The sequence below is a fragment of the Vigna unguiculata genome, chromosome 7 (genome assembly GCF_004118075.2).
Source record: "Vigna unguiculata cultivar IT97K-499-35 chromosome 7, ASM411807v1, whole genome shotgun sequence".
NCBI lineage: Eukaryota > Viridiplantae > Streptophyta > Magnoliopsida > Fabales > Fabaceae > Vigna > Vigna unguiculata.
Window position 1 is genome coordinate 33,251,547 of NC_040285.1, and position 59,196 is coordinate 33,310,742.

The window sequence follows — 59,196 nt, forward strand, 5'->3', positions numbered from 1 at the left end:
TCTGCCGACTAGTGTTTTAAAGAAACCAATTAAGAATAACAATTATCATAATCTTAATACAATTTTATTTTATGTAAAGAACAATGTTCATAAATATTATATTTCTATCATTTATAATTAATTTGATATATAAAAAATAACTAAATAATAAAATAGTTTTAACATAGTTGAACCTTTAAAATAGTTAAGTAATAAAATTTTATTGTCATCAAATTTAATATCTCCGTTGTTAATACTATTCGGTAAAATTTTATAATTAACTTTTTAATTCATCTTTATCACTTGTTTATAAAACTAATTAATCACTGAAGAGACAAAAACAACCAAGTACATATAAAAATAGTAAGCATGGACGTAGTGTTATATGACAGAAAATATTTTTGCTTGAGTTATACTATTTTTACAATAACTTTTAATTTTTTTTATTATTCATTTTTTCCATCTTTTTCTATCAAATTCATCAAATCAGTTATTAGTAAAAGATAAATATTATAAAAAATTGAACTATTGCATTGAAAAAAATTGGTTTGACTGTATATATTTTTGCAATAGATGTTTGAACAATAATAAGGAAGCTTGCATGAATGCATGCATTTATTCAAAAGAAAAATGTCAAACATGTACAGCATCACTTTGCAGTTATATAAAATTTTATTAGTCAATGTGTTATTAATAAGCTAATTTTTTATCCACGACGCTTTGATTCCTCCATTGACACTTATTTATATCAACCATCCTGCAAGGTGTAAATATACCAGAACAAGACAACTTTATTTAATTTTAATTTATGAATCACGTAAGTTCATATTATTATATTATCATAATATGATTGTTATATATTTGCTTTTTTTATATTATAGTGTATATATATAAATGTTTTAGTGGGCGACAATTGTTTTAGTGTATATATATCAAGAAAAAAAATACTATTAACAGATGCTTTAATAAATTCTTTTAAGCGCACTTTTTACAATTGACAGAAAATATTAAAAATCACAATTTTATGAACTCACTATATTTAATAAATCAATAACGTATTTTGTGACAACTTGATTATAAATTCTAGAGAGAATAGAATTATATTATTATAATAATACTATTCGGGTTTTTTTTATTAATAACAGTTTATATATTATAAAAAAATTAAAAGGTTTCTAAAGGATTTTTCTTTTTAGAAAACAAAGGTCCTTTACATAAATCTATTTAATTTTTGGTTCTCAATCTTTTTCCTTAGTAAGATGATTTGCTTTGTTTTCTCTATTTAAGATCCAAAACAATTACTAAGAATTTTACCGTACAATCAATTTTATATTGGGGTAATTTTAAATTTTTCTTCTTGGATATAGCAATTTTAATTTTTCTGGTAGATGTGATTTTTCTTTTTATATGAATCTTTAACTCGTTGTGATCCTTAAACCATTGTTCAACCGTTGATTTTAGTCTTTTGAATTGTGAATATATGACCGTTGGAAATGGACACCTTGTGTAAAAGAAAGAATAGTGATAAAGGGAAACTGATCATTTAAATTGTTTTAAAATGAGAATTTATAACGACATAACCTTTAAATATTTTGTGAGGTTTGATTTGATGCAATTTTCTTAGAGTTTTTAATGATATGTGTTTTGAGTTGGGTATATTTTTATGGTTGATGAATTGTAGAGTGATAACATGACTGAGTTGTTTAATGTTATGAATGAGAATTAGATCAATGAGTACTAAAAGAAAATGATTCTTGGTGTAAGGGATAGGTGTGTGAATTATGTGTTATAGAATGAGAGAAATTAAGATGATAGAAACTGATATGTTAATTTGTTATGAGTTCTTGTATTTATTGTGACCAAACGTGATATAAATGTGATGTTGACATGGTTGAAAAAAGAACAAATTTGAGAGGTTGATATTATAGTAAATAATAATGTTGATAAGTTTGGTATGATATTTTGGTAGAAGGAAAATTCAATTGTTTAGAAGCTTCGAACACCCTTAGGCAGTAAGGGGAAGACATTGAGCGACGGGTCTGAAGTTTAGAAAAACACTCAATTTTTGTTTGAATTGTTTTTTTTTTTCCTTTTTGGCTTAGAAATAAAAGATTTGGTTCTTCCACTATTTAAGATGTCAAAGTATATTGAAAAGGAATTCTGAGGGTGAGAATCATGACTTTACTAGTATTTTACTCACATAGAATATGATATTTAGGTGGTGAGAGTAAAAGGAGACTTCACATATTAAACAATATGATATGAAAGATGATCATACTTAGGGAGCTAGTGAATTTAACCCTGTCATGACTTGTTAAGTTAAATTTTGTTTGATCTTAATCCCTCTCTAATAATGACATCGGAGATAGTAAATAAGTATGATAGGTGCAAAGTGTTAGGTTTTACAGAGGAGGGGGTTTCATTGGGGAGATACAACACCAATGAGACCTGAGCTCAACCACATAAGACATTGACACCACTCTCAACCCAAAACCTTAAGACAATGGGTTTATGGGTCTTTATTCTTATATAGTGCTCCACTTTCTCAATTCTAGCCAATGTAGGACTTAGAATCACACTTGGATTCCTAACACAAAGTTTCATGAATCCGTTCAATACACCAATCTTCCGAAAACAACATATGTGAGTATAATTGTGATAGGAATTGGATATGTCAGTGCTTTGTAATGATGAGTGAAACTTTAGTAGTAATTTCTGTAAAAGCCTAACACTAAATCATTGAGTTTGTTTTTCTAATAAAAGATTTATTTTATATTCTTGTATGTTCTTCTTAGGAATGACAATAGGTCGGGTTAGGCACGGATAGTGCCTACCTGCAAAAAAAAATCCAGGCATTACACGCTCGTTTATTCGTTGAGTACCAGTTTAAAAAATACCCGCAAATTTTTTTAAAACCCATGAATACCCGTATGTACCCGCATACCTACAAATATTTAAAAAAGATATATATTTTATAATTTTTTAAAATAAAATTGAAATAAAATTATAAAAAAAAATATAATATAATATAATATAAATTTTAATTTTAGTTAAGTTTAACCTAATAAAATTTAATTTTAATTTTAATTTTAATTAAATTTAACTTAATAAAACATAAATTAAATTTTATTTTAATATTTTACGGATAACGGGTATTCGTGGGTACAGGTAACATGATATCCGTACCCGAACCATTTATAAGCGGGTATTAAAATATCTGTTACCCACGAATACTAATTTTCTCTCACAGATTTTATCTGCGGATACCCGTGAGCACAGTATTTTTGTCATCCTTGGTTCTTTTATTCTACCTAATTAGTTTTCATCTTCTTTTAAATGCCTTAGCTTGCCTTTTTCTTTTCTTTTCATATGTTATCATATATAGATACTTGAGCAGAGGTAGTATAGATAGGGAAAATATGATGAAGTCAGTACAGATGGTAGATAGTGCCTTATTAGACTTTTTAATGATGCTTAAACCATCAATAACATACCATTAGACTACATTTTAGAAACATTATCGAAATAAGTTAAAAAATAATTTATCAACATGTTATATCTTAAATTGCATCATCTATAAGTAATTTTAGAAAGCATACTAATTTCATTAGGTTGACATTTAGATGAAGTTTAATACTACAATTATAAATAATAATAAAAACATTGATATTCACTGAGAAACAATTGAATTCTTGCTAACATAACATATTGAAATGATAATTTTTTATTATTGTCAAATCTTGTTCATAACAGTATTTATTATCATAATTTAAAACTTAATGATCAGTAGAAAGAGAAAAACACAATGTGAACGGAATAAGAATAAAATGTTATTAAAATTCAAGGGTCAAAATCGAGTTAAAGGACAAGCTAAGTACGAATTTGTCTTCCTAAGGCTTCTTTTATTAAAAAAATATAGTAAGACTAATCAATCATTACCATTAAGTATATCGATTGACATAAAATTATTTTAATTTAATCACCAGTCTCAAATTACTATAATTATTCCATTTGACTCAAATAGTTTATGTTTTACAAATCATATCCATCATTTATAAAACTAATTCATTACTAGAGAGACAAAAACAATCAAGTAAATCTAAATAAAAGTAAAGAAGGAGACACGTTAAAAAAAAACTATTAAATAGTAACAATTGTAATTGACAAAAAAATATTAGTTATTCTAATGAATAATTTGATATTAATTTACAAATTAAAATATTATTTGTCACTAAAATAGTCATGAATATATTATAAATAGAAAATTATAATTAGTCATTAAATTGATTTTTAATTTTAGAGATTAATTTAGAAATTAAATTTTTAGTAGTCAAAACTTTAATAATTAATATTTAGTGACTAATTTATAAACTAACTTCTTTGATAGTCAAAATTTGATAATTAAATTTTAGAGACCAATTTAAAAATTAATTATAATTTTTATTTTTTAAATTAATATCTAAATTAGTCATGATAACCATTAATCATTTTTAGTCTAAAATTTATTGTCAATGAAATATTTTAATGTAGTTACAATGTTATATAAAAAAATATGTTTACTTGAGTTATACTATTTTCACAACAACTTTTCATTTTTTTTATTATTCATTTTCCCCATTTTTTTCTATCAACCGCATCAAATCTTTATTTTCTATTAATCTTTGTTATTAGTAAAAGATAAATATTATAAAAAAACTATTGTATGAAAAAAATTGGTTTGACAGTATATTTTTATGCAGTAGATGTTTGAGCAATAATAAGGAAGCTTGCATGAATGCATGCATTTATTCAAAAGGAAATGTCAAACATGTACACCATCATCTTGCACTTATATAAAATTTTAGGCTTAATATGTGATTTAATTATTTAATTTGTTACTTTCGTTCGTTTTATTCTTCTTATTATCTTACTTTCGTTCGTTTTAATATGTCTCTTTATTATTTTTTATTCAATTTAGTCTTTTTTTTAAACAATCTAATTTTGTCTTTCTCGATTTGAGACCAAATTAGTAATTAAGTTTAATTACAATTTATATATACATGTTAAAATATTTTTTTATAATTTATACATCAAATCACTCATGCTAAATACTCAAATTATTTAATTTTTTACATCCCACCTAAATACTTAAATTTTTTACATTAAGGTGGAGTGATTTGATGTATAAATTATAAAAAAATATTTTAACATATTCATATAAGTTGTAATTAAGCTTAATTACTAATTTTGTCTCAAAGTAGTAAAGACAAAATTAGATCATCTATAAAATAAAATGACTAAATTGAATTAAAATTAATGAGATGACTAAATTGAATTAAAATGAATGATATGACTAAATGGAACATTTTTAAAAAATTAAAAGATTAAATTGAACCAAAAAATAATAAATAGACCAAAATAAACCAAAATAACAAATTAAAGGACTAAATCAATAATTAAACCAAAATTTTATTATTCAACATGTTATTCCTCCATTGATTTTACGCACTTATTTATACCACAAAATCATTCTGCCATATCTAAATGTAAATATAAATGAACAAGACAACTTTATTTAATTATATTATTATCATAATTTCTTTTAATTTATGAATTGTGAATTTATTTTAATATATATATATATATATATATATATATATATATATATATATATATATATATATATATATATATATATATATATCCAATCGATATACAAAAATATATTATACTTTTTGTCTGAAGATCAAACAAACTAGTAAATTAAATATTTTAATGTAACTTTTGAAAAAAGATTTAATAATCTTTCATATATAAATGGTTAAAATTTCACATATACAAGTCAATTTTATAATATATAAATAAGTACAAATCTTACCTTAAAAAATCGATTTTGTGAGATTGAGTTAAGTTTAAAGTTCATTTTTTTAACACAGTATCAAAGTCTTGAATTAGAGTCTATGCTAACATGAAAGTCATTATCATACTAAACATTAATGTCTAATCCCACGTACGATATGTATATACATCGGTGTGAGGAAATATGTTGGAAGTTTCACTGACTAGAAATAAAACGATTTCATAATAATATATAAATAAGTGCAAATCTCACCTTACAAGTTAATTTTGTGGAAATTAAATTAGACTTAACATTTTTTTTTAATCATAAATACTCCCAATTACACTTTGAAGGCCAACTGTTAATTTGATTAATTGATTGAGTGATATTGAACATGATTATCCTAAAAATGTCTTAACTTTATTAATTTTTTAGTTAATTGAATATGAAAAATATTACTGAAGTATTAGTTAATAAAAATGTTAGGATTTTCAAATTAAACAGGCGATGGAAGCAACGAAAACAATGTAAAAGTCGTTAAACAGGTTGTTTTTTAATAATAATTTTTCATATAAACAGATTTTAGAATATTAGACAAAAACAATGTAATATTCATAATCTTATATATGTAATTTAAATCTTACTGATAAATATCATAACTAATATCTCATAATATGTGATGTTAAAAATTAAACATAAGACCTCATAACAGAAAAAAATAACAATGCGTAACGATTTTGATTAGCAAATCAAGTTAAAAATTAAATAAATAAAATTGATACAATCATCAAGAAAAAAACTAGTAACAGATTCTTTAATACATTTTTTTAAGCGCACTCTTTACAATTGAAAGAAAAATATTAAAATCACAATTTTATGAACTCGCTATATTTAATAAATAAATAACGTATTCGTTAATAAAATTTAAATTTGGAAGATAGTGCCCTAATGCATCAAACCATCAATATCATACCCTTAGACTAATACCATCATCATAGTATTCAATATTTTGATTAAAATATATATATAACTTTTTCCAATAAATCAGTCAAACTAATTAATTATGCCCAGATGTGAATCTACTAAACTGATTTTACACTTTTTTACAAGATAACGGAATTGGGAGGTTAGTCCAGTGATTGATTCCTAGTCAATCCAATCGATTTGTTCTAATTCGGATAACATTGAAGAAAAATAAATAACAAAAAAAGAAAAAAACATTTCATCCACTTATAATATAAGCAATTAGTATATCTAAGTATTACAAATCTATTGGTATCAAAATTGCCCGTGCCCATGATTCTAGACGATGTTACCTTACTCGGGCTGGTATTGATCTTCATTCCCACGGTCATATGTTACTTCTGGTTAATAATACCAACAATGATAAAATAATCCATCATATCAGGCATTTATCGTGAGAACAAGTTTTGGGATTTCACTGTTTCGTTGAACATTCAAGTATCAACAACAAACATGATGCTTATCCACTACAGAAGCAACAATTGGCACTCAAACAACACACATAACTACCTCTATAAAACGAAACTACCTACTGCAAATACTGACACAAGTTACCAGCCAATAACCCAAAACATATGAAGGAAACAAAGTAATTTCTCTCTGCTACACCATGCAACGCCACATCAGCTCTCGGGCATTCTCATCTGGGCCACTTCAGAAGGTGGTCTCAGTGTGCAAACCATTTCTCTTGTTTTCCCGAAGTACACCTGTAACGTGTATTATTAACATACGGATACCTGCCAATTTACAAAATACCCAAACCCTTTCCCTGACCGAAGAACAAGTAACAGAAAAGGAAAAAAGAAGGAAAAACTCAAATGCAAGTATGCTGTTGAGGCTTGAATCCTATAATAAAAAAAATTACCTGATCTAGTGAGTTCCTCAGTTTACTCTCCATTTCTTCAATCATCCTTCCCATGTTAGAAAGATGTCCATCAGCAACTGATAGTCTCATATTCATCTAAATATAAGGAGAACTAATTTAGGATTAGAACTGAAGATAAAAAGATGAGTCGAGCTATAGGCAAGAAAGAATATTAGCACTCTTCATTAACCAAACAAAAATCGTGTAATTCAATCAGGGTACGTTGTTGTTCATGACGTAGCTTCTCAAGAAAGGAAAAAAGAAAATTAGCATACAACCGATAATTAAAAGATCTAATTGCCAACATGCAACATGAGCTAATTCTGATTGAACATGCCTGACGTCTAATTGATCCAGATAAACTGAAAGTTCCAGATGACTCCTTATCTGTAGTCATAGTCAGCATAACTGTGCTGGTCAAACGATAATTGTTGTTTTCTTCCTCTGGTCCCACCTAAATTAACAAAAAATGGAGGGCTAAGAATTACTGAAAATATTCCGAAAATTTAGAGCTAAATAGAGACGTTATAGTTCCTCATTGCATTAAAAGTTGTTATACAGCTGTATTTGTCAGTGCTTAGTCTTCGATGGAATGGCATTTTACCTCTATAACATGTATAGCATCCCATGCTCCTTCCTCTAAATATCCCCGTCTACCCTGCCCTGTCTTTGAGCCATCTTTAATATTGCAAAAAAATCACATCAGAAACAAGGTCACAACCGTAAGTAGTGTCTTCCATTAGAGTATTACTCAAATAACAGGCCCACCTTTCTTTATTAAAAAGCATGCTACGAAACCTTCATTATCATCTTCCCACATGTAAACTGATGAAATGCCTCCTTCATAATACCTATGACATTATCCATTAATGGTGCATATTGTTTTAAAACAAAATAGCTAAAAAGTTGTATTCAGATAGACAGCAAGAACACACAAACTTTAGGTAATAAGTTACTGCGGACAAAAGATTTGTTAAAAAGACATCTAAAAACAGCACATAAGCTCTAAAGATGAGGTAAGTAAAGGACCTCACTGGTCACGATATATTGCAAATATGTCATTTGCTTCAACTTCCAGCTGCCGCAGCTTTAAAGAAGGGAGGGACCCATCTTCTAACGGTGGATGGTATATATTTGACCAAGGTGATCTGTAGAGACATTCATCAGTGAACAATAAGTTTAAACCGTGCCTAAATAGTAAACACGTTAAAAAGGAAAATTTGGGGGAACAATCAAGAGAAATAAATTACAGATCTGTCTATGGAACAGGAACTTAACTACTTAGCAACACACAATTAAACATTTGTACTGGTCTCCATTTGAAGAACAACTTTTCCATAAAATATTCTGTTATTTTTCTACTACACAGCCATATTCACGAAAAGGCCAGTAAATGCATTCAATGGTATTTTCCTTATATTAAAAAAATCATAGAATTAACCATATACTATTCACGAAAGAAAATACATTTCCTTCATTTCCCCTCTCGTTCTCTGATTCCAGACACCACAAATTTTCTATATCTTTACATCGACATAAATAGAGCTAAATCTCTTTTAAAAGAAAAATGTTTAAACGCTACAGCAAACTAAGTTCAAGCATACTAGATGTAACATTCCTTCAGTACAAGCTCCTAGCAATGAGTCCAACCAAAAGAATGACTAGATAAAGGTCACACCTAGGTTAGCTTCAAAGGAAACAAAAGCTACTCGATCAAGTAGACACACACGCACACAAAAAATAGAGAAACATGCTTGACAACACACACTAAGCATATTGAATCCAGCAGAAAGCAGATATAGCGATGTTTATGAAAAAATAACCTGTAAGAGTCTGCATCTCTGTTGTATTCACACAAAATGAACTCCTTCCCGCAATCCACATCGCACAGAACCTGCTTTTGTCAACAACAATTCATAAAAAGAAGTTGGGAAAGCAAATCGCGACACAACATTCATCCTCCACCAAAAATTATCCTTAACCCTATTTAAAGAAAGAGTAACTATGGTAATTGAATTATTTATGGTTCCCGAAATGGCATTCCGTGAATTGAAGAAATTGGGATAAAGATTAAAGAGAGAAAGACCTGGAGAGGCTGATCGACTTGAGCGAGGAGATCGGAGGAGTGGTGAGGCATAAGGGTGAGAAGTGCAGAGAGAGCAGTTTCTGTGTGTTTCGGCGGAATCCTCCGCATCAGTCCCATCGCGGCTTCCATGTCTCTCTCCTCTTCCAAATTCAGACCTTACACATATCACATTCCGCGACAATTCGTGTAAAGAGATTTTAATTTTGTTTCCGCTTTTTTTTTTTTTTATCCGAATTTCCCTCCACCCTCTTCTCTCTCTTCTTGCATCAAAAGAATATAATATAATTTCTTTATAAATATTTATCTCAACAGAAAAATATAGTATTTGTTTAAGAAATAGGTGAAAGTGATAAAGTGAATTTAGAGTGTACGAATAAGTGCAAATTTAAATTTTATTTTACATTAGTTTGAGTTAACTTTAAAGTTTTATTTTTAACATGTATAAAAATTAGATTATAGCATATTTTAGTGAAATTTTATATTTGTTGGATATATCTTGTTTCGTATTTTAATTAAGTTATTGGCTTTAATTATTTAAAAAATGAAGTTAATATTGAGAAAGTTTAATTAAGAGAAGAGAGTGTCTAATCCGGAATATGAAACTTTAGGGTGGAAATGGGTTCCACTGAGGAATTATTATTGAAAGAATGGTAGGGAAGTGCGACCATGCTTACCCATACATATGATAACAAGCATAGGGCTATGATTAACCCGCCATCAGCGAGAAAGAGGAATGAAAAGGGTTGAGTTGTTTGAGTGGTTCAACCTTTTGGCACATGGTGATTACCAGATTAGGAGTTAGCTTGAAGGCACCCAACTTTGGAGACATGGACAAGCAAAGTATTGGGAACTAGCTTTTGTCTGTTTTACCTAAGTCATCCCACCTCCACAACCATTCAAATTATGTTTTCAGCTCACAATTATGCCAATTTTTCTTCATATCATTTTCAATTCGCTTAACAAACTATGACAAATGTGTGAAACTCTTCAAGGGAAAATGGATTTTCAATTGATTTAGAAATCATATTCTATGATTAGGGCGCGTTAGATATTATAATTAATTTGAGTTCATCGCATTATATGGTCTATTTGGTTACCCGTTGTTGATTTGTTACAGCAAAAGTTTACTAGAATTCTTTAGTTAGAGACTTAAATTATGGATTTACCACTCAGAATGAGGACATTTTGCCAAATCCATTGTTTTCTTGACTGAGAGCAAAATTAAAATTAGTATCATTGGTGATTAAAAAGAGCCTACTTATTCCATATATTGCACATGCAAGATAAGGAAATGTGTAGGAGAAAGAAAAATGAACTCTACTAACTTTATCTAAAAATTAAATATTAAAGCTACATTTTGTTGTATTAGTGTGGCTCCCTTGATCAAAATCAAAATCCGCCAATGGCTAAATAAATCATCCACACCAACCAAATCAAATTCCACAGAGTAACCTTATATTAGAAAACAAAATATCAACGACAATATCCTTTAGACCATTAAACACAGAGGGGAAGTTAGACATATATCCCCATGAATTACATGGAAAATTGCACAATTACAACAAAATCATGAAAGTGGGGAGAAAAAATTACACCATAACTTGCAGGTAGGGAAAGAGAAAATTTAAAATGCTTTACTTGCAAATAAAACTCCATAGCATAAACACATCCACTCATTATAGTAATGGATTTTCTTATGACAATGAAAGTCTAAGAAGGAGAATAAGTGTTTCTCTCAAATTAAATAATGAAACTGAAATCTCTAGTAAAGAACACCATGTATATTGGTAAAACTAGATCATACAATAATAAAAGATTCTATTAATCTTACTAAACTAGAGGAACTTTTACTTCAACAAATGTGAAAACTCCATTAACATAAGAGTACATGAAGCGTTCAAGTGAAAAAAAAAATCTTCTTGCCAGATCATTCATCCATCATTTATGTGCTATTAATAGTTCTTTTATTAATGGAACAACTAACGAGTCAATATTGTTAATATTAAAAAACTCGTTTACATTACAAATTCTATTCAAAGACCTCTTAGTCACTACCTTAATCTTTCCATACACCCAATCAGGTATTAACTCTAAAAGCCCTTATTTTTTTTACATAACTAAATTAGATGTAATATGTTGTCACTTTAGAGAAAACTTTCCTCTTTGACACATCATTCATCCATTATAATGACCAACATACGAACAAAAATAATATTTAAAAAACTATTTACATGAAATTTTTAATTAGAAACCTATTAACAATTTTCTCAGCTTTACATGGACCAAATTTGATATTTACTCTTTAATAAAATAAATTCATATATTCCTACCACATTTAGTAGAATTGGAAAAACAAAAGGAAGGAAATCCATGCAATTTAGAAATTGGAGCATCAATTAAATGAAAATTACTTTAGAACAGATATCATTAAATACAATAAAATTAATTAAAACCTACTTACGTTTTCATTACCCTTGTACATGAGTTCTTTAGTTTTTCGCTGACAAATATATTACAGTACACAAGTCTAAGTTCTAACAATACATATAAATCTTCATTAAGAATAACAAATTTACATATAGAATAAAAAAAACCTTTAAAGTGATTTTTTTTTTATTTTTAAAAATGGCACTATATTAAACACTTTTCTTTGACCCATTATAAATTGAGCATAAACGGTTTTATTCCCGTTTTACAAGGCCATTTTCAATTTCAAACTCAATTGGGAGGGGGTTGAACACGTCAAAAATAAGCACACACAACAAAACCAAACCCTAAAGCAAAAAGGAATTCATCACTTAACAATCTAAACCATGTTGAAGGACTGTATGGAAGATTTGGTCCCAGTAAAATGAGCAAAGATAGACTAAGGAAATCAACTGTTGACACAGATATGCATGATTTGTTATGCACTCAAACGAAATATGAACTATTTATTTTCTCATTAATAGTTTAGAATTTTTACTCTACTCTCTAAGAACAAAACAGAAAAGTAAATTACTCACTTTGGACGATCCAGATCCGAGCCTAGAAAAACGTAAAATTTACTCACCATGTGTAAATATACCTTGTCCATTTTGCTATGTTTGATAAAATTGTACAGAATCAATTCAGCATTCCAAATCATGGTTTTGATGGAAGCACGTTGTTACTTTTCCAGTGGAAAAGATCCCAGTAGTGCGTGCATGGACAAAAGTAATCCCATAATTGAATATTATAATTACTTTAATAGTGTATAGATACCCTTTTTTGACAATTTACACATCTAAAAATTATTTTTACCAAAGTATTAAATAACATTATACTAAAATTACTCTCCCTTCAAACTCAGTTCTAAGTTTTAACCAAAAAATAATTTTACAAAATTAAGTATGCAAATGCTCACCCAAACACGTTATATAACAAAGTTGACCAACTAAATCTTCATGCAATTGCGTTGAGTTTGGCACGGCGTTCTTCATATGATGCTAGATTTAATTGAACAAAAACAAGAAAGCAGTTAGATCAGAGGAGCCAAGAAGTATATTTGTGAAAATAATTTGGTAAGGAGCTTGGAAGAAAACAAATAATTCATATTCCATTTATAACATGCATTTAAGTAATTTTTAAATAATTTTCAAAAATATTTCAGGATACAGAACTCACGCTCAGTAGGACGTGACATAAGAGGGACATGGGAAACTTTCTTCTTGGTTCCCTGAAAAGGCGTCAAGCTTTGATCTGGAAAACGAAGGGTTATAGCAAAATAGATAATGGATTCACGATAAAAAGAAGAAAGCAAAGTAATTGAGAAGTTTTTAATTTGCTAACGCATTTGCAGCACCATTTGATAGAGGCAAACAGTTAAGAAGAGCTTCGTGAAAGATTGTAGCTTGAAGCTGGTAAATTTGGCATTCATTCACCAAGTGTAACCGCAAAGCATCTCCAGCATCTAGATATGCAATCAATTAAATATATTCAATCAAAGTTTATGGCATTAATATGTTAACTAAGTAGTGTAAGATCTGCGGGAGGAATCCAACCAACCAATAAGCCACTATACTCATATCTTACAAATCAGAAATACCTGATGAACATATAAACTTAATGTCATCAAATTCACAGCACTGAAGAACCAACGGAACCTCTGAAGCCATAGTATACTGGGGTTTCCTTACGATCCTAGTAGTGTCCAGTAGCAAATCAATCACCTTCAAGTTTAAGCATGAAAATTTGTTATCTTAAACTGCTAAATAAGAAACCCATATGTAGAGATAAATTTTCCTAGGATTTAATGTTGCAATGACTCGTTATATATATATATATATATATATATATATATATATATATATATATATATATATATTAAAGAGACCAGGTGACACTGAGGATAAGATCGAGTAGGTTAACGTAGGTGCTACAATATTTCCAAACTCATACTTCAATATCAGTACCTTTACTCAGTACCTATAAACCCATATCCATTACCCATATTTTAGTTATAACTTGTCCCTCATTAGTTTGGGAAGTTAATAAAACATTAAGGTTAATATAAAACTAACATTCATAATGGAAAACTAATAAAAAAGAGCATTAAGGTAATAATTGAAGAAAATATTCGAACATGTTTGAGAGGACTATCAAAACCTTAATTAAGACATTCAGATGATAAAAACAATTCTGATGTACGAGTGCAACAGAATCTTTATTATCACAATGACATTTTTGTATATGCCAGAGAAGAGAGAAAACTGTCATTTGGTGAGCATTGCCTCTATTAAGCCAACAAGACTTTTATTTCTAAAAACAAATAAAACAATATTAACACCATATTCTTAGTGATCACGTATAAATACACACAATTGAAACAAACCACAACATCCATCATGTTGTCTACTTTCTGCAGACAAGTGTAGCAATCAAACAAATCATGCGATTCTGTTGTGCACAACTTCTACCCTTGAATTCGATGTTGGGGTAATAAGATTGATGCTCAAGTAATGTCATATCCATTGTATGCTAAAATTTTCTAGTTGATGGAGAGTAGTGCTACTTGTATCCTGTTTGATGAGATGAGTATCCAAGAAAGATACATCTGATAGATTTGGGATCAAGTTTGCTAAGGTAATGGCTTACAATCTGGACAAAGGCTGAACATCCAAAAACTTTCACGAAAATTGACGTACATCTTCTCCCGAAAATTGTTTTTGATGCATATGTGGCCATCAAGAGTGATCTCGTCACTTCTAAAACATGTCAATGTTTGCTTTCCACCACCTCATTTAGTTGTGGGGTATCTACAAGTGAGCTCTGATGACAATTCCATGTTTCTAAAAGTAGGGGTTCAATATGAAATAGTTGTATTTGTGACAATTGTCCATTCTCAGCACCTTGGTGCTTGTTTGAAATTGTGTTTGCAGCATTGTATGGAAAATTCCAAATATTCATCAAACTTCCAATTGTGCTCAAATCAACAATATCACAACATTACAAAATCTTCGCTGTTGGAAGTCTTAGAATATGGGTTGGACCCAACCCAGCTCAATCTTATAATTGGCTAGTAAGGTTATTTCCGATTCACGTTGGCCACAATTATTTTGAAGTCTTAGGTTAGGATATTTTGCCAAATTTTTGACTGATGTTAGCAGAAAATTTTTCCAAACTGACATTGGTCATAAACAATTCTAATCAAGTTTGGGAAAATGTTTTCTTATTGAGGCTTGAAAAAAAAAATCTAACCAGCTTTGGACAAAAAATAATGCCAGAGACGTCAATGAAAAAACAAAAATAACCACCTAGACTTCAACCAAAAATAACCACATAGACTATAAAACAATAGTCTCATTGACATTATTCAAGAAAATCTTGACTAAATTCAACATAGAAATAGCTCTGCCCTATATTGGAGGATAAATAATTCCAGTGTCAACCGAAAAAAACCCTTAACAACAACAGAAAAAAAACCGTGACTTGGACAAAAAGAGTCCCACAAACTTCAATAAAAATCTCTAGCTGGCATTGACCAAAAAATAACCCTATCAATGTTGGTCAAGAAAACTATCATTGGCATTGATTGAGAAATAGCTCAAACCTACATTCTAATTGATGTTAACGAAAAAAAAAACCTCAACGGATGGAAACTCCAAATAACAATTGCTATCAACCAAAAAAAATTGTGTCTGACATCAGTCAATACTAAGGTTGACTAAGAAAACCCTTACTAAGATCGTGAGAAATAAGACTTGCCTATATCAGCAAAAAGAAACAACCCTGATGATGTCAACCTAAAAATAACCATGATTGACTTCATCCTGAAAAAAAACCTTACCGGTTTTAGTTGAAAAACGATGTCAAGCCCAACACGTCAATCGAGGTCAAACCAAAGAAAGAATATGAAAAGAAAGGACAGATTTGAGAGAATATGAAGAATTTCAAAGTCTCATATTTTATATTAACTTTGAAATTATCTAATTTTAAGTAATCAAATTACTCTCACAAGTTCCTAGAATTTCAATCTCTTTTAAGATTCCCTATCTAAACAACACTTTTTGTTAAAAACATTTTAAATTCTCTATAAACCTTAATTACCCTCTAAAAATTTCTCATCCAAATATATTAGAAGGCAGTGATAGGGAGAACACCCTTTGGTTGAGCTGCTCTGTAGCCACCAGTCTCCCCCTTGGGCAAACGCTCTAGTTTTTCTATGGTGTGACTGACACTCTGGTAAGAGATGGACCAAATTGGTCTTTGGTACATATTTAAAATGTAAATGAATTTCATGTGTATGAAACTGATACAATGAGAGTAAATAAGTAGAGATAAAGTCCGAACCTGCGAATTGATTTGGACCTAAGAATCTGAAAAAAAAAATATATTCTAAACTAATTTAGACCCAAGAATCAGGAGAAGATATTCTGTACTGATTTGGACCTAAGAATTAGAGGAGATGGTAGTCTGTATTAATTTAGACCAATAAACGTTTTACCTAAAAAGGAAAAAATAAATAAAATAGATCCTAACCTAGTTTTACACAACAGAATTACATGATTTTGTCTGATTGCCACATTCATCTACAATAATGTTAGAAGAGCCAAGATTCATTATTGTGGCAATGAAATAAAATTATCTACACTTTTAAATCCTACAGAATCAATAAAGAAACAACTAAAATTTTAAAAATGATTTATATAAGAGGGTGTCAAGTACCCACATTTGGAGATTCAAGACCTTTGCCAACCATGAATAGAACAGCAACCATGCAGCGAACTTGATGCCATAGAAAAGCACTACCTTTTATTTTAATCACCCAAAGTTGATTACCATTGTACCTGCAGGTAAATGGGGAAAAAGCGTTGACTTCAATCATAAAACCTTGTTAATTTTCCAATAATCTAAGCCTCAAAATATATTGAATATTATGATAAGCTAACACCAGTGGTGCACATTTGCAACATCCAATTTACATAATTTTAAGTGTTGTTTCCTACATATTTCTTGTCAGTAAAAATGCACCCAAAGAAACACAACGATGAGAGTAAGAAAAATGTCTACCAATCTTAACCTCACATCCGTAGGAGAAATCTCAAACAATGTGATGTGCCGCCTGTAGTTGTGCACATTTGCTGCATCCATTTTACAGAAGTTTCTAAAGTCATGCTCTCCAACAAGTTTGTTTCCAGCGCTCTCCATGGCCTAATGGGACATGAATAGATGACAAGTATTACAGCTCACATGCTTCTAAAATCTTTGAAATGATTGCAAACAGAAAAGAGAAAAAGAAAAGCAAAACAAGGTTCAAGAAATTAGAGAACTGAATATAAAATTTGATTTCCTACCAGGATGTTCAATTTTTCTTTCCAGAAGAAATATTTATACTCCCTGCTTAAGCAACTGAACCTGCCAAAGCACACATGGAACAGGAAAACGAAATAGAATAATTAAATATATGAAGCTTCATTAAGAAAAGAGTTAAATTATTTATTGTAAGATCTTCACAATACGAAGGTTAGTGTCGGTAAATAAAGACAATTCAGCCTGCATCACAATCCTACCCCATCTGTATCAACTTACGATGTAAAGTGAAATGACAAATTCTCTATTTCTGATCTAATTAAAATGCATAATCTACCTGACCATGAAAGAAAAACTCTAAGATGAGCTGAGTTCCAAGTGCACTTGCCTGGCAGCCCCGGACAAGATCATGGGCTTTTGAAAATAATTGATTATCAAAATACTATATTAACAACCACAATCTCAAAAGTTCAACCTTCCTTCCTCCAAAATGGAAATTCTAACTCACAAATGTTATAGTTACAGATCACTAAAATGATCTTCAGTTGTCACTAGGCTGGTTTGCAACATCAACTGGAATAACGCAAGAAAAATTGTTCATGTTTGATTCAGCCCATCCAAATATATAATAAAACTACCCAGACAAGTGCCCATCTCTGCTTTAATTTTCCCCACCTACTTTTATCCTTTAGGTTTATTATTATATTTGCATTGAAATTGTTTCCTTTTATCTTTGGCCACTGTGCTTATACAAGGGATCGGTAATCTAATTCTGGGAAAACCTTTTGTTACATCATAAGCATGTGGATGTTAACTTTAGCATCCATTCCCATACCTCATGGTTACTTAGATACGAAACTCAAACCTTCATTTTTGTTAAATAAAGTGTTATTTCATAACTTAATTATAAAACACAGCAACAAAACACTATCTAAATTTATATTCCACATGATAAATTAATCACAAAACATAAATATATCCATTGCTTTTAAGTTTTAACAAACAAAAAAATTCAAAACAAGCAAAACATAGTTATAAAATAAATAAATAATAACTATTGAAGGCAAAATTTTAAAGAATACATACAAACCTTGCATGAAAATCAACAGGAGCAGGACACCAGCCCAAAATTCGAATGTCATTTGGAAGGACTCGATTTATCACCCTAACATAATCTATTTCCCCTTCTACATAAAAAAAGGTTAGTAAGTGGTCAGTACTCAACATGATAGCAGTCACTAACATTACCATATAATAAAACTTAATAAACCTCTACGTGACATTTTCAATTCATAATAGTAAGATAGATGACCATCAACCATACATCTCCACCTCCTTTTCAACTTAAAGTCAGGTTCTAAAACTTTAAAACTAATACGAGAAGAAATAAGGATTAAAATATCATGAAAAAGTCAACTTTCCTTACATCACTGAATTAACCTCCCCCTGCTGGGGAAGAAAAAAAAGAAGACTATTACGTAAGCTCAGTTAGGAGGAATTGTGTCAGAATAAGTAATTGGTGTTATTTATAAATTTAATCTTTCTTAGGAGAGAAAAGAGAATGCATGAAATAAATCCAGTCATCAATACAGCAACACAAACTATCCTTGACCGTACACAGATTTATAGTGTTTGGTCACTTGAATTTTAGTTGTAAATTTATTATATAAAATTTTGGAGGAAAATTAAGAAATTAATTATTAATGGCAATATCAGATTCAGCATTACAAATCTAATTTCACAAGCATTAACTCGTTTCATTGATTAGATATGACTCTGCTATAGACTGAAAATTGTGAGTGTTAGCTCTCTAAAGAAAGTGAGAAAAGGCTCCTACACACAGTTAAACCTCTAGAAATAGAACATTTGAAACAAAACAAAAAAAGACAGTAAGACTGTCATACAGGGGTGCAGTCTACCCTCAAAACCTATACAATTTTTCCATAACCTTTTCTCTGGGCTCCTCTTCCCCTCACATAATGTCACCCCACCCAAATCTCCTGTCCCACTACTCACATGCCTCCATTGAGTTATCCTTTTCTCTCTCCACTAACAGAATCCTCCATAATAGTGCCTATAATATCATTCTTTTTTTCTTCTCAAACTTGCAGGCCCTACCAGTGGGTTCACCCTCCTTTCTTCTCTTATATCAACCAAGTGTCAACGCTCTACCATATTCACTTTATGATGCAAAAGCGAACAAACAAGGAAAATCAAACAAGATTAAGACCACTAAAAAATTATGAAAATTAGAAGCAACAAAGAATTTTTGTATTTAAACAATTATTCTACTAACCATGTTTCTCATCCAAAACAACTCCAGAATTTCCATTATTTATTGCAGATAACTTGAGGTTTGATCTTAGGAAAAGAGCTATCACCTGCTTCAAGATGTTGTTGTCATCAGAACCAATTAAACAATGAAGTAACAGATTATATGAAGTTCCAGTTATCACCAGTAAAGTAGTGGAATATAACAATTAGAAATTTGGCACTAGCATTTAACCTACACACATCAATGACCTCATACAATGAAATACAACTACAAAAGTGTTATACCATTAGGTAAGGTCATGTACACAGATCAAACAACACCATTAAGCTCGGTTCAAGGCTAAATATTAAGAGATACTGTTTGCCATGAGATCCCTCTTACAAATTCCTCAAATGTCCTTATTGGTCTCTCTCTCTCCCTTTCCTCCAACTTCCTCATACAACAAAACAACCTTGTAATTGATTTACTATCAACAGATTATAAACAATAATATGTTAACGATTGTGCAACACTTATATTGTCGTTTTCAAGTTTCATTGTTTTAGTCAGATGAACACAATTTCCTAGAGACAGTATCCTCCAAACCATAACATAATAGGAGGCCCCAAATTCAGAGGTTCTAAATAACTTCCTCTAATTTAGGCTTAGTTGGACCTAACTAAACTCTACATGCAGCTAGTAAGGAGAGGACCACCCAATATTTATAAGGACTATGATGGTTTTATCTATATTTTTTGAAGTGGGATCTCTACAATAGGCATAAATATTTCTTTTTCATTTCAAAACCCACAATAGCACAGCCACACCAACTAGTAGATAATTCCATATTCGATCAATGAAGCTGCTACATACTTTGAGTGATACAGTATTACTATTCGTCTTACTGAGAAATTCTGTCCAGCTTCAAGGCTTTAAACCTTTCATGGAAGTGTAGATTTCCAGAGGGCTATTTAAAGATAGTTTCTCATGGTTTGGGGACTTCATGGGAAATTGGATAAATAATCTATATATATACACCCCAGAAAAAAGGCTCCAAACTATTTTTACCATTTAAAGAATACAAGTGAATTAAGTCTAGCAACAATAACAGAAACTCCAAGTCATTTACTTATCCTAATCCAGGTTTCAAGAAAAATAAAGGTCCCAAGAAATTATGGAACCTTGCATGTGATAGAGTGGAAGGGAATAAAGTCAATTGAGAGTCAGCAAAGTATAAATCCCCCCCATACACAGGTCTTACCCAAAGATTAAGAGTCTCGGTGTTAATTATAATGTATTACTGGTTTAGAAATTTCCTCTCTAGCCCTCTCTATCTCTATTGAGCACTCAACAAAAGTACCTTATCTTTTCTACCATTGCATTTTCCATAATGGCCTTTACTCTTAAGAAGCACAAAGATTGTTATTGGGGGATGTCCTAATACAAAAATGGAAAAGATCAACTTGTATTATCTTTTCTTAATCAAGTTATGTATCATAATAGACAACACTTTCTTTCTATTCTTTTACTCTTCCATGCCTCTACTTACTTGTCCAACAGAGGAAACCCCTTTATCTGTTCTACCACATCTTGAATACTGTGACTCCTTCCTATCGCCAATCAATAGCCTTGTTTTCTCAAAAGCTTTAAAAAGTTCAGACTGCAAGAAAAATGACAAACGATAAATAAACAGAGGCATTCACATACAATATCATGTAATGGTTTTACAAAATATCCCCTCAGTTGACAATCGGAATACTTCATCCGGAACAAATAATAATTTGTGAATACATTGAAAATTCTGCTTCATGGTATTCATGATCAATTTATGCAGATTGAAGTTCATTGGCTTGTGTTCTTTAAAAAACAAACCTCAACAGTAGGTTGCATTTGTGCCTCTGACGCAAAACCATAAAACCTGAATTCAACAGGTAGTTAGAAGACCTTGATATTAATTATAATGTTGAATTTAATTCAATATACACCAGAAGTAAAGAACCAAAAAAGAAAAATAATAAGGAATAAAAAAAATTAAGTATCTATCAAATGTCACCTACATAGCAAACTCTAACGATATATAAGCACTTAGTAAAATAGAAATCTACAATTGAGAGATAGTGGGATGAGCTTGAAATGCTAAATTTTATTTTATTTTGTATGTTTGCATTAAAGAAATAGATTACATGAAATGTTATGTGTCTTTCCAATATAGATCCGCATCTCAGCAGAAATTGATAAGATGGAAAATAACAACAAATCCTTTCCCAGTTGGAAAATAACAACAAATCCTTTCCCAGTTTCAACTGGGTGGGGTGGGGGATATAGGCTGAGGTGAAAGGCTTGACTCTCAACCTCTGGATAACTAAGACAGTAGCTATGAGGCAAATTGTTAAGACAGAAAACATGGGCAAATATTACAGTGATAGCATATACCTTTTTCCAAAGTACATGACTTTTAAAGCTACATATCTCTTGCTGTGATGGCTCATAAACCTTGTGTCATAACCTGTTTCATGATGTAAAAGCTAATTTAAATTTGTAGATCTGTTTTACAAAACTGATAGAAGCTACAACAAAGAAAGGAAACACGTATACACTGGTAAAAAACAATTTAAAAATAAAACACCATTGGAACTGAAGAACAGAAACAAGGTATACGCGTAAGAAAAAACACTGAAATCAAGAAATTAAGACGACTATCAAACACAGTACAGAGTTTCCACTGAAGATCAGAAAGTGGAGCTTATAACTTGGGGGCAAAGACAGAAATTTATCGTGACATTATTTATTAAAAAAAAAAATATCTTAGCACCCATGTCACAGGTGCCACAGCTACTCCCCTAAAGAAAGTGTCCAGAACGGAACCTGACTCTTTTTTCTCCATCTTCTTTTCAAGTTTCTTGTTGCCTTCTTTTGATTCCCTGTCTTTCCCATCAGGGCCATGTAATTTTTCCTCCATCTGCATCACAGATTCAAACAAATTTCATTGAAGACAGCAGCTTCCTCCCGTATATCATTCCTTTTCATGGTTAACTTTTCCAGTATAACTGTGCTCCAGTATTGTCAAAATATAAAACAACCAAAAATGCTAACAAAAATATGAAATAGTCCACCAGCTAACCTCATGACTGTGGCAATCAGCAAGTTGAGCTAACAGCTTTGCATTCTCAGTTTCCAACTCCTGATAGTATGAAACACAAATCAGTAGGAAAAACCACGTCAATGTTGCAATGCGAGTCAAAACCACCTAAACCTAACAAAACACTGGTTTTCCTATTCAAGATTATCTCAGTTTCCAGAAACAAACAAACAACAACAAAAGCAATTTAGGATATATAGTTGCAGAAACGCAAACCGAATAGCAGAAAAGAAAAATAACTCTACTGGCTATAACAAAGAAAAATATCGAAAGTTGGCTGAAATTGAATGGAAATACCTTGACCCTGGCTCGCAAGCTGACTATGAGTTCTGCATCGCTCGGTTGAGTCGCCATGGTCAAGACACGAATAAAAACTATGCTGCAGTTCGGTGCAGATTTTCAAAACTCATATCGGTGCTACATATTAACTTATTAATTACAGAGCTTATTGTGGATTAGTGATCCGATTAATGGAATCCTTTCTAGGAAAATAACCTACCATACCATTTGATTTAAGGTAATTAGGTTTTATTTAGTTTTGAGTTAATTGTACCATTTCCCCTTACTTTAATGAAAATTTAAAATTTGGATAAATTGTGAACAAAGTTAATTTACAGAATGTGAAAAATTATAAAGGAAATGGAATAAAATATTCAGTTTAGTCTTTAAATTTAATAAAAATAATTGAATAATTTTAATAATCAACTTAATTATTAACAACTTGCGATTAAATATGAATGTATACTGTGAAACCCCTTAAAATCTAAAACTACCTCTCTCACTCTCAAAAACCATCAGAAAACACCACTCTCATTCTTCCTTTCTGCTTCCAAGTTCTTTCCTCTGTTTTCACCAATCACTCAGTTCCCTCACCAGTTCCTTAATCTTGTGATCAGATTCTGGAGGATCAGACTTAGCTGGACCCTCTGGAGCTTCAACCCTCAGCTCCCACCCTCCTCGGTAGGTTCCAATTCTCCGTTTTGGTCCAATTTCCACTAGAGTTCATCTGCTCATCCCTGAATTCGAAATTAATTATAAGTTTCAATCTTTTCTATATCTTGCTACTGAAACTCTAGGTTAAATTGAGATCTCTGCCACCTTGGTGCCTTTTTCAAACTCCACCAAACTCAACCTTAGCAAAAGAGGTAAGGGAAGCTAACCTTCGATCAATTTTCGAGTAATTAGACTTCTTGTGTGTCTGGATAAGACGATCCTTAGTTTAATTCTCCTTTATGAACTGTTATTGGTGTGCATTTGGATTGTGGTGTGGATTTCGTAACCTTGCATGTGAAGAACAGTGCAGAAAACCTGATAATTTCGCCTAGGCGAGTGTCTCTCGCCTAAGCGAAATTATCAGGAGGTTGCCTCTGGGTGTTGCGCGAGATCTCGCTTAGGCGAGCTGGGGTCGCCTGAGCGAGACATCTTCTCATCTAGGCGAACCAGCCTGGCCTGAGCGAGAACTCGCTCTGGCATTCGAGTTGCCCACTGTAACGGGTCTCGCCCAGGCGAGGGTAGTTCGCCTAAGCGAGACTACTTCCTAGCCTAGGCGAGATTCGCTAGCTTAAGCGAGTTCCACTGCAGGGTTATATTTCCTTCTCTATTTTTGAATGAACAATGGTTGTATTAATATAAAAGAAATGATGTTTACTTTTAATATGTTGGATGATGATGAGATGTAGTATCTGTATATAATGGTATGAGGAAAGTTGATAAAATGAGAATTGTGAAGAGATGAGATGAACTAGGATTTCATGGGAATTCCTAGGAAAAGTACATAGTGTGTGTAAACATTTAAGGACTCAGTTTTGGTTAGCATCCTGACGCTCCAATAATCCATTGAGACTCATGTAGAGTGTGATGGGTTATGTCGTGAGGAGTAGCAGGAGGTCCTAGTCTATGGACCCGATCAGTCATAGACGCGAAGGGGACTTACCTTGGGAGTGGTTGGGTGATAACCCCTTGAGCCTAAACTCTGCAGAGTTTAGGAACCTTCACAGGTGCAAGCTACCAAGAGCTCCAATTTGTTTACATAATCCGGATATTGAGTTAGAGTTGGGTACTTGTGCGTCTTGAAATAGTGATTTGCTTTCAATCTATGATGTGTGTAAAATTGTTTGTATTATATTTATGAAAATTCACCTCTTACTATATAAACTGTTAGCTTACCCTTCTTATCTGCCATGTTGCCCTTGAACTTCCTCTTTTGCTATGATCACCTGCGACTTGGTGTGAGCAGAGAAGAATTTAGGTGAAGGAACTCCTCCTTTGGACCGGACCTGATCTGTGACTCCTGACGTTCCCTTACTTTTAATCGGGGTTATTAGAGAAAGCATTTTGGAATGTATAACGTTTATTCTCCCTAAGTTTGTTTTAGAAAATAGTACAATAATTGTCACAGGTTCTTTTGGGATGACTGTATTATACTCCTGAATGGCTTTTCTGACTATCTGCTTATTTTACCATAATATAATATTTTGTTTAGTAGTTTAACAGACTATTAAAAGGGATGTTACATATACGCATATATATTAGTATTAAGAATATATAATATTTTAATTAAATTATTTTCAAAATATAATTAGATTCTTATGCGAAAACTAATAAATAATTTATAGTTAAATATTTTGATAATACCTTTCAAAGGAATCTTTATTTTTTTCATTCCTCATTTGTTGATTAAAACACATATTAATGTGAAAACCCACTATCCCTTCCCATTATGCTCTCTTTTCTCTTTGCTACCCATATCACAGCACAACACTCCACCCTCACTACATTTCCCTCCCACTGATTCACTGTCTTCTCTCTAATAAAAGCTAGAAATTTCCATTATGATCAATCCTCCCTTCTCTTACGGTAATTGGACCTAGAACCAGAACAAGAATTCCTCCTCCAGCTGAGTCATTCTCCTTCCAGTAAGTCAAATTCGATTTCCTCAATTTTCTTCAATTTTAGAATTTTTGGAGTTCAACACTTACCAAAGATCGAATTAGGGTCCTATACTCACTCTGAGTTTATGAATTTCAGTCCCTTGGGTTGTGAAATTGAGGTGCCCCTTGTGGATAGAGTTCTGCTTGTGGTAGTTGTAAAAGGTAATGGAAGCTAACTGGAATTCTTCTTATTTAAATTCGTGAATCATGTTTGATAAGTTTGATTGAAGCTTTGAGTGCTAAATTAATGTTTGAAACGCATGTGTGGTTGCTTGATTGATTTTTGCAATGGATTCAGTGCTCCTGCATGTGGGAACAGTGAGTAATTTGATATTTTCGCCTAGGCGGGTGGTTCTCACCCAAGCGAAAACACCAGAAAACCCACTCTTGTTCCTGCGCGAAGTCTCACCTACGCGAGCTCGGGTCGCTTAAGCGAGAGACACTCTCGTCTAAGCGAACCAGCTTAGCCTGAGCGAGAGTTCACCCAGTTTTTAATTTTTGCCATTGTTAGAGCCTCGCTCAGGCGAGACTGACTCGCCTAAGCGAGATGGCCTCTCGCTTGGGCTAGATTGTCTAGCTTGAGCGAGAGCCACTGCAGTAGGGGTACTTCAATTTTTGTTTTAAAGAGTGAGATTGTATGTTCTAATGTGGTTTTGTGCAATTAGTTTCTTATATGCTTGGAATGTCATTATTAATGTATTGCATGATGAAATTGGATGAATATGAATTATGAGGAGTTGTGGTTGGAATAGAATTTCAAGGGAAATTCAGGTGAACTTGTTAGTGTGTGTAAGGACGTAAGGAATCTGTATTGGTTGGTATCCTGAAACTCCAATAATCATTCACGTTCAGATAGAGCATAATGGATTATGTCGTGAGGAGTAGCAGGAGGTCCTAGTCTTTGGACTTGATCAAGTTCTAGACACGAAGGGGACTTACCTTGGGAACGGTCGGGTGATAACCCCTTGTGTCCAGACTCTACAGAGTTTGGGAACCATTACAGGTGCAAGCCACCAAGAGCTCCAACGTCTCTTACATAATCCGAATATTGAGTATAGAGTCGTGTATATTATGTTGTGTTATGGAAGTTTAACTGTTGATGGCGAATGTGATAAGTTCGGATTGATGTGCAATATTAAACTGCATGAACTCTCGTATTCAAGTTAGTTTACCCTTATTGTTTATGTCTGTTTTCCTTGTGTGCTCTCCTTTGCAATGATCACCTATTGTTGGTGTGAGCAAAGTCGAATCCAAATGATGACACCCCTCTTCTGAGCAGGAGTTGATCTTTTGCTTGAATGTTGTGATAGTTTTTGGGCCAAATACTGTGGAGTCTTGAGACGTGTAATTTAGCCTTTTTTCTTATATATATATATATATATATATACTTGTTATCAGGGATTTATATGGTTATTTTGGATGACTGCACTCATTGTATATACTTATATATGACTGTTATTCGTACTATATAGTGTGCTTGATCATGATATAATGTTTTATTTGATAGTGTAAAAACTATTAAATGGGATGTTACAATTAACATTCTTAATGGTTGTTAAAAAAACCAATTTGTCTTTAACCAGTCGTGAGAAATATTAAAAAGAAATTATCATGAGAAGTTATTTTTCAAGAATTAATAGTTATATTGTTAAAAAAAAAAAAACTAACTAAAACTATGATAAACTTATATGGATATTTTTTAACCAGTTTTTGCGAAATTTGAAAACTTATAAAGTTGCAAAACTATAAAACTAATGGTGTTATTGATGTTTGATTACATATATAATTAAATATGAATATTAAATTCATTAAATTGGGTTTTGTAAAAGCATTAATTGATTTGTTGTTTATGATAGTTAATAGTTTAAATTAAAAAGATAGATGAATTCTTTACAGGCAATAGAAAAATATAAAGTATTCTTTATATTACAGTATAATTGATAAAATAATAACAATATAATATTTTTAATGATTTTTTTTAACATGTTCAAAAAAAATTTAAGGAAATATTTAATTTTGTTTAAAATTTTACATATTGTTTTCATAGATATGTTATTAGTTAGATAAGGATTACATAAACACAGTATAATTAGCGCTTACAAGCTAAAAACGACTTTATATTTTCAAATTCTAATTATTTCTTATTATTTTGTCTTTTAAGTTCAATTTCTTTTCATTTTACGAGTATTATAAATATCTCATATCTCATTAAGTTTTTAGTGTAAACATTTTATCTCGTTAAGATTTTTAATGTGAAAATGTCTAATTGAATAAGTAATCTTTATATTTTAATATCATTTTATCTAAATTAGGACTGTTAATGGGAGAAAGTTTGATTGAATACTTAATCGTCATCTTAGTTTTATTAATATAATATTTAATGTAAGGTAGTTTTTGCTAATATTATATTTTACATAAGTTAGGAATACCAAAAATTATAATAGGTTAAATCACAAGTAAGGTCTTTATTTTTATTACAAAATTCGTCGTCAACTTCTTCTAACTTATCTTAATTGATCATATTTTTTGAAAATTTGTTTGAATTTAGTTTTTTCCGTTAAGACATTATTATAACAGAATGTCAAGTGTTAGTTTGTGATTTTTTTATAATTTTTATAATTTTTTTATATTTTTAAATTTTTTCTTACTTTTCTTTTTGAAAAGTAGTGGACATGTGTCAAATTAGATTTTTTCACGTGTGAGCTTATGATTTTTTAATTTTTTTAATTTTTTTTAAAATTTTTAAATTTAAAAAAAAAACTATCACGTGTCAATTATTTATATAAAAAATCCCGATTTGGTCATTGTATTTGTTATTTTGTCTCAATTTATCCATAATTTCTTCTTACACTGGAGTAATTTCATCCCTTCCAAATTGATACTAAGTTTATCTTTTATATTAATATTATAATTATATTTTATTATATATATATATATATATTAACTAAATTAAGTTTATTTAAATTTAAATTTTGCATTGAATTTTGTAACTTATATAAAACTATTTTAAAATTTTACATTTGAATTTATAAAGTTGTTTAAAAATTATTAAAACAAAATTTTTGAATAAAGTTCAATGCAAAATTTAAATTTAAATAAAATAAATTTGGTTAAAAATATTTATTATAATAAAAAGATCATTATAATGTCCAAATAAAAGTAAAATTTAGTCTCAATTTGGAATGGATGAAATTACTTCAGTTTACAAATAGATTATGACCAAATCAAGATTTTTCACATAAACAATTAACATGTGACAACCATATTTTGACACGTGACAATTTTTTTTAATTTAAAACACTACAAAATAATTAAAAAAATCACAAATTGACACGTAGCACATAGTTAACGTCGTCAGTGATGTCCTAACAAAAATGACCAAATTAAAATAAATTGTCAAAAAGTATGACCCAATTGAGACGACCTAGAAATTGAGGACCCAATTGAGATTTTGTAATGAAAACGGAGACCTGTGATTAAACCATTATAATATAAGAGATATGCAAATTTTTTTGTACTAAGTCAATCTTGTGATAATTATTGCAAATTTTTTAACTCTTTTAAAATTATATAATAGTTACTTTTTTTAAGATATAATCAAAGTTTAAAACATGTCATCTATGATTGATTTTTCTATTACTATATTTGATGTTCTCGATATGAATGTTAAATATTTTATGAGATTAAATTAAATTTAAATTTTATTTATTAATATAATATTGATGTTTATGACGTGTTTATTATGACAAAATTAATTTGGTATATTTTGTCACTTATTATTGAGCTTTGTTTTAGTCTAAAGCTTGATATTTTTGGTGTGAGATAATGTATCAAAGATCAAACATCGTTCAAAGTTCAGTAAAATAAAAATATCATTTATAAACATGACAAAATTATAATATATAAGTGAATATAAATATTATTTTATCAAATTAATTTTTTAAAGTTAAATTAAACTTAATTTTTATTTTCTAGTGATTATCTCCAAACAAACATATTTTCTTTTTCATTACTTGATATATTCATTTATACAATTATGATTTCAATAAAGTCAAAGATAATGTATCTCTAACTCAACATTTACCATGTGTGGAGTGAGAAAATCAAACTACCTCTTGAATATATGAGAATAATATTTGACAAAGGCGTTATCACTTTAACAACTCCTAAAAAGATATACACACTATTACTTGAATGAGAGATTATATCACTTAAATATTTTATCAACATTTGAACAATTTGCTTACTTTTATACAATGAACTTAAATAGAAATCACAAAATTTGTAACTTATATTTACCCTAACTCATGGTAAATAGTTTGAGTGATATGTATAAAAATAAAATAAAAGAACTATATCTAATTAAGATGGATAATCAAATTCTTAAAAATATAATTGTTTTTATGAGGATCATGACATAATTATGAGATATTTTCTTTGTAATTATTTACTTCAAATTCAATATGATATCGACGGATCTTCAGACAAAATTTAGGGGGTGTCAAGATAAAAGGTTAAATAATTATGTTTTTTGTCTTTAAATTTTGATGTAAAATTAAAATTCCTTACTGGCTGGCTTTGATATATTTTAGTCCAAAAACTTAAAAAATGAATGGATATGGTATTTTTAATCCAATTATGTTATTTTTTTATATGTCAAACACATTTTTCATTAGATGTTGAAACAGAAACGTGATAAATTGTGTAAATAACTCAAATTGTAACATGAAACGCGTTTATACTTAAAAAAAATTAAAATAATTGGGTTAAAATGATTATATCCATTCATTTATAATATTTAGGAATCAAACTATATTAAAATTTATAATAGAGACAAATTTTAATTTAATGTCAAAACTCATAAATTAAATCATATTTAGCATGAAAAATATATAAAGTTCTTTAAAATATCAAATGATATATATATATATATATATATATATATATATATATATATATATATATATATATATATATATATAAAGTTGGAGAAACGGGAGGGGCATGTCCCTCCTATACTTATATTGTCTTAAATACTTATCATCTTCAAGTTGAGATGATATCGTCTTAGATACTCATCATCCTCTAATTGAAATGTTAATAATTATCGAACATTTCACAATTAAATTCAAGAAAATATAAGACAAATATCGCCAAATATGACTTAATAGAACTTATCTGGATGGATCTTAATTAATTAAGTTAGGATTAATTTTAATTAAACTATCTTAGCATAGCCATGTTTTGTTTCATCATGTTGTTTTATATTAGGTTCAATCTTATAAAAAAAACTACTTTGTAGAAAAGATTAATATTTAAAAAATTTAAAATTTTTTAATCACTTTTAAGTGGCTTTTAATATTGTTTTGTACCAATTTATCAATTCAATGAGAAGTCGATTTTGTAATTTTAATAATTGAAATAGTAGATTGGTTAATTATTTTTTGATTGAATAGTCCATTTCAATTCACGTAAATAATTAGGATGGAATCTTCTAGGTGTGTATCGTATTCTGATGTTACCTTTTCTTCTCTCTCCCAAACAAGTCAGAGCGATATTATTGGATCTGATAGATCACCCACAACGTGCCATCATTCATGCACGCTTCGTAACTTTATCTCGCAACACCTCTCTTATAATTATACTTGAATTATGTCTTACTTAATTACCTCTTTAATCTATTTAATTTAATTTAATTTAATTTAGGACTCCGCATCTATTAACTTTCCATAAAAATAAATTCCAAAATTAACTTCTCGTAGTTAAATTTTAAACATCCACTAAAGAGAGTAGACCAACCTTGTCAGAAACCTTTTTTTCAGTTATTTTTTTAGTCCATGAAATTTATTCATTAAAGGAAAAATAATTTTCCCCTTTTATTGTTTTTGGCGAAATCTGTTTAATACAAGAGCAGTGCAGAAAGCGATCGAAAATGGCGTTTCTTTTCCCCTTTTGTGCTCGTAGTTGACCTCCAAATCAAATCCATCAATAAAGAAGCGAAGGAAGGAACAACCGAGTGCGTTGCGCCCCCACCGTAAGCAGCTATGTCGTTGCGCAGACGAACCTTGCTCAAGGTCATTGTTCTCGGCGACAGCGGGTACGTTCTTGGTGTTTTTCCCGCAACACCGCTTTTGAAAACGCTTTGTCTGATTCGTATTTTGCCATTGCCAGGGTGGGAAAGACCTCGTTGATGAATCAGTATCCTCACGCGCCGCGCGTCGCGGGTTTTTCACCGCTTTTCGGATTCACTTTGGTTTACAATCATTTATTATAATTGTAATTGTAATCATAGCCAGTGCATCTGTAAAGTTTATCAGATTTGTTTCTTTGGTTATTTTGATGATATTTTTATAGTTCTTGATAATTCTTTACGTCCTTTATTTTGATTTTTTTTTTTTTAATTTTTTGGAATTTAGCTGTGTGTGGACCTTAACTAACTGTGTAGATACGTGCACAAGAAGTTTAGTCAGCAATACAAGGCTACCATTGGAGCTGATTTTGTCACTAAAGAGCTTCAGATTGACGACAGACTTGTCACTCTACAAGTGGGTTTCGTTTCCTATTCCAACGGTATTTCAGTGTTCTTTTGAATTTTTCTGTTTTAGGGTTGTAGTGAAGATTGTTTTGTGTTCCAATGTGTTTATTTTCTGTGTCTGATTGATAGATATGGGATACTGCTGGGCAAGAGAGATTCCAAAGCCTCGGGGTTGCTTTTTATAGAGGCGCGGATTGCTGTGTTCTTGCGTATGATGTTAATGTGATGAAGTCTTTCGATACCCTTGACAACTGGCATGAGGAGTTTCTGAAACAGGTAATTATTGTCCTTTTCCAAATGCTTTATCTCTTGCTCACAACATTCACAAATTGTCTAACTCTAATTTATTACCTACTAATGTTGGAATTTGCTGAATAAGCTTTCTGTTCTCGTTGTGTTTTTGTGATGCAGGCAAATCCTCCCGATCCAAGGACATTTCCATTTATTTTGCTTGGAAACAAGATTGATATTGATGGCGGGAATAGTAGAGTGGTAGGCAAATATTATTACACTTTAAAATTTTCTCACTTTATCTCCGAGTGTAAAATGTTTATTTATCTTACATGCAGGTTTCTGAGAAGAAAGCGAAGGATTGGTGTGCTTCAAAAGGGAATATTCCATACTTTGAAACATCCGCAAAAGAAGATTTCAATGTTGATGCTGCATTCCTGTGTATTGCCAAGGCTGCTCTTGCCAATGAGCACGAACAAGACATGTAAGTTTCACTCTCGATAGTTATGAAGATATACATGAATATAAGTTGTACTACTATATAACTGTACCAGACATGTACCATCTATTGTCTATGATGTTAGTACCACTTGCTGTTTAATATTTAATATACAACTAGTATGCATTAAGGCATATCTACAGACTCTCACTGTTGGAATGTCAATGAAGTGATAGAAATAGAAAATGGTTCACTGATATGCGTTTCATGACTCATATTTCTGTTTTTGCCTAAGTTCTTTATTTAATGTAAATTTGATTACTGTCTTTGAATATTATGTAAAAGAGTAATTACTTTGGAGCATAATCTTCTGTGAAAAGTTGTTTAATTATCTGCTATGCATATGAAAAAAGATGTTGAGGTAATTTTCCAAACTATCATCAAAGGCACCGAAGAGTGCTAGTTCCGCTGGCATTTTGGAAAGGCTTTAATTGAAAATTTTGATTTCTTTTTGAACTCCATCTTGTGGAGTCAGAATCTCTTTCTTATAAAGAAATTCCCAAATCTGCTCCCTTCTTCCAAATATTAGTGGCTTGTATTGTACAAGTCAATCCGAATTGCTCACAGGCAATCACAAGACTACATCTTAGATGTGCTTTTGGCATTGATGCCGGCAGTATCTAAACTCATCCATTTTCTTAAAAGGGTTGTGTTCATTAAAGGCAATTAAATGATCTCATGAGAAATTGATTAGCCACATGAAAACCTAGAGCATCGGAAAGAATATCTCCATCTAAGGCTTTCTCTTTTAGAATTTCAGTTTTTCACAGCAACTTCCATGTTGATGGCATGTTTTGAGTTGCTACTATTGTGCATGGCTTCTGCAAAGTCCAAACTCTCCTCCGTTGTTGCATATTTACCCATTTTCTTTTGCACTCTTAATTTGTTAACCAATAACTCCATCTTATTCATGCAACTACTATATAGTTGCATCTTAAGCTATCAGATCAACTTGCATTGCCTTTGTATTGGGAAACCAAAGTAAGAGAAGACTCCATTGATGAGTCACCCACATAGGTTAACTTGACATTATGATTATACTGTTTGAACATTATGACATTATGATTATACTATTTGGAGATTATTACATTATGATTACAATTTTTCAATTTAAATTTGTTTTAAATATTGTGATTTAGAGGTAATTTTCTCAATTTATGTTGTTTTTGTTCATATATATTATATAGAAGTGTAATTTTGCATTTTAGGTCAAATCATAGTATGTTTTCCAAGTTACGAGTTTTCACCTTCCTCCAAATCCTAGGTAGAAAAGGTGCATTCAATGCGTTGGCTTGTTGGGTCCATCGTGCTTTTGCCGTCTCTAGTGAAAGCTATGAAAAATTATAATATGCCACTTCGAAATTGTTGGAGTTTGTAAGAAAAGGTGAGGTTGAAAAAACAAAGGTTGATGAACAGATTCAAAGTATTTATTGAAGCATTGACTTCATTGATATTACTAATTTCAAGATGTGAAACTCATTTATGGAATGATAGCTACTGTTAAAAAAACCCAATGATCTTCAGTAAATTCTCATTCAAATCATTATGTGTCTAGTGTTTAGAAAGAAAGTAATTGTGAGGAAGACTCTTATTACAAAAAAATGATAGTGAATGTGTTCAAGATAAAACGCGATGAAGAAAATGCTAGGATTCATCTAAAGCAGAAGCAACCTAAATCCTGCTATCAAATGTCAATACCGAAAAACAAGCTATGAAGATTCTGAAACAAATGTCTGTTGATGCTTAAGATAGATTGATGTTCCACTTTGAAGATGTAAAAATGCAATGCTTGTTTGATATTCATTTATAGGAGCCAAATGTTCTTGGTGGCTCTATTTTTTATTGCAGCTAATCAGGTCACCATTTATATCCCTCCATGGTCTTCTGTTCCCAAATTTTTTTTAGGGAAAGAGAATAGAGCATGTGTGGTCATGCAACTTTTTCATGTGAACATTTGACCCTTAAGTTCTAAACTTATAACTTTAACAGTTCATATAATGTCCAAGGGTCAATATTTGATCCATTTCACTTCTCTTGATAACACATTGCTGTCACTTGATATTAAGCTATCATGACTGGTTCATTTCCAACATACTAACAATACTTTGTATCAATGCCATAGGCACAATTAAACTAAGAAATTATCTTGTTGCTATCAAAATGATACTCATTTCAATCAAGCTTCTTTTGGTATTCAAATTTCCACTGTCAATAAGTGTTAAATTCAATTAATTCTTAAGGAAGTTTGATGTTCAATTTACTAGATGCAATTTTGAGTTTGATGTTCTGTTATTGAAGCAAACAGATTTTTAATGTTGTGATAAATAGATTGTCCAAATTATCAGGTCTTCTATGGAGTCATAATGTCTAGTAGAGAGTCTTCAAACGTTTTCCTGCTCCATGACTTCTGTCTGGTTAAAAATATGAATTTCTCATATTTCTTATGCAGCTAATAGTTTATTAAGTTTTAAAAAACCGTATTCTTATGAGATGTTATGTATGTTTGGGCATGACATTCTGCTTTTGACTTTATTCTTATAGTAATGTTTTCTTTTATGTAGATTGTGAGTTATTGTCACTGTTATATATATTTTTATTCTGTGTGAAATGAAAATCCTATAGAACAAAGGGGGAGGAGCTAGTTGGAGTTTGCTCCTTAATATTACACATCCTGTTTGTGTATTTAGCTTTTCCGTTTTGAAAAATGAAAACATCAGTCTTTAGTTTAGTGTGATTTTCATAATTTTTAACTATAGGGAAAAGGCATGTAAGTATGTGTATATACATGCAAAGTGCCAACTACTGTTAGCCAAGGAGGTCGAGCATATAAATATTAACACAAGTTGATGAATATCTTGCTGCATTATTAAAGAGGGAGCGAGGATAGTTTTAGTTATTCAGCTTGAGATTATATTATAACTATGAAACTGTAAAACTATAACATCATAGTAAATGTATTCCATTTTTAACGAGTTCCAAGGAATTTGATTTCCAACTCAATTTACGTCAAATCATATATAATTGGTTTACGGATTCCAGAAAAAATTTGAAGAGTATGTTTGTGTTTTGGGGGATAATGGAAAGGAAGCTTTCTACTGTTAGTCCATTTCCCGAACTACAAGGTTGGAACAGGGATGGTAGCGGTGGTGAGAGCCAGTGTGAGAAAGCCTCCTCTCCGTCTGCTGATAGATGTCACCATCCACTTTTTATGCACTTTTCCTGATCCCATAAAACAGATATTTACGTTTTTTATTTTCTACATCGCTTCATTGGCTATTTTGAATATGCATATGAACGTTTTAAAATTGATTCCTTGTTTGGAGTCTCATGCCATATTCTGTTTGGCATTTTCTTATTTCCAGATTGAGTTATTGGCGGCAGATATCTTTTTAACTGACTTCGGAACTCATTTGTTTCAATTTCAATTGCAGATATTTTCAAGGGATTCCTGAGGCGGCAGTTCCAGAAAATGAACCGAGGAGTGGATGTGCATGCTGATATGGAGAAACTGAATAATTTTCTGAACTCCCCTTGTTGCTTTAGTTCAAACTCTTCAAATTCTTTTTGGTCATTCAGTGCATACTGTATGCCTTGATTGTGAGAGTAAACTGTGTACCTTGAGGTTGCCATTTTGATAAGTTGTACCATTTATTGTAGTCCTGTTTTAGGAAGGACGAGCTTCAGAGTGTTGCACTTGCAGGTAAAGCATGTTCAATTGATAAACTACGGCCTGCTAGATGCGGCATGAACCATGGAATGTTTAAATAATTTTTGAACCTTTTTTTTCCCGTTCATTGTCAAATTGAGATGTGGCATGAACCTCCGAACATTGTGTTTGAATGATGTAGCTTTTGTTTCCTTTGCAAAACGGATTTGTGTTTGGAGTATACGATGTTTGTTATTATCATGCATAATTATGTAGTCTTTCATCTTTACCATTTCGCTTAGAATTTGCTTTGTTCGGAAGGTCGAACATGGGTGGACACATGACATGGCACAGGTGATTTTTAGTGGGCGGAACAGAGAGGAACACCACAGCGGCACAATGGTGGTAGAGGAGTAAGTTGAAGAGATTTTAAATGATCAGATTAAAACAATAACACCCAAATTAGAGTCACTGCAATTTTAGAAATTTTATTTTTAGATCATGACTAAAAGATTCACTCATATCAACCCCCTGTGTTACCTAACAGTTGTAGTGGGGTTAGATAGTAGTTGTATTACCTGCCTTCCTACCTAAACATTAGATACGTAAAACAAAATTTGGTGGTGAGAAAGTGGTTCAAAGGAATAATAAGATGGCGTGTTTTCCTGAGAAGTAGACACTAGAAGCATACTTTAGCAAGGATTATCACGTGTACTATTGTCAATGGTATTTATGACAGTTCATGAGTTATCCTTTCAAGAGGAGAATAATCTTGGGAGGGCCTTTGCATCATGTTTTTTTGTCGTGTTGGTTGAAAATATTACTAAGATATTTATACAAGTTTTTTAGAAGTTAAAAAACAATTATTTTCACTAAAATTTTAAATTCATTATTACAGTAAATAACTTACTAAAAGTTATTTTCAGTAAAAAAATTTCTTTTTTTTATATGATAAACCAAATGTTGACACGTTTTTCCATTTATATTTTTGGAAAATAAAAAATAATCTATATCAATATATAAAGATATTCTATTTTTTGTGTCCACATTTTATAATACCAATTCTACCTTTTATGATATAATTATTTATTAAATTTTTTAAAATTAAGGTTATTTTTACCTATTTTCTATAAAACTGTTTATCACTTTTTTATTCATCATCAATTAATTTATCTATTCATTTCACTATTTTTTTAATAAATATAAATTTACTTTATATATTAACTTAATAACATTACACTGTTATCCCTTACTAACATACTATAATTCATATTTAAAAAATTAAAAAATACATACATACGTTATCGTTGTACGCTAGTAATAAATAATAATAATAATTCGTAACTCTATTCCAACACTGTTTGTAAGACATAAATAATAACTATTTCGTAACATAATTTTTACGTTGCATAAGGAAAGTTGAACTTTTATATTATATCTTGAACGAAGTTCTCTACGATAAACATAATTAACTAAACTTCAAGTTTGAAAAATATGTCATAAGAAATTCTCACACAGTAACAAGCATGCTCGCATGTAAGTTACTTGTTGTAATAGAAAGAAAATGTGCTTCAATATAGTTTTATATTTATCAAGTTTAATATACAGATGATATATTTTATTAAATATTATATATTTATTTAATTTTGAAAAGTAAATATAGTCAAATTAATTTAATCTTATATTTAATGATTCCAAATATAATAAAAATATTAACCATTAGATGAAGACACATATTTTAAATATGAATTATATATTTTGCGTTTGTATTTAAAGATGGATTTGATAGATTTAAAAAAAATAAAAGTGTGAATAATTATCTTACATATATAAAATTTTAATAAATTATATGACCATCGTAGAATTCAGGTTTTTGTAACTATATAATCTTGTACTCGAATCACGCTAATAGTAACCAGCTGATGCTAATATATTATACAATTTCTATTATTTTGCATATTAATAGCTATATTAATTTTAATATATTTTAAATATTTGTATTATTACGTGACTTTTATTAAAATTTAAGATTAAAGGAGTTTGAAACCATAAGTTATTGAAAAAGACTTAAGAAGAGAGAGAAAAATGGCTTGAAAGTTATAAAAGAAAATGAAACTTAAAGAGTTTGAGATTAAAATTTTAAGAGTTATTTGAAAAAGAAAAGATAAAACAGGAGAAAATGAATAAAACAGATAGATCGAAAAGTAAATTGTTTAAAAACAAAAAAATTCTTTATAGATTATCTATGTAACGTCCCATTTAATTATTAAACGAAATTAAAGAAAACGTCGCATGATAAAGTATAGCAGCGTAGTCTTGGGGTCCTTAACACAACCCCTACAACCCGGCACACCACGATGCCAACATAAAACAGATACAATCTGACAAAGAGTGTAGAGTAAGGAATCATAAGATGATACAGGGGTCGTAGCCCTAAAGAAATCGTAAATAAAATGCCTCCAGCCCAGATGGCTAAGCTACTGAATCACCGCTCCCTTGCTGACCACGAGAACCTCGCCCATCTGCTCCCATCAACCAAGTTGATGATCATCGCAAGGAAGAACAACCACATACAACACAGCCATGCAACAAAACGGGTAAGCTAGAGCCAACACATACTCATCATACAGTCAAATATATTTTCATCATCTCACATCCATATAACAACCAAACATGTCATGACTCTTCATTCAATACACTACGACTCGACTCGACTCATCCGGATACGTATAACTTGGTCGGATTCAGCGGATGCTTGCACTTGTGGTGGATACCTCTGCTCGACCCTGAGCTGCTCGATCCTGAGCTATGTGTTACCAGTGTTACGATGAATCAAAATCTCTCCCACCACAAGGTTAGCCCTTAATGAGTTTCAGGCCTCCTGCTACTCCCACCACAAGAGTCAGTCCGCTCTAAGTGAGACTAACTGGCTCCTCGGAGCGTCAGGATGCAACCTTACCTTGAATCCTTACCTAGTTATACAGATGGGGCACCACCATGAACACCCACTAGCAGGGGCCATGGAATTACGTCCCGACCACTGAAGCGCGACCCCGGAGACCTCACCTAGAGACCCCCAAGGACTTATGCACTGACACGTACAGGACACAACCGCACAACCCAAATGATATCCACTACGCATGTATACGTTAATTGTACCGACCTTTAAGTCAACGCCTTTCATGTTCCAGGCTCAACACATTTCGTTTCATCATGAACCATTCACGTACCAAGGACTTCCAATCCATATCGTTATCATGCCTCTCTCATACCAACCCTTTCAATACAATCTCATGTAAAACTCATGCCCACCCTTTATACATAATTCGCCACTTGTATTTCTCTATCATGCCCACACATACCAAGCCTTTAGCACAGATACTCAAAACCAAGCAAATATTATCCACACAAAACCCAGAAGAACATCCCACATCACACTGCCTCGCCCAGCACCTCGCTTAGGCTGGAGGGTCTCGCTCAGGCGAGGCAGTCTCGCTCAGGCGAGCCTCCCCCTCGCCTAGGCGAGAGCACAAAAATCAGGTGCATGAGCAACGCGGGATCTCGCTTAAGCGAGATCCCTCTCGCCTGGGCGAGTTGCCTGCTCGCTCAAAAGTTGAGCGAGCCACCTGGGCGACTTTTCGCGCAGGAGCACTAGGCGAGCTCCCAGTTTCATCTCGCTTAGGCGAGATTGACTCGCCTGGGCGAGATTAACAGGTCTCGCCACTGTTCTTCACTGCATAGCCATGGAAAACGAACCAAACTCGCATACAACGCATTCTCATACATCAAGTCGAAGGATTTAAATCATGCAAGTGGGATCAACACCATTACAGAACAAAACTACTGGAAAACAAGAGCTCTAACTTCCCATACCTGGGAGATGCGAGCTAGAGCTTCCGATACTCGAGCGGCGAAGGACAGTAGCCCAAGGAACGGCTTAGCGAACTGAAACCAGCAGGACAAGGTTTAAAACGAGTTCACTAGAAGGCTCAAACTGAAAACGTAAAGAAGAGACTGAACGAACATAGAGCTTGAGTTGGGGAGACTTACGCGGAACGGAACAAATGCGGCTGAACTTGCTAGACTGCGATTTCTCCAAACCCTAGCAGAGGTAAAGGCAGCTGTGGCTCGAGGCAAGGACAAAGCTTTTTCTGAAAATGGCAAGGAACTCTAGGTTTAGGGCAGACCTAAGAATTTTATACATTGGGCCGGCCTTAGGCCCACTCACAAAGGCAGCCCATAACTTTAGGGCAGAATATAAAAAATGGGGCTTACAATCTATGCTAGGTTAATTTACCAAATGTGTCAATTTATCTATTGTGGTCAGTAATGGGATTGAAAATTTCAAAATCTACATGATAGGGTCAAGCTGGTTAAGTGTACGAAATTAAAAGGTTTCGTCTCATATGAAGTTGTACGAGCTAGGTAGACTTTTGAAACAAAATTTAGGTTAAAATATGTTTTTGGTGTTTATTTTTGTAGACAAATATCAATTTGTTTTTTTTTTATTTATCTTAATTTAGTCTTTATTTGAAAAAAAAATTGATGTAATCAAGTTTTTTTGTTAGTATGTATTAACACCGGTGGGAGATGTCACGTGTCTTGTGTTTTTTTTTTTGTTAAATAAAATTTTTATCACGTGTTAAACTGACATTGTATCACATGACGATGTGATGTGGTAGTAGCAATGTCACATGTCACTTTAGGTTACATGTCATTTTTTCATTCACAAGTCATTATATTTTTATTTGTCTCAATTTAATCCAAATTTTTATAAGAATTAAATGATTTTTCCTTCTCCAAATTAAAATAAAATTAAATTTTTATATAAATATTTTACAAATATTTTCATTAAATTTCATACCAAAATTGATCCAAATTTCTTTAATCTTTTATTAAAATTTAAGATTAAAGGAGTTTGAATCCATAAGTTATTGAAAAAGACTTAAGAACAGAGAAAAAATTAATAATCGATCCAAACTCATATTAAAATTTAAGATTAAAGAAGTTTGAAATAATATGTTATCGAACAATTTTATTCTCTCTCAATCTATCACGAGGCAAATTTTTACCTTTTCTAAAAAACAAAAAAAATCAAAAAATTAAATTTAAATATAATATTAACATAAATAATTTGATTGCATTAAATTTTCTGAGACCAAAATGAGATAAATAAAAATAAAAGAACAAAATCAATATTTTCTTACAGTTATGAAGACCAAAATCAGATTTTAACTTTTTTATACTTAAGTTGTCATACGGTAGACAATTTCAAATGGAATTTTTTTTTTATTATACCTAAATATTTATCAATGGTTATAAGTAATATCATTAACCTCAGTTTTGTTTGAAGGATAATAATGTATAGTCAATTTTTTCTTACAACATGAGATGAGATCATCTAAATAATTTTGAAATATAAAAAAATTTGAAAAAACTAGTTAAAATATATCACATTCAAAAAAGGTTGTTAAAATTTAATTATTAAAAAATTATTTTTCTTCTCTAAATTTCCTGAAACAAGACATGGACACTTCAGCTAACACTTATGCTTTAACGGTACGACATCATAATCCAACACACATTTTTAAGGATAGAACATCCTATTTTCATCTTTAATAAATCGCTTAAATATTTATTTATTTCATACTTTTCTTTTTCAAATAACTAAATCACCTGAATTTTCTTAGGCAAATTCAAAATTTCAGATTTATTTTAATATTAACAAGAAAGAAAATTTTCATTACACTACTGTATTCATTATATTACATTTTCATAATTTAAAATAGGTTTAATTATTCGGTGGTACCCACTTTGTTAGGAGTGTGCCAATTTGGTATCCGTCGAAAAAAAAGTGTCAATTGCGTCCTCATTTTTGAAAACGTCAGGTCTCTTTCAGAAAGAAATAATTAACGCCATTAACGGTAGGTCACGTGTCAATCTCACACTTTTTTTAATTTTTTAATTTTTTTTTTGTAAAGATTTTTTGTTGTCACGTGTCAAGTCCCTGTTTTGACACGTGACAATGTCAATGCCATGTGGCAGGATAATGCCACGTGTGACAACTGTTATTGTACTGATTTCAATTTAGTACTCATATGTACTTGATTGTTTCAATTTAGTCCCTACTTTTGTGCCTTTGGTTCAATTTTATCCCAATTTTTTTAAATAATTGAAGAAGATTTTTTTAGTCAATTTTTTATAAAATTAAAAGTAATTAAGCATAAATAACATTAAGTACTAAGATATTTATATTAAAATTTAGTTGTATAAAAAATGTTATACTAATAGAACAATATAATTATCTACTTTTTTTTTTCAAAGTAAAATAATATTGTTTCTGTCCAATTCAAGACCAAATTTATTATTTGTATGAATGTTATACTAATATTTTTTTATTAAAAATAAATTTTTAGCATATTATGTTATTGTATATTATTAACCCATATCTTGTCAATGTATTCTTTGACCACTAAATTTTAAGATAAATATAAGTACTTAATTTTATAAAAATATTTATACTTAGTTTTAATCTTATAAAAAATGAATTAAAAAATATACTTCAATTATTAAAAAAAATTTGGACAAAATTGAACCAAAAACACAAAAGTGGGTATTAAATTGAAACAATCAGGTACATATGAGTACTAAATTGAAATCAGTACAATGATAATTGTCACACGTGGCACTGACATTGCCACGTGTCAAAACAGGAATTTGACACGTGGCAACAAAAAATTTTTACAAAAAAAAAATTAAAAGTTAAAAAAATATATTAAAAAAAATTAAAAGAATATAAGAGTGACACGTGACCTGCCATTAACGACGTTAATTATTTTAAAATTGACACACTCCTATCTAAATGGGTACCATCCAAATAGATCCGAATAGTTAAACCTTTAAAATATTCACAAATCTAATCCACATTAATAAATGAGTCGAATTCAACTCATAACTATATATATGGTGTCTTCACCCGTGTTGGTGGTCACATATAAACCACAAACTGCATCATTATTGTTCTTAATTTTCTTCACTGCTATTTGCTTGTGCTTCTTTCTCTCGATCTCAATGGCGAAAATTTCAGTGGCAACCGGTTTGAAAACTCTCTTCACTGTTGTGGGACTTCTCATGGTTGCTACCCTTATTTACACTCTCTTCATCGATGGTCTTCCGTTTCGTAAAGAGCTTCTCACACCGTAACCTCTCTCTATCTCTTACTACATCCAATCTCAATAACGTCATAATAGGCTTATGTTTTTCATGATAAATTATTTTTTAAAATTTAAAATCAATTTATGAATCTTAATTTTTTAGAATTAGACGGAGTTTGTTAAATTTTACTTTTTGTTGTGAGTGCCAGTGGGAAAGGTCATCGAATCTGTAATTATTTTCTGTATTTTTAGTTCACTGCTTTCTCTGGGCATAAACAATTTTTCCCAATTCTTTTTTGGTTCAGGTGGATGGCAGCAACTTTGATTGATTTCTATATCAATGTTGTAGTTTTGGCTGTAAGTCAACATGCTACTTGACTTCGTTAATTGCTTCAGTATTTTATATAGACTTCTAGTGACAACTCGTATTACACTTATAACTTTAATTGGAACTTGAGATATTTTATCCTATGAGGAATCTATTCATTATTTTAAGTTATTACTGCAATGACAGAATAAACAAAGATATTTAATGATGCTAAGATACCGACATCAGTTTTAGATAGAGAAAGGACATGATCAATGATAAACTTTTTCAAAGAAAAGTTATTAAATTCTAATTTAAAATATACGTGCTGCACTGGATTTGTCAGTAGACTTATCTTTGTCGTATGTTGGAGTGAGAAATAAAGTTGACACTTCATTTCTTGTTTTAATTGTTCTAATATGAAATTTCAATTGCGCAACTTCCTCTCTGAAAAGTTCAGTGCAGTATTCCACCGGGAACTCATCTCTTGTGCTGTGTGCCCTTATAATTTTTCGTAGGAATACAAGTCAAGTTGAGGAGACCTTTATAATTTATTTCCTACTTCTTTTTTGTATATTATGACTGACTTGCAATTTTCAAATTATGTGCATGTGTTGGGTTGTTTTTTTGAGAAATGATCACTTATTTTTCAAAAATGTCTCATAAAGCTGACAAAAGTCTATGATTGTTTCTTTAAAATACGGTGAACCAAATGTGGACTTAAAATCACTCTAGAACATAGGTCATACTTAAAAGAACATTGCTTAATTGATATTATGTTAAAATCACTTCTCGAGCGAAGTTTCATAAGCTCTGACATGCATTGTCTATCACATCAGATCTGGGTTGCTTACAAGGAATCAAACTTGGTTAGCTCAATTCTGTGGATTATTTTGCTTGTTTGCCTTGGAAGGTATCGTTTTCTGTCATTATTTGGCGTTATTTTAATTGAATAATAATATGTAATATTACTTTACCGAGGCAAGTAATAGTATGTAGAACATATATTATCGGAGCTATGAACAAAAACTTTTTAACAAGATGATCTCTACTTTTTCTGTTATTGTTTCCCAATTCTATTACCTTGTTCAGCTATAAAAGCTCAGATTAATTATTAGTTTGAGTTGTTTCTTATCTGGTATCTTGTTTATGATCGTTCAAAAGAATCTCAGAAGTGCTAATTTATTTCACAATTTTTTGGTGTGTTTTTCAATTGTTCCAGCATCACTACATCTGCCTATATTGTCGTGCAATTTTTGAAGCTTTCATCTCAAGAATCTTCACAGGATCCTATGTATTATGTTCTGTTGCGGCATCCGAACAAGTAAATCTACAGAATCACTACTACAGAGTCGTGTTCTTTCAGTATTTGTCATTCTTTTTAAAATCCTATATATTTTCTTGATCAATGCATAATGGTGTCACTCTAGAGTCTAGCTGTCATCCAGCTTATGCTTCTAATTTTTGACAATCAATCTTCTTGGATAGTCTTTTAATTCTGAAATGAATATATTCATTTTCTTCCTTTAATCAATATGAAGATAGTCAGATTTCTTGAGTTTGATTAACAGTTTGCGAAGTCAAAAAAATGATACAGGGTTTTTTGTTCCTGTTGCTAAAGTAAATTGTGTTATTAATTATTTTTGTTCCATGCCGCGTAAACTATCCATAAACATATGAAAAAAGGGGTCTGGATGATATATATAGAATCCAGTTTTACGGTCTCCTTAGCTGTGTGGTTTTTGTGTATAATCTCTAAATTTTCAATATCGGTTCTCATTGACTCACATTTATACAGGAATGACATTGCACCACAAAGAAAGCATTCTTCGGTCATGACCCTAAGAATACTTTTCAGCATTTTGGGGCTTGTCATGCTTGGAACTTTGGTGTACACTGCTGTCACTGCTGGTTCTCCTTTCCGATTGGAGCTTTTAAATCCGTAAGTTCTTCATACTTGTTATTATTAGCATTATTTGATGTTACTATCCTTGTTGTCAAGCTGCATGAATGAGATGTGTATCCTTTTTTGTACTTTTCGTGAGATGGAACATTCTTTTTGTTACCTCATTATCACTTTATTTGTGTTATCTCCTGCATTGACCAAGTTATTTTGTTTTCCATTTTGATGTAATGGCTTCAATTTTAAAGAAAGTTTATGGTCATGCAACAAGAACCTTGTCAAGCCTTAGAAAAAAACAGTTTTTGAAGAAGCTGAGGATATATTTCTTGATGTGTGGCAATCTTCATTATTTGAGTTTAGTGCCCAAATGCACAGCTATCAGTGTTAACTTGATCTCAGCACAATCCAAATACTGATAATAAAGCACTAATAAATTACTTGCTCATGTAGTAAGCAATGTATCTGTTGGTAAACATTTTAACGCTTGTGCAAAGAGTGTAGTGCGGATTACATTATTTTAAAAGATGCAAATCTAGCAGGTATTTTTAGCCTTCATTTTCCTAAGTTAAATATTCACCAAGACCAATGCTTGTACTTGCTGCGTTTCATTCAAGAAGCTATTTACATCTTTGCTTTTGCACGCTCATGTTAGAAAATTTTCTTTGAAGTTTCAGCTTACCCCAGTTATTTTTCATTTAAGTGAATATGATTAACTCCAAAATGTTTGCAGGTGGTCGGCAGCAACACTAGTTGACTTCTACATCAATGTTGTGGCTCTAGCAGTATGTCTACTTTTTTTAATCTTAGCAGCTCTAAATCATACAAATGTAAATTTATTTCATAAAATGGAGGATTAAGGTTCAATGAGGCAAAACAATTTTTAATAATATTTATATTGATATGCTTGGAATCACATTTTTTATAATATAAGTCTAAAATTCTATATGAAAAAATTTATTGTTGAAAAATAGATGTTTGGCCTCCCTGTTCTGTACTAAAATCACATGTCACTTATAAAATTCTTGATGGTTATAAGCATTTATGCCCCTATAAAGTTAAAGTAGGTGTATTTTCTTTGTTTACTGATTAAAAAAATATTGTTCTAGAGAATTAGTCTAAAAGATCTTTTAAATGACTCTCAATTACATTCACATTGAAGGCATCGATTGGTGTTACATTCCGTTAGATGTGTTCTAGTTAATTGGTTTATCCACGCAGAGCATGTAACTTTCAAACTTTCCCAACTCGCTATTTGATTTTTTGCATTCTGTTTATCGTAGTAAGATGGGACAAGATTTAAGAGAATGAAAGGAGGTAGTTCTCTTCTTCCAGAAACCATAAGGGAAAAGATATTTGTTTTTATTTCCTAATTTGAGGCCATTTGATTATGTAAAATTACCTGCAATGGGGTTTCTATTTGGGTCATTTAATGCCTACCAGAGAAGCCAGCCATCTATATATATGTGCTACGAATTGCATTTTGGAGCTTTAGCAGAAAGATTTTATTAAGTCAAGGAATAGAGTTTTCATTGGCAGTAGTTGTGAAAATGATCTATTTGAACCTCTAAAAAATGTTAAGATAATCAACGTCAAAATGTTTTTGCATGCAAAGTTATGTTCAATTCTATAATGCTGAAGTTTAATTTCATTAATATTGTTTTGGATAAGTTTAGGTATCATATTCCTAACTATTCATGCAATATCAGGTCTGGGTTGCCTACAAAGAATCTAGTTGGATTTCTGCAGTCTTCTGGATAATTCTATTAATATGTCTTGGCAGGTTTGTTCTCACAATTTTGATTTTTCTCATTGGTTGGTGATTAAAACTAGTTATCATTAGAAAATACCTTTCAAGAACTTTTACTAGCTATAGTTTTATGACAGATTCCAGTTGCCAATGAACAACTGTTTAGTTTTTAGCTATACATTGATTTGGATATCAAATTTAGTCTTTTAGATAAATTATGCATAATTTGTATATTTTAACAGAAATGTGATTGTACTGTAATAGAGCTTATTACTGGAATATTCCAGAAAAGATTGATTTATATTTTTCTTGTTGAGATTATGGTAGAACTGATTACTTCTTTACTTGCACGAGCAGAGTTACAGTTTATGCCAGTTAACAACACATACATATAGACTGATAAGTTTTTTGTGGTTGACGTTTGATTCACTTTTCAAAATTTTCAGCATTGCTACTTCATTCTACATCGTATTGCAGCTGTTTCAGATATCTGCTCAAGATCCTGCTTACCTTGTTTTAGTGCAACATGGGGACAGGCAAGCAAGCATTTAGTACTCTTTTCTTTTGATTTTTGAACATTTGTATTGGGGGACTTGAGCAGGCATGAAGTAATATTTTTAGGCTTGCAAAATCCTTTAACTGTTTAGAAGTTAGTGTTCTGTCTCGCCGAGACTGTTATCACTGGTTAAGTTTATCAGGTAATAAGAGAAGAATGAAGGTCACCTCTAGTTGCATAACCTCTATCTTTCTCTCACTTTTTGTAGTTTACTCAGAAATGTTAATAATTATTTTCATAATAGGTCAGAAAACAAATATAAGGGGATTTCTGGTCAGGCAACATAGCAATGGTGTTCATGAACCAAAGGCATGTAAGAGGCTCATATGGTATGTTATTGCAATGCAAATGTGAGTGGATTGCCATAAGGCTTACGCTCCGGCATTTACTTTGTTTCATAATTGCAGGAAATTAAAAAGGGTATGGGATAATCCCTGAACAGATATGGTAACACCAGAAGACAAAATTAAATTAATATACTAGTGCAATAAATGTAGTTTGGAGATCATTACTTCTGTCAACACTACTGTCGGGTGGACGATGTCGTTCTTCTAGCAGTAACTGTAGACTTGTGTACTTTCTTGTCTCATAAATGTGTAATTTTTTCCTCTATATAACACTGTAGCTGTAACTAATTGTAAACTTTAAATTCTATGGCACTCATGTGTTATGTATGAAAATATCTTTGTCCAGGTGTCTATATGGGTTAAAAGGTCATTTCGAAATAGATGTCAAATCGTTATATACATTGTCAAGTCCCTCCCTAAAAATCTTAATATGGCAACCATCTCACCTAAACAAGGTAAGCCTTAATAAATGAGCTAGAACAATAATGTGTGTAAAATTGAACGAGTGGTTAATGTTTTAAATACTTTTAGGAATTTACTTTGTTGGATAATATTAGATATACACCCTTTACAAATGACCCAACTCCTTCCAGAATTTCTCAACTTTTAACAGGAAAAAAAAAACATATGAATTAACATATTGATCCTCCAATGAAGTTTCTACTGAACTACAATATATTGAGTATTCATTTCCATTGGTTGGCTTTGAGACTTGATCCTCTGTTGTGGAAGAGGTCTTCCTGTAACCACGTGTAATTGCTTTCTCTGTTTTGTCATACTTTTGATCATTCATCTTTTTTTGATTCTATACCTTTCCTTAACTTTTTTATGTTATTGGTTTTCGAAAATTGGTTAGTCTTGTCATCACCAACCAAAGGATTCTATCAAGCTTTCCATGGGTACAGATACTGTACAAAAGAATAATGATAGAATATCATCCAAGGACAATTTCAATTACCTTTTCTCAATGTGTCCTTCATTACGTAAAACCCAAGATTCTTGCCAACAAGTTTCACCCTCAAGGCATCTTGTCATGGTTCACACAATTCATCAAACACTGAATCTGCTATGTGAACCATGGACTTCGGATTATTATCGTCTTCATTTTCAATCTTTGCAAAATTATTCTTCAGTAAGTTTATCTTCTGCGGTGGTGTCTTTTTACCCATCATCAACTTTTTGAAAAAGATCTGTTTCTTATCACTTCACCACCTCCATCCTGTGGGTGGATCTTTGCAAGAGCCGCCATTGTCAGAAGCTCTGAAAATTAATACTCTGGATTGTTACCTGCTGCCATCATATAATAAGATTTGCTCACTTATGTTCTTTAAACTGATTTATCAATATTGATATTCATTTCTTTTACAGAGTTTACTTTTAATTTTTCTCTTTTAGTAACTTTTTTTTTTAATTTAAGTAATTACTCAAAAAAATGACTTTTACTTTTTTAAATATTATTTTTTAAAAGTTAAATAACAAGTCATAATACAGTTATAAAAATTATTTCCGTTTATAATTATCCTTTTATAAAAACTATTTAATAATTTATTAATGTATTTTACTTCAATAATAAAAAGTTGAGTTATAGTAAAAGAAAAATAGATACATATGTTCTCACTAATATTTAATATATAGATAATAAAGTTTTACATTCAAGTGTCCAGAAATCCGCTTTTAATAAATATTTTATTTATAATTAGTAGATTCACATGTGTAAATACGAGTTATACTTTTTTTTATTTTGTATATTAAAATAATAAAGTAATAAAAATATTATGTAATAAAATATCATAAAAATTAAGTTATATTGTTTTAAATAACTATTAAAGTAATGAAGTAATAAATATAAGTGATGGATAATAATTTTAGTTTTAAATATGATAAATAGAATTGATATCATAATATGGTGCAGTTAATTGGTTTTATGAAATAATTAAACTAGCATGTGATTGGTGACTTTTTTTTATTTAAATATTTTTAAAATAATAATATAATTTTTATTATATTTATTTAACCATTAAAAATATTAATAATAATATTAATATAAATTATAAAATTTTTAAAAGATTAAAAATCTATTTAGCTAAAATATTTAGTAGAATCAGATTTTTTATAATTAAAAAAATTATAATAATAACACCATTATGAATAATAATAATAATAATAATAATAATAATAATAATAATAATAATAATAATAATAATAATAATAATAATAATAATAATAATAATAATAAAAAAAAAAAAAAAACAATAATGATAATGATACCAATAATAACAATTTAATGATAATAAAAATAATGTTTATGCTATAAATAATAATGTCAATCTTAATACTAAGACTAATTAATGTTAACGATAATAATTTATAATTATATATAAAGATATACATCAACAAAATAAAATAAAATAAAATGGACAAGCAATTGTAATATAGTCCCGTAGTAAATAAAATTAAGATGCGTGTGTAACTATAATAATAATAATAATAATATCATTATAATAATATCCCGTAATGATACAAATAATAATAATAATACAACAACTACACATATAAAGAGATACACTTTTTGATGCTCACAATGATCCGCTTCTCTACACGGCAACCCTTGGATAGTGGTTATTTTGCATTCTATACCTTTGAACTTTCATTTCCTACAATGTTGAACTTAATGCTATCCAATCTCTCCTTCTTCCCCATTCTCTCTCTCTCTCTCTCTCTATATATATATATATATATATATTTTGCCTTGTTGGTAGAAGACTAACTATATCACAGTTAATCAAATTCAATTTCAGAAATTCATAAAGATCAACAGAAATGTGAATTGTGAAAAAAAGAATAAATCAAGAATAAGAAAGTCACAATGACAACAAAGAAACTTCATAAACGAAGTAAAAAAATACAACATTCATAAAAGAACTAAAATTTACATAATATAAATTGATTGAGAAAAGTGTAAAATCAATTAGCATTAGATTCAAGAAAAGAAAGGTGCAAGCCTCATAGCGTCCTCCTTTGAAATACTCACTTGCATGGTAAACTCCATCTTTATGAATGTCTACTTTGCACACATTGGGTATCTGATTTGCCTATTACAGATACTATAGAGAGAAGAAGAAGAAGGACTGAATCAAAGAAGAAGAGTTGTCTCTAATTCTTTCTAAATACCCATTTTTATTGAAACAATAACCCTAAGAAGTAAAAGAACCTAGGTCTCATCCACGCTTCTACATCAATGTCTTCGAGTTCCACTAAATTCATTCAACGCCAACCCTCTTTTGATTGGTTCTTTCCAGCACTACTTCGCTCGAGACCTCCAATCACCCTGGTTTAACAAGGGTTTTCTTCTTTCGCCCTACGTTAGCATTAGGCTCAAACATCTTATTGTCTATTTCTACCATGGTGATAATAGTGCTCAAGAAAAGTTTATCATTTTTTACTATTTTATTTTTATAATATATTAGTAAATAAACATAATTTGTGTTAAAATATTATTATTCATTTAAACAATTTATTAATGTAAAATTACTTATAATTAATATTATAGTTGTGATATATTTGTGTTAAAATATTATTTATAATTGATTTATTATAATAATACTAATATTGATTATAAATTTACTACTATCACTACGAATAATATTATTAAAAATTATAAATAATAATACTTACAAAAATATTAAAAATGACAATATTACTTGTACTACACCTAATCGGCCTAGACGAAATACAACGGACACTTATCACCATTTACCAACATAATTATATCGACAAAGGCTGGGAGACTGGTGTACTGCACCTAGTCGGCCTAAGCCGAATAATAGCAAGCACCACGTAAATGCTAAGGTACCCGGACTAAACCGCTAAGAAGAGTCATTGATAAAAGAAACTGAAAGCAACAATAGCGGCCTAAGCCGTTAAAGGGTAATCGGCTTAGGCCGACAACTCTATAAACAGGACGCTCCAATGAAAGCCACCAGTCCCCAATAATCGAATTAAGGACCTAGGCTAAGGCCCAGGCCCACCTACGGCCCAAGCAAGGGTCCAACTCATGACGTGGCTAGACATAATTAATGATCTATAAATATGCATGGACCCCACGAATTAAAGGTACGCATTCATTACTTCCCTAATCATCTGATTTGATTTTCTGAGAGATTTTACTGACTTGAGCTTCGGAGTCCCTTCTGCAGGTAACCCCTCCCGGGTTCAAGCAGACATATGCCAACCGGGAAGAGGCCTACTGAGGAGATGACGGACTATGGGTAAGGTGTTACTTGTACCTAACTCATTTTATTTGTTCTTTGCAGGAACATTACTTATAATTAATATTATAGTTGAAATCATAAATAAATAAAAAAATAAAAACAAATTGACTTTTGTAAGATTTGAACTTAGATCCTTTTGTACCAAAATTTTAAAATGAGGAACAAACTAATTTCTATGACACTTATTAATAAAAGATAATGGATAATATAATAATTTTGGTAGTATTTTCTTTTCTTAATATGTAATAGATAATAGATTCATGATAAATATTTTTAATAATTTATTTAAAATTTGTATTTCCTTTAGTTATTTTACATGATGAATTTATTTTAAAGAATATAATATTTGTATTACTATTTCCGTTATGTTAATATATTTTTTATTATAAGAAATAGTAAAATGAAAAAAAAAATCTGAATTTTGCAGTATGAGAACCACGTATTTTTCCTAATATTTTTAAAGTTTAGAATGAAATAAAAAAATAAAATTCAAGCATGAAAACAAAGCTAATATTTTTTAGTTTATTTTGACATATTAGTTAATATGATTTTAAAATGTTTACATATTTAAATTAATATATTGGAAAATTGATTCTCAATTAAAAATTAATATTAAATTAAAATAGTTTTAAAATAATTTATGTAAAGTGTCATATAAATTCTTTTAAAACATGAATGAAATAATTTTAAAATTATTTTTAATTAAAGTAAGAGGATTGCTTAAATATTTAAAAGAGGAATGTCTGTATAACAACATTACCCCTTGCTATTTCAGTGACGTCACCTCATCGGTGGGCCCTCACCACATTCTATATAAACCGAGCTGTTTGTATTTATAAGTGCTTCAATTCTCCTTTCACCTCGTTTCAGTTATTTCTTCACCCCGCATTTCATGCATTGTCACGCTTCCCCGTATAAATCACACAACATCAAAGACGGACGCAAATTAACACAAATTTACTAACAAACATAGTTTTGTCTGTTTCATCTCTCTGGAGAAAGGAAAAAAAGGGAAAGGTTTCTTTTTTGGGGATCTTATGTTTGTTTCTTGTGGGAATCTGATTCCTCATGGTGGTGTTGGAAAAAAAATTTTGAGACCGGAGGGATGCTCAATTGGCGTGTGTTGATCAAATGTGCAAAAGGGGAGTGAGAAAATTCGATTGTGGTGTCAGGGGTGGGTTTTGTTGAATTGAATCAAGTTTGAAGTTGAATTGAATTTTGAACCGAGTCTGGTATCGGGGCATGTGATTGGAGTTGAGAGTGGGAACGGGTAAGGGATGGCGCGGGATGGGAGCGTCGTCCCTGCGGATCCGCAGGCGATTGTGAAGAAGAAGACACAGTCGTCGAGAAGTTGGATTATGTTCGATGCTACAGGGCAGGGCTCATTGCTGGACGCGGACAAATATGCGATCATGCATCGGGTTCAGATTCATGCGCGTGATCTCAGAATCCTTGATCCCTTGCTTTCTTACCCCTCCACCATTCTCGGTCGTGAGAAGGCCATTGTTCTTAACTTGGAGGTCCGCCATATACTTAGTTTTGATTGTTTAATCTTTTGTTACAATTTGTTTTTTACTTTTTTTTTTCTTATTCTGTTTTTCAGCATATCAAGGCAATTATCACCGCGGAAGAGGTTAGTCAACTTTTTATCCTTCAATACTTCTATCTCTCAAGGGCGGGATTAGAGAACATGAATAAGAACATCATGAAATTGGTTTCGGGAACAAGATTTAACTCTTTTTATTTTAGGGTAGTCATAATTGAAAATCTGACATTTGACTGGGGTTTGCTCTCAGAGCATTTTATCCTACTCTTGTATTTAATGTCATGGCTAATCTGAGGATGGATTGAATTTTTGTTTTTATTGTCAAGTTCATTGAATAAAATGGGTAGGAAGACAGTAAACGACTTGTTGGCTTCTTTTTCCTTGCTTAAAGTAGTGGCTCTTGTACAGGAATATACCTTACATGACTTGCGAAAGAATATACCTTACATGGCTTGTACAAGAATATCTCAGCATAGGACATTTTCTCATATAAGTAGAATATTGCAGAGGCAGTCTCAATTGGCTCATTAACTATCTCTCTAAGCTGGTTTTCATATTTGTGAATTCATGTATCAAACCTTTGGTCCTTCGTAGAATGCTTAATTGTTTCTAGAAATTGAAATGGCATTGCTTCCACATCCTGAATTCCTGATTGTGTCTAAATTATGGTATAGGTATTGTTGAGAGATCCAACAGATGAAAATGTGATCCCTGTTGTCGAGGAACTGCAAAGGCGGTTGCCTCAATCAAGTGCCGGTCTTCAACAGCAAGGAGATGGTAAAGAGTATCTTGGTGGCCAAAATGATGCTGAAGCAGCTGAAGATGATGGTATGCTATATTAATGGTGAACCATAAGTAATCAATATACTCAATGATTGCATCTATTCTTATAAATCTATCCTTTTATTTGCATTATCTATTGCTCTCGTTATCTCAGTGATCTAAATTATGCAATGTAGAGTCACCATTTGAATTCCGGGCCCTGGAAGTTGCTTTAGAAGCCATTTGCAGTTTTCTTGCTGCACGTACAACAGAATTGGAGATGGCTGCTTATCCTGCACTAGATGAACTTACCTCCAAGGTACATATATTATTTAATTCTTTCTCTTCATGTTTACGTTTTAATCTGGAATCCCCTGGTCCGTATCCTTTCATTATAATATTGGAGATCCAAACCAAGGAAATCTTCACTTTTAGAACTGATTTTATAAGGTTGAGTTAGACTTATGGTTCATTTCTTGATGCATTATATATAGCATAAGCTAACACATTATGAAGCTGCTTGAAAGTGGCTAAGGGAAAATTTATTTCCTTCATTTCAGTTACTATCCTTTTCATTTGTTTTAACTTATCATTGCTGAGGTGTTCTTTCTAGTTGTGCCTGATTTTTTAATGTTTTTCTTTTGTTGTCTGGCTTGAAATGTGTATGCTCTACTTCCCTTTCTACCTTTTTTTTCTTGACTTTTTTGGATCTGTCATGAACCTTAGATTATTGTAATCTGCAGATTAGTAGTCGTAATTTGGACAGAGTTCGTAAACTGAAGAGCGCAATGACAAGGCTGACGGCTAGAGTACAAAAGGTAAGTCAAGTTTTTCTGTTAAGCCTGTGAAAAAATTTCACTTATATCCCTTTTTCCTCTTCCATCACCAATTCATGATATCTGGAACAGGTCAGAGATGAGCTGGAACAATTGCTGGATGATGATGATGATATGGCTGACCTATACCTGTCAAGAAAAGCAGGTTCATCATCACCGGTCAGTGGAACAGGTGCTTCAAATTGGTTTGCTTCCTCCCCCACCTTAGGATCAAGGATATCTAGGGCAAGTAGAGCAAGTCTAGCAACAGTACGTTTAGATGAAAATGATGTGGAAGAGCTTGAAATGTTACTAGAGGTTATAAACTGTACTTGCTTTAAAGAATAGTAGGAAAAAATATTCCATTATTTTAATGAGGAAAAGTTGTTATTAATGGCGTTTATCCATTTTGCAGGCTTATTTTAGTGAAATTGATCATACGTTGAACAAATTAACCACAGTAAGTATCATGTATGTGTAAAGATGTGCAATAAGGAGCCATAAATGTTAAATTTTCAGACATGGCAGATACATGTTAGATAGAAAGTGTTTGGGAAGATTGTTTCTTTGTAAATATGTAGAATTTTTTTTTTTGTTTCTTATTAATTTAGAACCCATTATTTGCTTGGTCCTCTGGTTATTAGACAGTTAACTCAAGGTCTTTTGGGTAGGGAGTTTTAGTTTCAGACTAGTAAGCTTGTTAATGTTTGGCAAAATTAATGCAACACTTTGGGAAATTTTTTATCAACAAAGCGGATTTTCCTTTTGCTCTCTTCCTTCTTCCATCTGCTGCTGTTTTAAAGTTGAACTTTGTGGTTTATATTCAAAATCTTGATTTGGAAGTATTTTGTGCAACTTTTTAAAATTCTCCACATCAGTTTTAAGAACTTGTGAGATGATATAGTCTTTGTTGGATTACTTCTTGTGTGAGATTGAGTGATTTGTGCTATTTTTCCTTTTAGTTCAAGTAGACCATACTTGGGTCTATTCTGTACCACTTTTTCCTTTAAAATTAAATATTATGATAATTCTGCTTCTATGTCTAATTCACGTTGTCAAGATCCCTGAATTTTGTGAGGAGATGTTTTAAGAGACTCTAAGCGCATTAGATTAGACTTTTCTAAAACGGGACTGAAAACTAGTGCCCTGTTTTCATATTTGTTTGGTCTCTTTAAAAGTCTGTGTTATTTACTTGTATAATTTTACTCAAACTTCGAATGTGCTGTTTAGGGTAGCTTTACTTTTACCTAACTATCTCCTTTTTGTTTTCGTTTAAAGCTGCGGGAGTACATTGATGATACTGAAGATTATATTAATATTCAAGTAAGTAGCTATCAATTTACTGAAGATATCTGAATATATGTTTAGTGACACGAAATTCAAGTGATAGTTTTCCATTTTGCAGCTTGACAACCATCGCAATCAGCTCATTCAGGTGCTTTCCATATTTCTGCACTTTTTGTTGTGTTTTTTTAATGAAATTGCTAAATGGTCTTCAACTCTTGTGCAGTTAGAGCTCTTTCTTAGCTCTGGAACTGTTTGCCTATCTTTCTACTCTTTGGTGACTGCAATATTTGGCATGAATATCCCATATACTTGGAACGACAACCATGATTACATGTTCAAATGGGTATGCAAATGATTACTGGTTGGTTACACATGTGCCTATATATTATGATATGGAATTTGCTAAATTGCATCTATTTGTTTTCTTAGAAAGAAAATATATTAGCAAGTCGTAATCAAGGTTATCTTAAAATACATCAAAGATGTAACTTACTAATACATTCCTTCTTAAAAAAGCAAGAAAGTATATGTTAGTGAATTCTAGTGGAGTGTGCTATCAGATACCTATTTATTTTTAAGGAGTATGTAATATTTTGGACTTGATGATGTGAGTAAAGAATAAAAATGATTATGGTTTGTTGCAGGTAGTTATCATCTCAGGAGTACTTTCTGCTTTGATGTTTGTCATAATTACAGCCTATGCTCGCAATAAGGGATTAGTTGGATCGTGAAAATAATTTACTGGGAAGGGGTATGAATCATGTATATAGTTGTCTAATAATTATGTTGTGCAGCATTTTGTTAGAGTTAGTTCAACATATATGGATGAGTTATGGGTTCGCGTTAGTACCAATGAGGGTGTTAGCCTTTGGATAAGCTATTTTGTTATGTGATTCAGTCATTATCATAACACATTGTAAATACTGTTTACACAGTCACATTTGATTCCTTCTTCTGAATAAGCTTAATTTCTAGATACTTGATTAAATTACAATTAAGTGGAATATACTAATTAATGCATGATTTTATCTTGTTTAAATAAGGATAACAAAGTGATCCCAAACTCCATAACCAAACCATTTCAAAGGTTTAATTAGGAGTTGTTGTTGCATTTTCTTTGGATTTCCAATTTTAGTCAAAGAAATATTAAGAAATTATTTTCGAACTGGTTTGAGTATAGTTGGAAATGAAGTTGGAGACTATCTCATAGTAAGTTCTGTCATCAAATGTTTTGTGGATTCTAAGGCCTAAGTTCAACACAGAAAACCAACATGGTAGGACAATGAATCCATTTTTATTTTAATACATTCTTAATGAACTTTCTCATAATCTCAATCAATTAGGAAACAACTTTTTAAGATAATTATTATACAAAGTTATATATTCTGTTTGGTTTGGAATAATTAATTCTATCTTTGTAGAGGTAAAGAATTTAGAGCGAAGTAAATAAATTTAAAGATAGATCTTCTTTGGGATTCAAAATGATTTCAAATTAATTTTAAAAAATATTAATAAATTAGAATGAATGTAGAATAGCTTCATGTTTTATATTTATCATTTTTTGTGTTACCATTGAAATACACTCTAATGGATACAATATATGGATAAAATTGTATTGTAATAAGAATTTACTTTTAAAAATAATGTAAAAGAATTATGTAAATATGTCATTATTTCAATTTAAAATAACAATTACTTAAAAGAATAAAATTGAAAAAAAATTACA

At 31.0% G+C, this 59,196-nt stretch overlaps 5 protein-coding genes and 1 long non-coding RNA gene across 13 annotated transcripts; 3 read left to right on the plus strand and 3 right to left on the minus strand.

The window, feature by feature from the left end:
• Positions 1-7,181: 7,181 nt before the first annotated feature.
• On the minus strand, positions 7,182-10,021 carry LOC114189949 (probable F-actin-capping protein subunit beta). The gene is made up of 8 exons (XM_028078677.1): positions 9,772-10,021; positions 9,509-9,579; positions 8,720-8,833; positions 8,454-8,536; positions 8,290-8,363; positions 8,023-8,139; positions 7,686-7,781; positions 7,182-7,527 (listed from the first exon to the last, which is right to left on the minus strand). Exons 1-8 carry the CDS (start codon positions 9,898-9,900, stop codon positions 7,444-7,446), a joined length of 768 nt encoding a protein of 255 aa, XP_027934478.1. The 5' UTR covers positions 9,901-10,021; the 3' UTR covers positions 7,182-7,443.
• Positions 10,022-11,785: 1,764 nt separating this feature from the next.
• LOC114189670 (tRNA pseudouridine(38/39) synthase) lies at positions 11,786-23,451 on the minus strand. 2 transcript variants are annotated; one of them, XM_028078300.1, is made up of 16 exons: positions 23,232-23,451; positions 22,917-22,976; positions 22,661-22,754; positions 22,229-22,301; positions 21,668-21,713; positions 21,345-21,455; positions 19,838-19,922; positions 18,632-18,728; positions 17,586-17,646; positions 17,302-17,442; positions 16,961-17,077; positions 13,838-13,961; positions 13,595-13,702; positions 13,417-13,491; positions 13,157-13,238; positions 11,786-12,922 (listed from the first exon to the last, which is right to left on the minus strand). In XM_028078300.1, exons 1-15 carry the CDS (start codon positions 23,286-23,288, stop codon positions 13,195-13,197), a joined length of 1,293 nt encoding a protein of 430 aa, XP_027934101.1. In that variant the 5' UTR covers positions 23,289-23,451; the 3' UTR covers positions 11,786-12,922; positions 13,157-13,194. The 2 variants fall into 2 exon arrangements, with proteins under 2 accessions (XP_027934101.1, XP_027934102.1); XM_028078301.1 differs by lacking the exon at positions 11,786-12,922 and having other exon boundaries at positions 13,047-13,238; positions 16,961-17,078; positions 17,312-17,442.
• Positions 23,452-31,643: 8,192 nt separating this feature from the next.
• On the plus strand, positions 31,644-37,040 carry LOC114192221 (ras-related protein Rab7). The gene is made up of 7 exons (XM_028081864.1): positions 31,644-31,961; positions 32,036-32,062; positions 32,310-32,409; positions 32,529-32,675; positions 32,811-32,891; positions 32,969-33,114; positions 36,561-37,040. Exons 1-7 carry the CDS (start codon positions 31,909-31,911, stop codon positions 36,625-36,627), a joined length of 621 nt encoding a protein of 206 aa, XP_027937665.1. The 5' UTR covers positions 31,644-31,908; the 3' UTR covers positions 36,628-37,040.
• A 2,035-nt stretch (positions 37,041-39,075) lies between these two features.
• On the minus strand, positions 39,076-40,922 carry LOC114189964. The gene is made up of 3 exons (XR_003605751.1): positions 40,826-40,922; positions 40,649-40,720; positions 39,076-39,297 (listed from the first exon to the last, which is right to left on the minus strand). It is a non-coding gene; the product is annotated as an uncharacterized LOC114189964 (long non-coding RNA).
• A 2,821-nt stretch (positions 40,923-43,743) lies between these two features.
• On the plus strand, positions 43,744-49,140 carry LOC114190016. Of its 6 annotated transcripts, none has more exons than XR_003605757.1 (10): positions 43,744-43,974; positions 44,235-44,286; positions 45,076-45,149; positions 45,459-45,560; positions 46,035-46,178; positions 46,870-46,921; positions 47,846-47,919; positions 48,333-48,422; positions 48,692-48,771; positions 48,850-49,140. XR_003605757.1 is itself a non-coding variant. In XM_028078760.1 (10 exons), the coding sequence occupies exons 1-9, from the start codon at positions 43,847-43,849 to the stop codon at positions 48,727-48,729; spliced, it is 759 nt and encodes a 252-aa protein (XP_027934561.1). In that variant the 5' UTR covers positions 43,744-43,846; the 3' UTR covers positions 48,730-48,771; positions 48,850-49,140. The 6 variants fall into 6 exon arrangements, 4 of the variants coding, with proteins under 4 accessions (XP_027934561.1, XP_027934562.1, XP_027934563.1 ...); XR_003605758.1 differs by having other exon boundaries at positions 48,692-48,755; XM_028078760.1 differs by having other exon boundaries at positions 48,687-48,771.
• Positions 49,141-53,919: 4,779 nt separating this feature from the next.
• On the plus strand, positions 53,920-58,448 carry LOC114190234 (magnesium transporter MRS2-2-like). Of its 2 annotated transcripts, none has more exons than XR_003605782.1 (11): positions 53,920-54,580; positions 54,664-54,693; positions 55,281-55,434; positions 55,566-55,687; positions 56,112-56,186; positions 56,277-56,501; positions 56,599-56,654; positions 57,462-57,506; positions 57,589-57,618; positions 57,694-57,813; positions 58,115-58,448. XR_003605782.1 is itself a non-coding variant. In XM_028079036.1 (11 exons), exons 1-11 carry the CDS (start codon positions 54,338-54,340, stop codon positions 58,199-58,201), a joined length of 1,176 nt encoding a protein of 391 aa, XP_027934837.1. In that variant the 5' UTR covers positions 53,920-54,337; the 3' UTR covers positions 58,202-58,448. The 2 variants fall into 2 exon arrangements, 1 of the variants encoding a protein (XP_027934837.1); XM_028079036.1 differs by having other exon boundaries at positions 56,599-56,643.
• Positions 58,449-59,196: the final 748 nt, after the last annotated feature.

Excerpts from the sequence above, each read along its gene's own strand:
- LOC114189949 (XM_028078677.1), bottom strand. The coding sequence starts at position 9,900 with ATGGAAGCCGCGATGGGACTGATGCGGAGGATTCCGCCGAAACACACA. Across the intron at positions 8,140-8,289 it reads ATGCTATACATGTTATAGAG|GTGGGACCAGAGGAAGAAAA; the intron begins GTAAAATGCCAT and ends TTGTTAATTTAG. Across the intron at positions 7,782-8,022 it reads CTGGATCAATTAGACGTCAG|ATGAATATGAGACTATCAGT; the intron begins GCATGTTCAATC and ends CCTTATATTTAG.
- LOC114190234 (XM_028079036.1), top strand. The coding sequence starts at position 54,338 with ATGGCGCGGGATGGGAGCGTCGTCCCTGCGGATCCGCAGGCGATTGTG. Across the intron at positions 55,688-56,111 it reads TAGATGAACTTACCTCCAAG|ATTAGTAGTCGTAATTTGGA; the intron begins GTACATATATTA and ends TGTAATCTGCAG. Across the intron at positions 56,187-56,276 it reads TGACGGCTAGAGTACAAAAG|GTCAGAGATGAGCTGGAACA; the intron begins GTAAGTCAAGTT and ends TATCTGGAACAG.
- LOC114189670 (XM_028078300.1), bottom strand. The coding sequence starts at position 23,288 with ATGGCGACTCAACCGAGCGATGCAGAACTCATAGTCAGCTTGCGAGCC. Across the intron at positions 21,456-21,667 it reads AAATGCAACCTACTGTTGAG|TCTGAACTTTTTAAAGCTTT; the intron begins GTTTGTTTTTTA and ends TTTTTCTTGCAG. Across the intron at positions 13,239-13,416 it reads TATGTCACGTCCTACTGAGC|CATCATATGAAGAACGCCGT; the intron begins GTGAGTTCTGTA and ends AATTAAATCTAG.
- LOC114192221 (XM_028081864.1), top strand. The coding sequence starts at position 31,909 with ATGTCGTTGCGCAGACGAACCTTGCTCAAGGTCATTGTTCTCGGCGAC. Across the intron at positions 32,410-32,528 it reads ACAGACTTGTCACTCTACAA|ATATGGGATACTGCTGGGCA; the intron begins GTGGGTTTCGTT and ends TCTGATTGATAG. Across the intron at positions 33,115-36,560 it reads AATGAGCACGAACAAGACAT|ATATTTTCAAGGGATTCCTG; the intron begins GTAAGTTTCACT and ends TTTCAATTGCAG.
- LOC114190016 (XM_028078760.1), top strand. The coding sequence starts at position 43,847 with ATGGCGAAAATTTCAGTGGCAACCGGTTTGAAAACTCTCTTCACTGTT. Across the intron at positions 43,975-44,234 it reads CGTAAAGAGCTTCTCACACC|GTGGATGGCAGCAACTTTGA; the intron begins GTAACCTCTCTC and ends TTTTTGGTTCAG. Across the intron at positions 45,561-46,034 it reads CTGTTGCGGCATCCGAACAA|GAATGACATTGCACCACAAA; the intron begins GTAAATCTACAG and ends ACATTTATACAG.